This window comes from Scomber japonicus, chromosome 2 (genome assembly GCF_027409825.1).
Source record: "Scomber japonicus isolate fScoJap1 chromosome 2, fScoJap1.pri, whole genome shotgun sequence".
Lineage (NCBI taxonomy): Eukaryota > Metazoa > Chordata > Actinopteri > Scombriformes > Scombridae > Scomber > Scomber japonicus.
This window is the reverse complement of record NC_070579.1, coordinates 17485664-17556077: the sequence shown is the minus strand read 5'-3', so window position 1 is coordinate 17556077 and position 70414 is coordinate 17485664. Positions and strand designations below refer to the sequence as shown.

Below are 70414 nucleotides of genomic sequence, written 5' to 3'. Positions count from 1 at the left end.
GAGACAAATATCTGCTATTCCAGAGCAACCGTAAACCCCACAATGCTGAGACAAGAATCACTTTGTCATTGGAAGGGTTGACATATTTGTCTGACAACTACCTCCATCTGCTCTCTTCCATCTTTCATCATCTGGACTGGCATTATACCGTAAGATTGAAGAGGTTTTTTTCAAGCAAGGCCTGCCTATTTCCCAAGGCCTGCCTATTTCCCAGAGTCAATCCTAACCGTGCCAGGTAGTTTTTTATAAGGACAGCATCCACAGAAATAGAATAGACTGAACTCCCAGAAGAAACACGTGATTGTAACCCACAGGGAGTCTTTCAGACTTGTGTATCACTCATTTGATATCAAGGTCTTGAACTGTGTACCAGTGCTGCTCAGTAAGGTAGAAATATAACAGTACTCCACAGAGAAGATGCAGTCTGAAATCACAAAGTATGAATGCACTCAACACATTGTAATAAGAAAGTTGTGGGATTAGCGAGGCCGCATCTCATAGTGGTCTGACTTGCACTGTGATCACATCTGAAACTGGTGTGAATGGAATCTGTACACTTTAGCCTTATTTGTAAAAACTAAATTGGCCCAACAAGGTCAGTAACTGGAAGTAGTACATTCTTCCTGCTATTTCAAACCAAAGTTACAGACAGCTCCTCCTCAGCAATTGAAATTTACGCAATCCTCACAGCAGACAAACGTAAATGTTTGTGTCACGTGATCTGCAATTGACCGCTGGCTATTAAGACAAAGTGAAAGCAGTGAGCCAGAGGAGGCCATAATGAAAAACTTGTTTGCTCACATATTTAAGTGTAAAACTACCTGTGCCCAACCTACTATTTTTCCACATTATTCATATATATTTTTAGCTCAGCACCCTGCGAGATGAATGAGTCTATACCTATATCATCTGTTGACTTACAAGAAACCACAGCAGCATTGCCTTCCCTTTTCATGTCTTTTGACATCTACACCATCTCCACCCACCTAATTTGCATGTACAGATAACAATAATTTGGTATAAACTACCGGTCAAAAGTTTTAGAACACCCCAATTCTTCTTGAAATGGTACAAAGGTAAGTGGTGAACAGCCAGAGGTTAAAAAAAAGAGTGAGTATCTTTAGGTGAAAATAATGATGTTTATTTAATAATGAGAGAAAATAATGATGATTTAAGGTGTGACGCTGTGGTTAATGTCTAGTTTACTTGGTTAGAGCTATGAAAAGATCATGGTTTGGGTTAAAATGATCACTGGAGACAAGTTTTCAAATTCCTTAAAGATATGCAACCTTTACTGTCATGGCAACAGTGAACACCACGATTAATTGACACAAGCAAGATTAAGTCGATTAGAGTTTCTAAATGTCGGTTTCGATTATTTTTCGATTAATTTCCCAGCCCTACCCAAAACTTTCCTACAGAGAAATTGTGAAGAAAATCAAGGTGTCGGTAAGTACAGTTACCTTCACCGTCAAATAGCACTAAGAAACCTGGGGAAACTTTGACAGGAAGAGATCTGGCAGACCCAAAGTCTCAACAGAGTCAGAAGCTATCAAGCACAGCTTAATAGTGGTCGTAGTAAGCAAGTCTCAGTTTCAACTGTGTAGAGAAGACTTGGAGTTGCAGGTTTGACAGGTCGAGTTGCTGCAAGAAAGCCATTTCTAAGACGTCAGAATGAAAAGAGGCTTGTCTGGGCCATGAATCACCACCAATGCACTACTGAAGACTGGAAGAAGGTGTTATGGACTGATGACTCAAAATTTAAAATATTCTGTTCATCATGCAGAGTTTTGTACGCCGTCAAGTAGGCAAAGGATGGTTCCTCAGTGTGTAACATAAACTGTCAAATATGGAGGAGGAAGCATGATGGTCTGGGGCTGTTTTTCTGGCTCCAGGGTCAGCTACCACAGCATTCTGTAGCGCCATGCAGTACCCTCTGGTATGCATGTAGTTGGTCAGGGGTTCATCCTACAGCAAGATAATGACCCAAAACATAAGTCCAAGCTATGCCAGAACTACCTTAGGAAAAAACACCAAGATGGTAAGCTTTAAAACATTTTTTCAATAAAAAACTGGAAAAATGTGGGTGTTCTAAAACTTTTGATCGGTAGTGTACATATCCAGATTGAGGTCACATGTTAATAGCAGGTGTTAATGGACCCTTAAACACATCAATTATATTTAGTTACCTGTTCCTTCTGCATCACCACCAGTCACAGAGATATTTGATTATGTTGCAGTGTGCTTGAGTAAGGCCATCATTGATCCCATGAACATATACGCAAAGACATTTTGTTGATATAGATAAATAATTAAGGTTGAGATAGATAAATAATTAAGGTTGAGATAGATGAATAATAAGTCAAATGCTTGTTGTCCACAACACATGTTTAATACAGGTCAGACCAAAAATGTGCTGTTGAATTCTTAAAGCAAACAACTATTACAACCATATAGCCACAAGACATAAAGCCGTCTGGCAAAGTAATATAATTAATAAGCATGATAATGATGACTCTACTGAAACAGATTTTAATGATGATAATCCCATAACATAACCCATTACCCTGGTAAGGTTCATAACACTGTACTGTGTGTTTAAAGTAGGGTAAGTAGAAAGCTTAATGTGGCAAAAAAACAGCCTTGCAAGTTCAAGATCTAAATACAACAAACTAGTTATCCACTGAGTGCACTTCCTTGCCTGACCTTGGAATGATGCATTGCTTGACTGTGTGATGTGTGGCAAAGGGAAAATATGATTCATCCAAGTTGGCAGAGAACAAGGTTTTGTGGAATATTTGCATTTTAATCAGGAAGGGATGTTCGTTTTTTTCCCTGGAATTTGCTCCTTTTTAAGTCTGCCTGTTTTTGACCTTTGGACCACATGAATTCCTCAATCAGTATTCATCTCCTACATTGTGTCACGCTCTGTTGCAACGTAAAGCATTTCCTGCTCACTGAAGACTGAATTGTCTCAGTGTGTCACGAGTTAGTAATAAAAATGGTGATGTGTGAACAATGATTTATTGTGAGAACAAGAGTTGTACTCTCATAAGTGCAGTATAAATAAATAAAAGTCCATCCTGCACCATCCATCCATGGCAGCAGTAAAGTCACACATCACAACTTCTTTCAAACAGACAATTATCCTCGCCTCATGGCATAATAACTATTTAGAAAGCTTTCAGAAACTCAAAGGCTCTGCCTGTCAGACGTGCATGACAAAAGGCCATCTTCACATTCCGAGCATGCATTAAATAAATTAAATCTGCCTCATATTTTAGAGTAATGTATCCATGGTTTTTATCCTCGCATCAATATCCAGGCATTTTTTCCCCCGTGTTTTATTTCTTGTCTTCCTGAATGTACATGATGCTGTGGCCTACACATGCAAACCCTGTCTTTCTAATTCCCCCATGCTGTTGTCCTGCAGTTATCCTCACCCCCCTTTATTTTCTCTTTGTCCTCCAAACCCGACCTTAACTGAAGACGAATCCTTCAAAGCGTGTCATTTTCATGGTAGACTTCTGGCAACAGGAAGTAATTCATTTTCTCTTCTTGGCAGCCTCCGTTTTTCACTCCAGCCTTTAGGCCATTTGTCAAACTTGCACATTTCCCATTCTTCTTCCTTTGAGTCATGCCAACAAGATACTGTAAAGCCATTCATTTCTGGAAAAGTCGCCCTTTCTTTGTTTAGTGGTATCAAACCCTTGACAAAGGTAGCAGCGGAAACATTTAGGAAGTGCAGATGCAACAGGCCATAGCTCAGTTTTGACAGGATTCATGATGGAGCAACCCACAAGGAAAATGAGGCTGCTTGTCACCATGATAACCCTGATCAGTACTCGAGCAGGAAGCCTAGCCTGCTTTACTGCGGAGGAGGAGATGGCTCTCTCTCTCTCTCTCTCTCTCTCTCTCTCTCTCTCTCTCTCCATGTAACGTCATGTATGGGCTTGTCCAGGCTTTAGACCGTCTGATACGATATTGTATTATGTGTTTAATAAGCTATGCGTGTGTCAGTCTCCCTGTATGGGAGTAACCCTGATGGAACATTAGATTATATGGAGCTCTGAGGTTGGATACTTAGCTTTCCTGCTTTTATGTCCAAGTTTTGTAATCTCTGTCTACTTCACATCAGGTGCGAATATTAACTCCAAAAAATTTCAGTTAAACATTTTTCACAATAAATTGTCACAACCTTTCCAAAATATTTTACCCTGTTTTCATGACTTTATAAAAGTAGTTTAAAACAGAAATCACAGAACACCCTGTACTGTTGCATTCAATGTGCAGGGACAAGGGTTTTCAGGGTTCTCTTCATTTTCTGCATACACTTGTTAACAAGCTTGAGCAGGAGTGAAATGAGGATTATTTTATTTTAAGCACATGCCTTTCTGAGATCTTCTGACTTGTGAGTTTGCTGAGTGTACTTGCTTGATAAAAAGGCACCTGAAGGATGTTGTATACTGAGGTTGAAATGGTTCATTAGCCCTGCAGACAGAATAGTAGAAGCCTAGCTCACCATAGGTCATTATAACATTATTGCAGTCATGTTATTACTTAATTTATCTAATCGGAAAATGTTAGGTATTAAAGGCCTAATCCTTAATATGACTTTACTGGCTCCTTTAGTAACTGTCTTAACCTCAAATAGCCCTAGCCCTAACCTTAACCCTAACCCTAGCTTAAACTGATTTTTCAGTGTGCATTGTTTATAATCATTGGATCAAAAGATGGATATTATTGCCAACCATTTTGTCGTGTTGTTGTGTTTGTGTTTATTGTAACCATTTAGGTTCCCTTTTTTTGGGGGGGGGGGGGGGGGCTGCTTATTGTCAGTTTGGTTATACCTATACAATCATGAGAAACACATTTCTTGGTTGGGAGGCTCCATTACAGAAACATAAAATATATATATATAAAAAGACCAAATTGAATAATTGTGTGTGTGTGTGTGTGGATAGATAATCTGTGTGTGAACTAAGCTGTGAGCCATTTCAATTTAGTGAACTGGCAATGATAAAATGAGTTTTAAAGATCTGTGTGATTGATATAATTTGATTAGTTTCACCTTTGATTTGACAGTATTATCTTTGATGAGCTTGGACATGTCCTCATTCGTTAATGGTAGCTTATCAGTTTGTTTTTGGACAGGGAGGGCTGTGACTTACTTGGCTCTGCTCTGGAATATTGATGTTGTCACTGGAAAAAGTGGATCTGCACAGGCCTTTTTTTCTCCTCAAAATATCGAATCTTTGGCTCTAGTAATTCTCCTCTTGAGATTGCATCAACATAGTTTATCACATGAGGCCACAGCATCGGTCGTCTGTCTTAAACCTTCACATTTACAACCCATTGGTGCCAGAAGAATTTAAGCATGGGTGTGTTACAGCCTGCGACTTTTATGAAGTCTTCTCTGTGTACTGGGCTGTTTTTTAAAGAGCCAGTTCAGCATGGTTCACCTCCCTCGTGCTTGCCCTGCATCCATCCTATAATGCATCATGGAGAGTGTGTAGTTCATATAACCTGATGGTCAGCTAAGTTTGGATTGAAGTACAAAAAAACCACTCCAGTTTAAATTAGGTCCATCCATTGATAGCTGCAAGGTTCTTCATTCTGGTTTCGGAGAGCATATTTTGCATTGTTTGATCGCTTTATTAATGAATCAACTGCAGCTCTAGTTTAAACACACACAATGAGGACTGTTCCTAATGAATGAATTCATTTCTTGTAAGTGGTTCAACACAGAAAGGTGTGTAATAGTTCAGTTCTCTCGCAGATACATTTTTTGTCTTCTCAGAATATTGGTCTTGCATCAGGCTCAGTGTATTCAAATGTCAGTCTGTTTGACAGAGCACACAGCACAGCAGAAACAGCAGCGTGTGGTGGCTGACAATGGGCAAAGACATAGCAATAAACTGCAGAGAAGTCAACCATAACTGTAACTTTTGTAAGTTATAAAAAAATAAAATAAAAATAGGTGTCATTTCCCTGCAAGTGTGTCTGTACAGCCTAGGAAATACATGTTCCAATTTGAGGGGGGGGGGGGGTTGGTCTAATAAGCAGCAACACAGCTATAAGGACGCTGCGCTCTCACATGCGCTGCATTGATAGTCACACAAACACGCGTGCACGCGCAGACGTGTGTCGCTGGACATTAGGCTGTTTTAATTTAGTTTTTGTTTTATTGTGAACTTGAATATCATCTAATATGAAGAGTGCACTGCAGTTACTAAAGGGTCACTAGATGATTCTTTTGTTTACAGTAAGTTTCCAATTGACTACTGAAACAAGTTATTGTTACATTATATTGCTAATAAATTATTTAATTTTGACAGTAAGGCCTTAGTGTCGTACATTGCAAACAACTGATGGAGATTATATCACTCATGACTTGTCTAAAAATGGCATAGGCATCTGTCCTAAAAGGACTCAAAAAAAAGGATAGAGAATCGAATCGAATCGAATCGTGACCTTAAAATCAAAATAAAATCGAATTTGAGGATTTGGAGAATCGTGACACCCCTAGTAGACATTGTTTTTTAATCATCAACATATTAACTAGTAACTATAGCCTCACAGCTGCTAGCATGGCTGTAGAGTCTTAGTCTTGTTAACGATTTACTCCTTTTCATTTACTTACTTTCCTCTAAAACCTACCTATTTATTTTTAACTACCGGTAGAATTGGAATCAAACAAGATAGAGCAATAATTCTTTTTGCATATAAAACCAGAGGAGTTACACTTACATACAAGTATTACACATTCAAGGTGTCTCAGAGTGCTGTTTCCTTCTACTCATGAATTTGCAGATTTCCAAAAAAAGGCGCCCCGGACCGAGGATGTTTTCTAGATCTAATCTGCTGTTCACAGCACTTCCTACATTATAATGTACGTTATCACGTTGAGAGCATGAACTATCAAATGGTTTTATTGTGCGAGACAACAGGAAGTGGCGTAATTTTCGCTGGACAAGCTAAGATAAGGGTATGACCAGCGAAAACGACATCTAGCATACACAGACCACATACACCAGATACTCACCACACACTTCCTATACACTCACATCCCCCACACACACTCTTAGTGATTTCATTGCACTATTGTAAATAGTTTATTTTGATGTACATTCTGTCTTCTTGCAAATTTTAGTTTTAGTTTTTGTTACAGTTTATAAAAATGAGTGTATCTCAAAAACTATGAACACAATAAATGTTCTCCAGTTTGAAAGGATTTTGTGCATCTTTTTTACATGTACAATTTTGAGGGATACAGCTATGACATTTCTGTATTTAGGAAAAATATGTGTAAAAAAAAATATTTAAATTTTTTTAGTTAGTATGGACTTATTATATACATATTATTAAAAAATGGGATATAAGGGTTGTATTGATGTATAGCAAATTAAAATGCTCCAAAAAATGGCACAACAGCTTGTAAAAATGTAAAGATATGCTCTGGCGGACTTATTCTATGCGAAGGCATTCTCCATATTATTTGCATCAACTGGGTTCAATGTGCCTTCATCAGTCTCCCCGTATCCCCACTAGACATAGATAGCATGATTGCATTTGTTCCTTATGTGTCCATCATTCAGTAAAATGATGCTTGTTCTCTGCTTTTCAATGCTTGAAACTTAACTCTAAAAATTAACCTCCAGCATAACATTCCTCCCCTTAAATATGTATAGATTGTGTTCACTATTATTGTAGAAAATATTGCTGCAAAATTGTTCTTTAATGTTATTGCTTTGCTTTCTCTTGCATGTGTAATTGCATGTGTAATAGCTGCATGTGCTGGTGGTGGAGAAACCTGAAAGGGTCAGTATTTATAATGAAACTTGTCACAGACAGTAATAACTCGGGGGCCAGGAGTATGGCCAGTAAATGGACTGTTATTCATCACACAGGTCTCAAGCTGCATTATGTGCTGCAGTAGCCAGGTGCTGCTGATTTACAACAGTACTGGCACATGTGCACATAGCATATAACTAAATGGCCTGGACTCAGTCAGCTGTTGAATTGACTCTGTCAGTGATCTCATATACACACACACACACACACACACACACACACACACACACACACACACACACACACACACACACACACACACACACACACACACACACACACACACACACTCTCTCTCTCATTCTCATTCTCATTCAGTAAAGAGACAAACAACCTGGCCTCTCTCTTGATGCTGAGCTCCAGATCTGCTCTTTTGCTAATAGCAGGACACCAACGAGCAGAGTGCAAATGTTGCTCAACTCGCTCCTGTTAAACCGCTTCCGACATGAGTTGTGTGTTAATGAGAGTGACATGGCAGGAGCATTTTATTCCCCTCCAACAGTGTATATGTTGGCAGTCAGCGCTTACACCACTGTGTTTAATGAAGCGCTGAGGTTGCAGCTGTTGGGGTGGCATATATATAATGCAGTTCCAGGCCGTTTAACACGTTGATAATGTGTTTGCTGTCTGGGTTCAACTGTGAACAGTCACAGAATAACAAGGGACAGTGTGGATCTGTACTGCATGTATCACCACCTAATTTCTCTGTTTGCATTTGGTCTTGACTTCGAGACAAGAAATTATTTATGTGAAATTGAGTTTATTTGGAGGTTCACACTGTTTGCCCTGATATACTATATATTGTTTTCCAAAATTTGCTTTGTCCACATCCAAGGTAACGAGTGTAAAGCTAGCCTCCTGACTCGTAGTTAGAATGGCCACAATTGGATCGAAGTGTTTTTTAGTTAACTTGTATGGTTTCATATCGGTGCCAATGTTCTTTTTTATTTCCCCTAAAACTTCCTATTCTTCACTTCTCCATGGAGAGCTGGTGTATTGATGCGTTGGTGGTAAGGCTGTCTGACAGCTTTCCTCCTGTATAATAACAACTGGAGATGTCATGCAAGCTGAGCAGCTCAAATTTGTCTCTTTGGGATCCCCATGTCTGGCTCTGTTTGGGATGTACACGATTTATAAAGCCACGTTGTCCTTCACAGTCTGATGTGCTACTTCATTAGTTATCTAACAAACACAAATGAGTATTTTATCTTGAGGTAAAGATGCATAATGTTTCTGTTTCACCTCCTGGTTTTAGCTATAGTTGTTCATTGTTTAGGTGACTACTCAGACAAAAGCCTCCATTCCTGTGGACAGTTACTCGTTGTTGTATGTCAGTGTTATTTTACCTGATGAAGCCCAATCTCCAGACTAGTACCGTGTGAAGGACTGCACATGTGGATTCTTCTCCACTACTCGGCCTCAAGGCTTGTCTGCTTTATCCACCCATGAAGATATACGACTCCCTTGTGCCTTCCCTTAATGTGATATTGACTGAACGAACTCCTAGCTGGAGGACAAAGGGGCGGGAGAGAGAGAGGCTGCCACACCACAACATGTCAGCAGGAGAAAGGTGTGATCAACTGGGACTGTTTTGACTCAGATAAATAAGAAATACCAGAGTGAAATCTGTTCTTGGTGGTTAAAAGGTCCAAGTCTCATAACACAGAGATGCAGCGTGTATTCAGAGCTTTTAGTAGGAAAATTGTAACAGAACATGATTAACAGGAGGATTGATATTCTGAATCCTTACAATTCTTTTTGATTATTTTGATTAGCAAATTATCCATCTGGATATTTTTCAGATTAATAAATCAAGTGTTTATTCTGTGAATCATCAGAAAATAGTGAAAAATGGCTATTTTAAATTCCCACAACAAAAGCAAGAAATTTGTGATAAAAAAATAACTAAATCTATTAATTGAATACCAAAATAGTTGCCACTTTCCTGTTAATCAACCAATAGTTTCAGCTTTAGTTATGTCTAACCATAGTATGAACATCATACATATCATTATTACTGATATTATGATTACTGTGGCCATGTATATTTTTTAATTACTGTGTTTGTGGCTTCATGCAAATCCCAGTGGGTGTAGTCATTGAGTAGAAACTAAAAGGACTAAGCCCAAGGAATGCCAAGTGCAGGACGGAGGAGTACTCCTTCTGACAGATGTGTTTATCCATTATCAGGAGTGTGGTCGTGACTTACGACCTTGCACAGTGATAGTACTTTTTATAGAGACACGCTGGCATTTCATTAAGCATTACATGGCACACCCTAAAATTTAATGAAATGTCGTGCAGCTGCAAATCAGCAGAATCTGTGCTACAGGCTGGTCAGATTACACAGGGTTTAAGCAGGAGAGTGAAATGCATTTCAAAAGCCAGTGAGTGTAATAGATTAATTTCATATTAGCATAAAAGCGCTCTCAGAGCCGAGCCAAAGCCCAGGAAACTCAATTGATGCTGCCTGTTTGCAGACTGTTGTAAGTGATTCTTTGTCACATCCTTCTTCTAAGGATGTTTGGGCTCTGTTTTGTTTACCCTCTGATGTCTGCTGCTATGTCAGTTTACCAAGGGAGGGGCGTATGTTTGAACTCTGATAACTGACAAGCTTTTTTTATCTCTACTCTACTTTCTCTTTCTCTCTCTCTCACCCTCTCTCTCTCTTTCCCTTTATCTTTTTGTCTGTCTTTCTTTCTAGGTTCAACAGACGCAGCCTCTATTAGGAAATTGTCGCGCTCTTTTCTACAGTACACTCGCCCCATCCAGTGGTAATATACCATCACTACATCACCTGAAAATTAAACTTCTGCATGTCATATGACTACACTCTTTATTGACTTTTCATCCCCTACTATTGGGTACAAATTTAATGATATGTACATATGACATGAGATATATATGTAGGTTCAACTGATTTGTTTCTTTCAGATGTTTCTTTGAAGTACAAACATGGCCGTTTGGTTCTGGAGGTCCCGTTGCCATCCAGGAGCGAGAACTGTCTGTTCTTCCTCAGGCCCATGCTGATGAGTGTGGGAGACCTGATTGATGATCTGCAGAGAGAAGACCCTGGAGCTGCAGCCTCCGTGCTCTCTAAGGGTAGGACACATGCTGCCTGTGATCCATGGCTGTAATGTAAGAGTTGGATACCAGACCAAAAATGGCGCCCATTCAGTCCTATAAGATTTGCTCAGCTGTCACACATGACAAAAAAGGTTTCTAGCTTCCAGGTTTGCTGCAAGGCTGAGCAGCAGTGCTCTATACAGCTATACAGTGAACAAACCAGTTTGATCACATTCTTTAGGTGGAGTCAGTCTCTTTAAGCTTGTTTTGTGGCAACCTGGTTTGGCAGGTTATGTAGAAGTAGTGGAAGTTGAGTATTTCGACCTGATGCCTGTAGAATATCATTTCACAAATCATTAACTCCATTAACTCATTTTCACAAGCGTTGCTAACTCGCTTAAAAATGGACCCCTAAAGGCTTTTAAAATGTAACCAACCGTGAATAACAGATGGCGCGATGCAAGAGCAGTTATCTGCACAAGTGCCCAATGTAATTTATTGTACTTTTTTTTGTACAAAGCAGTTATAGGAAGTGTGCCTTTATTGCCAATGACTAAGGACATTTTTTAGTAAAATGGGTCAGTCTTTTTTTAATTAAATGGTGTCTACTTATGACCCAATGACACAATTGTTTTAAAACAACAGCGAGGGGCCCAAATTAACAGGGTTGGTCATTTGTCTCTTCTCACAGATGGAGAATGCATTGCCAACAACACGCTGATAGACGCTCTGCTGGACAAGGACTTCCAGCTTGTGATCAATGATGCAGTTTATAATATCTCTTCTCCTGAAAAGGGTACAAACACATTGCTCTCCAGCCAAAATTCATCCTCATTTTGTGTGCTTCGCAATTACATGTAGTCCAGCTGATAAATAAGAGTCATTATCTCTCCAGGCATGACTCCTCTCACTTTCTGATCCTCTATTGCAGTGTGCACATCCAGCGAGCATGCCATGGAGATGGAGGACATGAAGCATGTGGTGCATCTGCTGCATACGGCACTCCACCTGCCTGAACACCACCTACTGCAAGAGAGGCAACTGCTAGAGAAAATGGACAAACTCAAACAAGATCTGTCACCTCTGGAGAAGGTGTGTGTGTCAGAATGTTAGTTTTACTGGATAGGCTTCTACTAACTGGCTGGTAACCTGACCCTCCTTGTATTATTACTGTACAGCTGAAGGCACAGCTGTCCAAAACTGCAGAGTTCCAGTCATCCAGGGCTGTGTGGACTGGCCTGGCCCTGTTATCTGTGCAAGGTGGTGCTCTGGCCTGGCTCACCTGGTGGGTCTATTCATGGGACGTCATGGAGCCCGTCACTTACTTCATCACCTACGCCACAAGCATGGGAGTTTTTGGCTATTATGTCCTTACAAAGCAGGCAAGTGTTAAGGACATGAGACTACCCTCAGCTTGGTTCTATAGTGGTAGACAATTTAAATTTAGCAAACTTTACAATTTACTAATCTTTGAGCTAAAAATCATGAATATGTTTGTATATATTTTCTTATGTCTTCCCAGATTTAAAGCAATCCTATTTTTTTCTTTCTGTTAGGACTATGTTTATCCAGATGCTAAGGACAGACAGTTCCTGCGTTACTTTCATAAGGGGGCCAGCAAGAAAAAATTCAACATTAATAAATACAATGAACTGAAGGATGAACTGGCTCAGGTTTGTTTCCTTTTTACATTCCCGCACTAGCTGAGTCATTAGCTATAGTTACGGGCACTATCTTCAATCTTAAGAGGCGATAACAGTTATGAGCCACCGCCTTCTTGAATCCCAGTGAATTGTTAGTAAGAACTCTTGTGTGACTGTCTGTCAGGTGGAGCAGGACCTGAAACGCCTGAGGTACCCGACTCAACTTCAGCTGCCACTGGAACAGATCCAGCCGAAGACCTGAACGAAGCCAAGCCATGAACGATCATCATTCACATTTAGACCCCAGAGCAAAAACACTTTTTCTGCGTTATTTTAATAATGGCGCATTTTTAAACAGGAATCCATATCATTTTGTGTTTTGTTTACAATCTTGATAATGTTGACAGGTGTATCTAACACTGAGGACTGTTGAAATAAAAAGTATTTCCTGAACATTGGGAGACTCTGTCTGCTGTTCTTATTATAGAAATTTCAAAAGGTGTTTTGATTGTACAAATAAGATAATTGAGAATGATTGAGGTTTGTATCTAGTTTCAAAGTACAGGTGAAGTTGAAACGTTGTATGAATATGTTTACCAGAAAGAGAATAATGGTTTCATTTTTTTTTTATCAAAGCAAAACAGACACTAAAATATCACAAAGATTTTATTGTACAAAGATAACATGACCACAAAAATACAGGATCAGTGTATGCTGGTAGCTTTTTTATTCCTGAGTCATGAGTCATGAATCATGTGACACAGCTTATAAGTGTTTTAGGTCCACAGTACATGTTTAAAAAAGACACCCCCCCCCCCTCCCTGAGGTACTTTCCACACTGGTGTTTGTTGCTGTTTTGGGTGCAAATATGCATTTTTAAATCTAGTACTGTAAACTGCTACAACACAAAGAGCAGCACAAACATGAATTCCCTTTTTGATGGAGCGGGCCTGAAGACAAACAGCATGTTCATGTGGTGCCTGAATGATCTGTTGTGATACTTGATTGTTGGTGTTTATATAGAAAGAATTAGAGGTGCTGTGACCTGGTTGTCGTGCTGTCATGTCACCCGCCTCGCAAGATACATTGGAAAATATTTGTCTGGCTTGTAGACACAACTACATCTGATTATACAACCAAAACAGACTCGCCTGACAAGGTCACCAGGAAATGTCAAGTGTCGTCTTAGATTGCAAAGAAAAAAAAGTCAATGGCAAAACAAGAAAACATTTGTGATTTGCGTGGTACAACGGTAGTTTTAAACAAGAAAAGAAAAAAAGATAAAGTCATGAAAGGTAGCAAACACAGAATGAGGTCCATGATAATCCTTTGGTTTAAAAGCAATTGCATGAAAGTGCAAAATGCGTAGTGATCTGCAGTGGTTGGACAAAATAACAAGAACACCTTATCACATACTGCAATCCAATACAATGATGTAAATTATAGTCAACACCTGTCAATCATATTATTTTGTTTTTGGCAGTCAATTCTGCTTATTTGCAAACTTTTAAAACAAAAACAAATACTGGCCTGTGTGTTTATGTGATATGAATTAATTGTTGCATTCTTTAGCTGGAATGCTAAACCACTCATGATCAATTTAGTCAGTAGATAGCTGAATGAGATTGTCAACCACCTTTTTTTGTAATTTTTAAAAATGTTTTTGCTATGTTAGAGGCAGTATATTTTTACAGTTTACAGATTAGTTTAATTGTTTTGATAGACTATGTCATCACATATGGTTTCCCAAGTACATGAAACCAGCTCATTTAAGGACTGAGGTCTGAAAGAGTTACTTATTTTGTCTGAAGTAAAGTTTCTTGGTCAGCATTGAAGCAAAGCAAGGTACTTGCTTCTTTCCAATTGCACTCCGGTCGTTACAATTGCCAACGCTCCTCATCGACACTTTCCTGTTGACCAGTGTGAGCAATTCTGTAAATTCAAGGGAACTCCCAAACTTTTTAAGTACGTCACACAGATCCTGAATGTACCAGGAGCCATTGATGGTCTCCCGGTGGGAATAGTAGCCTTAAGAGACAACACAAGAAAGGACAAAACAGTTAATACAAATGTGGAACCTGCAGCAAAAAAGGACAATAACAGAGACTTAATATAGAGCACTGCTGCTCAGCCTTAAATATCTTGAATAAAATAGTTTCAACATCACAGTGGCTCACCTTCAGCCACTGAATAGCACATGATGAAATCAGCTCCAGCAGGGAGGGTATGGATGGCATGGGCATCCACCACCACCTGATTTGTCATCAAGTGACTGTCAACATCATCATTATTGGCGGGCGTCACTGGGTCATCATGCTTGTCTCCGCGGCATGCCTTGAAACAGAAAGGTCCACAACCAAATCTTTAAGAACTACACATTTCCAAGTAAAGCATTTGACCAGGTCTGGGTTTTTTTGCACATACCTGTAATACAAAGATCTTTGGCTTTCCTACAAGGCTCTTACACTTGTCTCCTTTGAACAGAGCCGTGATGTCTGGGATGGAGATCTTGTCATCAAAGGCGAAAACATGGTCTTGTTCGCCGTGGCTCAAGAAGATGAGCAAAAAGCAGTCTGCATCTGAATGGTCAGCTTCTGAGGCTGGTGGGACATCAGATATTTGTTCAGTGAGTCAAACTGAACTGTACTACAACATGTTGGATCTGGCAACAGCATATCATATGTTGGATCTTTTGGAGTTAAATTTGCATATGCAGGACAAAGAAAATACATTAGAGTTTAAACTATAATAATGGTTTTGTAGTGCTCTATCCTATATATCCTAAATGTACATTTAGTGATTTCAGTGATCATGAATGTGCTTACCTTCACAGATTTTATTCCAGACTTTCTCCTTTTTGTAGTTTTCATAAACCTTCACATCAAAGTTTAGCTCCTTTAATCTAAAAAAAACAGGTGAAATGAGTTGAGTATGTTATAAAATACAAATAAAGGAGTGCAGCACTGGAAATTCTTAGAAACGACTACCACTGTCATTGAACGTGTTCTTGAGCTTAATTTAGTCATTTTATAATTTATGGCTGAAGAGCGATACCTTCTCTCCAAGTTGTGGCGGTCAGCGTTGGTCCCAAACCTGCGTGGCATCCAGTAGAAGTGCTCTTGATTAAAGATAAGAGCGAGACCTCGACGTTTGTTGTTCATCTTGTACTCCTCTGCAGGATCCAAAGACAACTGCCTGTTCCGTGGAAAAGTGCACAGAAACACAGGGAATATGAGTCGATAAGGGAGCAGGAAGGGCATGAGCATTTCAATTTGATAATCACACAAACAGCAACAAAGTTTACCCAATGAAGGCATCAATCTCTGTTCGGTTCTCACTGCATTCTAATGGAGAAAAACACACATAGATGTATTTGAATAACCAATGAAAACGGTATAATATAATTACTGATTGATAATAAATTGACAAGTGGCTTTTTTAAGATCACAAACTAACAATAGTATATAAAAAGCTTTTTGAGCTTTTCAGACTTTTGCTTCTTTGTTAAGCAGTACAACTACAGGTTGGTAACTACTGCTGGTAAGGGGTCAAGCAGCCATTGTTCCCTCAGCTTAGAGTCCTCATAGCCGTCAATAGCTGGTTGACAGCTGGAGAAAGATGGCAAAGGCTGCTAAAAGAACAGAGGCCAAAAGTGACACCTCAATGCCTCACCCTACAGATATGTAGGTTACACTCTCTGTGCTAAGGTGACACAGAAACAGCTCAGGGCTGTTTTTTGGTTTCGAAGGTTTCATTTTATTTTTTTTAAACTGTAAATCAGTGAGCACATAATGTAAAAACTCAGTTGACAACAGCCCTGCAACAGCTTTATTAAGGTTATAGGGTTCAGTTTTTGTTGAACTGTTACTCTTAGACAGCTGTTAGCCTCAGTCTGAGAGGTACTTTTAATACTTTTCTGTTTAATGAACACATTAATGGAAACACATCTCAGTATACTACTACTCTTAAATGACCATACAGTTCAATCACCACACCTCAAAAAACACTTCAAACAAAGACGGAACATTTTAATCTTCATGAAGGTAGGTAGGTTTATTGCAGGGTAATTGCAGGGTTGAAGTGATCCGGCCTTATTTGTTTTAACCAGGTTTCTCTCATTTAACTGACGAACAAGACAAAACTTGCTCAGTATCTCAAGAGTTTTTATTCCACTCAAAAACTACCTTTATACAGTAGTTCAAAGTTCATGAGTTACTATATGATAATGTCTACAATGCATATCCAGCTAGGCCATTTTGAGTAGATGATTAATCTCAGTCTACCTGAATCACAGCTGCCAATAAAACCTTATTACCCTACAGTTTCATAATGGTTTCACTTTTTGTTTTTGCACCTATAACTCATATTTTGCCCCAATTTTCACCAACAACGTTAATAATAGTAAACAAGCTTTTTTAAACTACAAAAAAACAGTGTTATACTCAATGTAAAGCACTCACCCGCCTTGACTATGTCTGTCTTGTTGCCTTTAGCAACACTTGCTGGGAAGGTAAGAGAAAAAGCACTTTTTAAGTCAATGAAAAAAGCTTAAAAACACAACAAAGCTGACTCACATCTTATGTAATTTGGTGACAGACGGAGACTGAGGAGGCAGAAAAGTTGAGGAAAAAGGCGTGACAGCTTTCATCTCAGAACATAGTAAACAACAGTAAACAAATAAAACTGCTATTTTGTTTTTTAATCTAAAATGCCGTGATTTACAAGTCTGTTTAAATTAAAACAAATATGTGAACCTGTTACCTGCACAGCTGTCTGTTGTCGTGTTAGACATGTCCACAGGTTGTTACTTGCCCGACCGACACCACTGGAAAAAATGAATCTGCTTTGTCAAACCAACACTTTATAAACAATGATGTAAGACCCGCCCCTTCCTTGGTCTCATTGGTTGAATGTCAAAAGAGGCGCACATGATTGGCTTACACGTCACACCTGACAATGTGTAGTTAACAACCTCGACTTCCGCGTTTGCGGTATTGCAACAGTTCCTCGTAATACTTTGTATTTATGTGATTTAGATAATAAATAGCAACCATAGCGATAAAAACGATTACAGGTGAACAAAGGGCACATTAATTTTATAGGCCCTTTTTTGGGTCATCAGTTTCAAAATACGTGATGGAGAAATATGTTTTACAGGCCTATTTTAGATGAAAATTTCAATTAAAAGTCCAAACAACTTCAGAGCCCACTCAAGCAGCTTCTGTGTTTATAGATACCATTCACTAAGATAACAAAATGTGTCCAAAAATGTCAAATAACAACACCAAACACAGAGATCTATCAATAAGTCTATTATTTCTTTATTTTAATTAAAGTTTTACAATACCAATTTTCTCCACAGTGTTATCACATTTGCAGCAGTTGAGTATACCAATACATTTTTTAAAACTAGGGTTTTGGAAAACCAAGGAGCTGTAGAAACAGACTCTTGCTTGTCACATATTGCTTTTAGGGTCATGGAAGGAGGCACAGGGCGGTGATTTTTGGGTAAAATTCTCCTAATAATTTCCTACAAAGACTGTAATTTGGCACAATGTGTTCAGTTTAAAAGCAGATGCTGATTCTCAGAGGAGAGCTACACCATTTCCACCTAGATTGATGTCTGTATTATTAATTGTCTTACTGGAAATGTTTCTCTTTCTCTTTCTTTCAGTGGACCTGCATACAAAGTACAAAGTTATTAACTAGGAAGTTATAAAGGCTGGAGGCATAAACCACAGACTCGATCTTATCTGGGTATGCAAAAGTTGAACACCCTGTTACCTCTCCTCCACAGCACAAACATATCAAACAGTATTAACACAAATATAAATAATTAACCGCATACAACTGTGCACTCTATAAACTAGATATTTTCACATTCAACTTCAATACATCGTAGAAGAGCAGCACAGATAAATGTCAGATTCTATTCCTGAGGAAATCCACAAGTCTGAACGCAAGAGTTTATTGCTGACGTTCATGTTGTGCTTTTGTATTAGTGCAGTCCACAATTCGGGTTCGTATCGATGGTGTCACAGTTCCTTCTTAATTTCAAACTGACACACGCAGGAGTCTCGCTGGCTGTCCAGGTACGGCTTACATCCCATGTGCATGACAGCGTCAAACAGCAGAGTCACTGCTGACTCACATGCTGACAAGATGGAAACAAGGAACAAGAAGAAGAATATGAGTAAGTACCCCGCAAGGGAAAGGTGAGCTGGTTCAAGTAAAGACAAGTTCCTGCTGTCACATTACTTAAAGTGAATCTAACATATGTTGTGTGCTATAACATACAGCATATAGTTTTGATTAAATATCTACTTTAATATAGAATAGGATTGCTTAATAAGTGTCTAGTTTTGTTTTTCAGAGAAAAAAGTGAGAGAAAACTCACATAGCAACATCCACAACAACAGCAGGATAAAAAGGCAGGTAGCAAGATAGGTTTAGTAATGCACTTCTAACTTCAAATGTCGACTGTTAAATAAATGTCTGGGTGTTTTTTCAATTACCTTAATCAGGATGAGACCTAAGCATTTGTTCTCATCCCTTTCATGAACAAAATCTTTTATTTGAGTCTATGTTTTAAAATACTTTATCAATAATGAATCAATCTGATCAAGATTACCACAGACTGAAGTGTGCAGATTTGCAGTGTTTAAAATAAAGGTCTATTGCACCCTCTGCTGGATATATCAGCTTTTACACTTATGCAGCTGGCAGCACAGACACATCTGACCCATGACAAAAAAAGGAATTATTTCATTTTAGAAGATATAAGTAAGTAAATATGTGATACGCATCAACTGTTGCTGAAGTGCTGAACCGCTCAGATCATATTGGCAGATAGCTTAAGTAATAGTTTATATATTTAACACTCATTAAATATGAGGTATTTGCTGTGTGAAATGACCCAGCTGCACATTTTCCCTCAAGGATAATGACTGACTCACAAGTACAGTAACTTTTATGTTGTTGAATGAGATGATCAACAACATAAAAGTTATTTTAAAAATGTTTTTGCTATGTTAGGGGCAGGATATTTTACAGTTTAAAGATAAGATGAGTTGTAACCCTGTCTCATTCTGCATCTGGCCTGAACACTGCAGCTCAGTTTCTCACCTTGGACACTGTGGGCCAGTCCCAGAGTCTTTTGCACATTCCTGCAGATGGTCTCGAGACAGTCCTGGAACTGGTCATCACACTCGTGCTTCTCACGGTTGCAGGTGTCATAGCAGCGGTCATGTTGGTTACAGCATTTTGTCATGGACGGGATACCTATGTCAAACTGGAGACAACAGCACTGTTATTCTTTGACTGTAATTAATGTGTTTAGACTGACACAAGAATGATACTGCTGGTGCAAGACATCTCTCCAAATGCAGAATATTATTAAGACTCAGCAATTAGTTAGTTGTAAAATGTACATTTCAGAGCTGACAGAAGGTATTTTTTAACTTCTAATGTACATGAAACAACACAACCCTTTTTCTTCTATCTCATGTCACAAAAATGTATGAATAAATTAAAAATATAAAAAGGTATGTTTATTTGTTAGTATTTTTTACTGTAGCCTGCCTGATACTGGATGTTTGTTGATGATCAGATTGACATTTGAGAGTTCAAGAAATATGTATTTCTTCATGCAGCAAACATAAACAAACATTTTCATTAGGAATTCCTACAATTTATTTTTTAAAGAATCGTGACCAAGAGATGCCATGAGTGAAATGTTATAGTTGAAAAAGTTGTCAGTGCTCACTAGTAGACATTATGAAATGGAGAAACACGGTTTCTGAAATAGCTAAACACATACTTTAGCTATTAAGATGTTTAGATACCACCATGGAGGTGTCTGATTAGTCTCAGATGTATTCAGCAGGATGACAAAGACCCTAAACATACATCCAGAGTCACAAAGAACTATCTTCAGCAACAACAAGTACAAGGAGTCCTACAACAGATGGTACATCAGTCAACATCAGTTGGTATTAAATGAAGAGACAGAAGTATCTAAGACGTCTAAATCCACAGAAGTACTGTGGCAACTTCTCCAAGATACAGGAAGGAATAACCTACCTGCCAAGTACCTTGAAAAACTGTGTGCAGGTGTACTGAGGAGAATTGGTGCTTATTTAAAAAGGTAAAATGTGGTCACACCAACTACTAATTTCATTTAGGTTTCTTCTGTTTAATGAACATAATAACTTAATTGATGAATAAAACATTGGACATTTGCACAGTACTGTATGCTGATACAGATACAAGCAGGTGACAAATAAAGTAAAAACCAACATGAAGTGTCTTATAAGGTGGGCCGCCATGTGCTGCCACAACAGTTTCAAAGCACCTTGTCATTGATTCTACAAGTCCCAACTTTACTGGAGGGATAAAAAGCATTCTTCCCTCATTTGGTGTTTTGATGATGTTGGTGGAGAGCACGGTCATGTTACATGTTGGTCCAACATCTCTCACAAGTGTCCAAATTGTGTTGTGTCCTTTAGATGGGGGCATTGTCATTCCAGAAAAGATCACACCCATCAGGATAGAAATGTTTCAACAGAGGATAAAGGTGGTCACTCAGAACAGCTTTGTATAGATTTGCATGGACCTTTCCCTCTTAAGGGGCAAGTGGATCCAAACCATGCCTCCAACAACCAAAGAGAGTCACCAGATCCCTTCACTGTAGGGGTCAAACACTCAGACCTATATCAGATTTTACTTTCATTTATCATCCTTCTGTATAACTGAAGCTATTACCTACCATTCATATGAGTCTAACAGATGCATTGGTTTGTCTCCACACTAACATGTTGATGAGTGTGTACTGTAAACACATACTGTCATTTGAAGAAATAACTATACAAGGAAATTATACAAACACACACACACACACAGAGTGGCTTAGTTTGGCATTCTGTGTACATGGTGACCCACTTTGTGTGCCACATACACAAAACAAACCTCCAATCTCTGAAATTCTGTCAGACTACCTGAAATCCAAACAGTGGGGAGCCACAGCCATTGGGTGGGGGCTGCTTATATCCAGGACGATGCACCGGCTTGTACCCTGCTAGAGAGGAGCAAAGGTGAGGATGTTTACTGTCCTGACACTGTCTATACAGTGTTATCTATACAGTACAGATGTTTTAATGGCTTGCTGTGCTACAGCAGGCGATAATGCATATCTACTTTCTCCTAACTATTACATCATAAACTATAGTTGTATCATTTGGACTTGGTATAGCAGTTAGGAAAGCACAGGTGTGTACATGATGTTTAGGTGTGTCAATAAACCAGCATGCATTGCACAATACCAAGGAAACAGAGCTATTATTGATATTCCATTTGTAAAAATGTTCACTTTGAGGTGTTTAAAAAGGGAAATAAGAAAGAAAAGAAGAAAACGTACCATCACTACACCTGTAATGACACAGTCCGTCATCGCCCCCAAACAGGTCCAGAGCTGCATTGAGATATTTGTCGATCTTGTGTATCCCGTTACGGATAGTTTTCAGAGTCATCCTCCAGTCTGGAGTCTCTGGCTCCTGTTTGCAGGCGGAAACATGTGGGAGACATCCACAGGTGTACAAAGCCAGGAGAAAAACACTGATGTGGCCGCTGAAGTGCATAGTCCACACCCGACGACGGAGCCGGACACCAGCTTCTCCCGGAACTGTTGTGTCAATGAGGCGGATTTATTGCTCCAAAACGTCGTCTTGATGGCATTTCAAGTGTCACGTCTTGGTTTCATTTCACTGCTGAAACGAGAGAGATGGGACGAGAGATTTACCTGCCCATGGATGTGTAGAGAGAGTACCTGGCGCAGCTGTGGATTTCGTTTTCCGGGTTTGTCACAGTCATGTGACTCCTGATAAACCAATGATGATGAAGATGATGTCACAAGTTGCAACATTAAGTTATAATCCCATTTTTTTATTTTTTAGATGTCTGCCACTCACACTTTTACTTTTTATTCCGTTTTTTCTATTGAAATTGATATATTATTGATATGAAATTATATATTATTTATACCTTTTTTACTTAAGGTTTTGAATGCAACACTTTAACATTTATTGGAGTGTATACTGTGTTGTTTCTGCTTTTACTTTGGATCTGAGTATTTCTACCACCAGTAGTGCACACTGTCTGGCTAGTAGTAGTTGCACATACAGAGAAGAGTTCATCACTGTGGACCACACAGTTAATTTTGGCCCTAGACTGGAGGGTTCGGGCCATGACCCCAACTCACACAAAAATATTCAGTGTCTGCGTGTGGTTTACTGTTTTTGTAAATATATAAGCCCAAATGAGGTTCACCTTTTAAAATGATGATGCCAAGACACAGGACTCACAAATTAGGATTAAAAAAAATAGCCAGATAAAATATTAATAATCTGATCTGATGTGAACATTGTCTATGAACATGTTTCAAAGATAATTATATGTACTGCAGGTATGTCACTGCTCTTATAAACTTACTAGATTTTTGGTTAATTCTCAAAACTGCTATTGTGCATATTTTTTTCATTTTATGGTTTTTGACTTTTCAAATAACTTCAAATTGGTTGTCATCTGACAGCCATTTCATGGTTTGTCTCTATACAACAGTCAACATCTGGATGGGTTTACCCACATTACAAGAAAGAGATTTTATAGCCATGCAGAGAGTTTGTGTGTTTGTCCTGGATCTGAAGTATCTGTTTGATATTTCTGCCACAGAGCTGAATGGATATGTGTTTGTAGTTCTCCCAGCACTAACAAAATCAAATTGAACAGGAATTTCACTGTCAAATTCTCACACAAACTACCGTTTCCCAAACATTTCAAAACTTGGACCAATAAAACCAAAACTATCTGCATGGCTACATCACTGCACTACATCACTGCAAATAAGAAAAATATGTTTGCTTTTTGGTAATTGGGATGAACTGACCATTTAATATCTAAATCAGAGAAACAGATGTATCCAGTTTATGGTAATAATTTTACTTTATTTAAATGATTAGGCGAGCATTGAAGAAAATCACTGTTTCTTCTATTGTTACTTAAATAACTGCATAAACTTCCAACATTCAAAAATGAAAATGTACAACTCTTTATATATAATCATTTCAATGTCCTTCCATGTTTAGTCCCGACCAACTTCACAATTCGGAGTGGACAACATAAAATGTTCTCTAATAGCAAAATCACAGGTAACTCTTCATGATCCACTGATCGTCATCCACACTCAGACGTTAGTAGGTAAGATTTTATTTCCATATTTTCCTTCTGTGTTCTTCAAGAAAATGGATTTGGAGAGAGGACAGCACCTCCAGATGAACCTATAAAGTCTCCCATTTGAGTTTTATGCCAAGCAGATGATGGTGAAGGCTGTTTGTTGACCTTAAAACAGCGTTTTGGATTGTGCAGAATACCTTTGAGGTTAGCTCTATAGTTCTCACTTCTTGAAGCAAATGGCTTTACAATCAAGTGTCCTTGTCCTTCTCGTTTCCACAGGAAAACACAAGAAAAGCAGAGTAAAAAAAAAAAAGGTCTGGCGCTTTCTACAATGTGTGTAGATTGGTCCATTAAGATGCAACAAGGCGAATGAAGTGAGGAAGGAGAGAAGTTGGCGGGGGGGAAGGAGGGGGGGATATGAAGAGGGACATTTTAAAATTTCAACAATAGAGCTAAATTATTTTCAGTAAGTTTTTGCTCCTAGTGTAAAGACTCTTTCTTTAAAAAAAAACAACATACACATCTATTCATATACATTTACAGGATCTAAAAGCAACTCATCCGCCTCTGAATAGGTTATTTAGTCTGTCCAGCTCCTTGCAGTTATCCATGGTCATGAGTTCAGCTTTCTTGCGCATTCGGTCGTCTCTGTACACCTTAGCAGCATACAGCAGATCTGTTTCTGGGTGAGATGAGCAGAAAAACAATGTGAGCGACAAAAGGTGAAGGTTAACACTTTCTTTATTATTCACTGGAGTCAAATATCTTGGCGAATAAACCTTGGGAACTAAATAAAAGTATTAACTATTCATTGTAATGAACACTACTGAAAAGATAAAATGTGAATATGTCTGCTGAATGTGGTTACTCACTGGTCTGTCTCTCCTTCCAACAGTTATTTCTAACATTAGATACGTAGTCTTCCTCCACATTTTTCTCAATCTGCTGCAGCGCTGAGCCCTTGTACTCCGACTTGAAATCTCTAGTGACGTAGAAGTCGACGTGGAGGTTTTCTGTCTGCCGTTTTATGGTCTGACCCGTGGACCTGGGAGGAATTAAGAAGGCACAAATTGTTGTGAAAATATTGACAACTTTTGTCATCCCCAATAAGGATAGGAAAAACAACATCCCATGGAGGACACCAAAATATACTTGACAAATGTGTGATTCTGTGTGTGCACTTACGGTCTAGAGTAGAGGCTGTAGGGTGGAGGGGAAACCATCATCTGGCTCAGTATTGACACTAAAATCAGGACCACGATGGGCATCAGTTGGATAAACATTGAGAAACCACCCTGGAAACAAAAATGGTAGAATGAGTACTTCCGTTACAACACACACACACACACACACACACACACACACACACACACACACACACACACACACACACACTCTTCAGTCAAAATATGTGACACCTGTTGGTGTGCATAACTTCAAATGCAATATGATTATACTTTTTGGGGGGAAATAAGGAGGTACAGAATGTGAACCATCTACATACATCTCCCCTTTCTTCTGTTCTCTCTTGTTGATAATCCGTCTGATGGCTGTAGCTCGCCCTGCCGTTGGTGAAGGTGTGTGCGCTCGCTGGAGAGAGAAATATTATGACTAAGGTCAGACACAAAGTTATGGAATATGTCACAAAGTACAAATAGACCAGTACTTAAAACTAAACATGAATGTTCATCATGCTCTACGATACATAACCAAATCCAACCTGAGGTGTTGTTTAAGGGATGCTGAAAACAGAATGCGCACAAGTGGTTTTAAGCAAATATCTATTGGTCTGATTTTGAACATGAAATGTTCCTTACATGTTTGCTAACATAAGTCAACAAAGAGGTACACGTTTTCTTAGTCACAAAAGCTCTAAAGAGTAGATTGAAAGACAAAGTTACTACTACCTAATGTCTCTTTACTCCATACATAATTAATTGGCAAACTCCAGTCTAGACCTGGCCCAAAAAACTGTTTAAAACCCCAGCTGTCTTCACTCAGCCGTCCACTAATCACCACAGCTGAGTAAAGTAACATGGCTTGTTCAAAAATAGCTGGAAAAAATAGGTCGAGAGTGAAAAATACACATTGAAAGATGACTGGACAGAAATACAACAAGTATTTCTCTGTAGATTTTGCCCACAGGAAGTACAAAACCATTGTGCTAGATTTACAATGAAACAGATGCCATTAGGAATAGAGGAAATACAAAATGATGCTACAACACCAAGCATGCCTGTTTAGAACAAAGCTATCTCAATAACATGGAAGTAAAAACCACAAAACCAAACCGGATGAATCAAATGTGTTTTGAAAAAAAATGCAGTGAAGAAGTCATTAATGAACACTTACACCAGTGTTTCCGCTTGGCCTTGACACCTTTTTATGCTAAAGTTTAAGGACTGAACACATTGCTTCCCTCTATACAGAAATGCTGTTTTTCTACTAATAAACTAATGTAAAACTAATGTTATATCATGGCCTTACTGGACATTTGATGACGTGGATATTTAAGTGGACCTCTAAGACTTGTATTTGAATACCCCTGTTAAATTTATTTAGACTGTTAACTATAATGCCATTGTTTTTGCACAAAATTAAAAAAGTTAAAAAGGGAAGAGCAAGTCAACTACTGAATTTAAATCTACAGTAATACAATACTAAACATTTAAGCACAGGAAGAATGAAGAGTGATACACTTACAGGATGGGAAGCCGCCTCCAAAGAACATGTTAAAGAGGTCCTCTGGAGTGATGTCGGCCTCGAAGCCCCTGTGGAAGTCAAAGCCTCCTCCATGTGTGTGACCCGGGCTACTTGGCTCCACCCCTCCTGTCAGGTCATACTGGCGTCGTTTGTCCGCGTTGCTAAGCACTGCGTATGCGTTACCGATCTCTGGACGAAAAAGTAGAGTCGAGATATAAAAGAAAGAAGGAAAAATTGAAGAGAAACCACTCAACAAACTTTTTTTTTTAAAAGATATTAAAATTCAAAGCCTAGATATTTAAAGTTTGCATTACATACAGTATTTGTATATCACAGCCAGGCTACATTTCAGTTTGCTTAGAAAAGATTGGTGAAGAATTTCAATAGAGTAGGTTTACTTTTAAAGGCCTCTGTCGCTCCAGGTGCATGGTTTTTATCCGGATGGAACTTAAGTGCTAGTTTTCTGTATGCTTTCTTGAGCTCATCATCGTTGGCTTCTTTGTTGACACCGAGCACTTCATAATAGTCTTTACACCGCTTTATCCTAAAAAAGAGAGAGAGAGAGAGAAATTAACTGTGGATTATATTTTAGAAGCAGGAATACATCGTGTCAACACATCATGACTGTAGTCTTTCTTATAGTTTGTCTTTAGGGTTTCTACCCCTTCCACCTTCTGAACAACACATTCATGCATAGATTGACATTAAAAAGCAACATATTGATATTCTAGCCTGTTGTGAAAGCACAAGGCCCAGAGAAAAACAGCTTCATAACTTTACCAAGCTTTTCATACCACAGCAGGTGTCTTAACATCACCTGCAGTTTGACTAATTTGACTCTATACACTGAAAAAAAATAAAGCTCTGCATACCATGCCAGTATTTTTTTTCAAAGAAATGAAAACAATCTCTTTGAAACCATCAAAAGGAGATCAAGCCTGCATGTTTTTTAATTGCATTCAGTGCACGAATGTCTGCAGAGGATTAAACCAGTTGTTATCGCTGGGCTGAATTGCTTAAGTTATTTTGTGATTTTAAAATCATATAATAGCAAATTCATGAAATATCACAGCATAATCAAAAAGTTAAAACATCACGTGTAAAAATGACAGATTTTTTGTTAGTTTTTAATTGCAATTACATTGGAATCATATTTTGTTTTAACTATAACATGAAACATTGAAAGTTGTGATGCACTGAAAGTCGATAATATTGACCTCTTATTGAGTTGTATGACTGCAGTAAGGCCACTGAAAAGGTCTAACTTGAGACATAAAGTACACAACCAACATTTTTCTCAGAAGACATGATGCAATTTTTACACACTGAAGTTTCCTCAAAGGGTTTAGTATGAAGACAGCAGGGGACAGAGAGTGAATGCCTACTTTGGATTGTAATACACAGCCTGGATTGCAAAACAACCAGCAGCATGCTTACCCTCTAAATTAACTTCATAGCTTTCTATAAAGTTTTCTTTCTACATCTCTAGATAAAAGGAACAGAGTGCCTACCTTTATTCTACGTAGTCCTATATTGTGGTCTAAAATTAGAGCATGTGCTGGTTACCTGGTTTCTAGCTCACAATACTAAACGTCTCTCACTGTCTCCCCTCCCCTCCTACCCTTATGGGAAAGACACCAAGCTCAAGAGGTTCCCATAGTAATAGTTGTGTGCACAACACTGCAGAAACTATAAGGGTCTACTCATGTATGACAGAAACAGTGATGCTCTCATGTGATAAATGGTAAACTGAAGAGAGACGAATTATATTACCAAACCAACCAGTGGAAAAACAGAGTACAGTGCAACTCTCACCTTTGCACACCTTCGACCTGCTCTTTGGTGAAGCCTTTCAAAGAGTCACTTCCTCCAGACTCCCGACTTTCCCTTTCTGGCTGGGCACCGTTGCTTTGTGAGCTGTCTGCTGGTCTCCTACGATAAGCGCCATTCCCCGCTGAGCTCCCATTTTTTGTTAATGCATCCAACAAAGCTGAAAAAAAGAGAGAGTTAAAAGATAAACAAAAAAGACAAATTTATTACCTGTCCAGTGGTGTAAATGAACACTGTTTTAACAACTTCCATTCCTTCAAGAAGAGAAATTGTGAATTGCAGAGAATTGTATGAACATTATACACAAAAAGCTTTAACATTAGGTTCAAAAGGGCTTGAAGAGCACTCAAATAGCCACTGAATACCTGAAATGATCTAATGTAATAATGTTAATCTGCTGCGACCTATTCCAAAATGCCCATTAGTGTCCAGCTGTTGATTTTTCAGCTTAAAAGTGGGAACTAGCAGCAGGTTTGTCAGGCAGCTGAGTGAAGTGGAGCCAGCTTAGGAGAGACCAGGACAGCCGGGGTGAAACAGTCCACGATGGAGCTGCTGTGTTCGGCAGCACAGATTGGAAACTACTTGGCTGACAGGCTCTACCAACCATGGTAATCAGTCAAAATTAGTTGAAAAATAATCTGCAAAAAATCCAATATCATGCATCCCTAAAATGTATAGATCAAACCATTTTCATGTACGGTGTTTAACGAATACACGTCTCTGGATTACAATAATACAGCACAGCTTTACTCTGAACAATAGAAAGCACTAACACCCACAAAGTTTAAAAGATCAAACATTTTCACTTAGTCTAAAACAGATTTTAACAAACAAAGCCTTTAAATAGACCTTAAAGCTTAGTGCAGGTTGAGCCAGGAGAGCGCCCAGAAAAATCAATTTTCAGTTTATTAGGTATGTGTGTACAGAGCCAAATGAAGAACTAATAAGTGTCTTTTTCATCTGACTTCGCTTGAGAGGCCACAGCAGAAGAAGACATGACTTGTAAACAGATCTAATCAAGAAGCAAGCAGAGTCCTGTAAAACTGAGCTCTATGGACCAGCTCCATGTGAGATCGGACGGCAACTTCATCGTCAGTGAGCCAATCTGAACACAACGCACACAGAGAGACTGAAGCCAGAAGCAAAAGCATCTCTTTATGTGTTTATCATCTCTCCTCCAGTAGTACACATGACATATTTCATTTACTTTCAAATCACTGACATGTTTTGTGCTATAGAGATGAGACTGTGTAGCACATCAAGCATCAACCTCATGTAAAGCGACACAATATGAGTGTATAGCAGGGTCACTGCTAGTGAATGCCAATGAAGTGAGCTCAGTGGATTAACAACTTAACTCTGGATAAAAACGTAGCACTGCACTGTCATGATGGCCGCTCACTTACAGTCAGGGTAACTCACCATGCTGACCTACTATAAGCTCCACAGCCAAGGACAGAGAACCATGTTAAGACTTAGGAAAAGCTGAATGTCCCACCACCTAACTCAAAGACTTAATATGAATTATAAAAAAGGGTTTAAACTAAACATTTGGTTTTCAGACCCAGTTTAAAATATCACAGATAATATTGCTAAATGTTGTAGCACATCTAGTTGGAAACTCCCTACCAGCAGTTTGACAGTTGACCATTACAAAGTTGTCAATGATCAATAAAACTATTGTTGAATATTAACTTCATTGTCAGTAACTTTGACTTTATGACTGAACTATTTCATGCCTACAGCCATACCAAATGAGGATTGTATAAATACAAAATATTCCAGGTAGCAATGCCTTTCAATTCATTAAAAAAAAACAAAAAAACACTTGAAATGTTCCTAGCTTTTTTTCCATTTGCAGTGTTCCTACAGTAGTCTTCACACACTCCAGTAACAGTAGCATCCTTGGCAGCACAGATGCTTTTTACCTGTTATAATGTTCAGTATTGCTTATCGATGCATTATTCATTATAACACTTCCTTCTCATGAACCTGAAGCACACAACTATTCCCCTCTTGCACAACCATAATCCTTCTTTTCTAATGTGCTCTAGGCTGCTTAACGTGGTTATAAAGTCAGCAGTGTATCGTTATTTTACTGTTTTTATGGTTCTGCTTTGTAGCTTTTCCTGTACTAAATAGTGCATTATTGTAGCTGCAAGAAGCTAATTTAAAACAGTGATCCATAGTTAAATCTTATATCAAATACACTCCCTTTGAAGCCACATCATGATATATTATTACACTGACAATTTGTTACAATCTTCCCTGTTTTAATGTGAGATCATTCACAGCTGAATGGAAACTCACGGGTTAAAGATGCCAGGTAACTCAAAGACAGTTCGACAAATACGATCTTGATCTAATCAGAATCAGTGTTACATTCACAACCTCCACGTGTCTGCTGTGATAGAGGCTGCCATGAGGAATGCTGGTATGCCAGTTTGACCGGCCTCAACTGCAACATCATGGGAGGTGACACAAGCTTTGGTCACTCAGTGCAGCACATTTAAACCCTCTCTGTGACAGCTGTTGGTAGGGGTGAATATTATATTGATTAAAACGGACTATGATTAGATGTTTGCCGATATCACAAGTCCCCACAATACAATACAATTCGATTCAATTTGATTCAGGAGCCTGTGATTGATAACAGACGATATCACATGCTGATTTAGCACAATCACTTCCATTAATATAAAAATCACAAAAAGCAACTAAAACATCATTTGACATCTGTATTTATTTCTGACCTCAACCAGGCATTAAAATTAAGATTAGTCTATTCTTTTTTGATAAAAATAGACCTCCTGTTCACTATAAAAAGGTGCCACTTTTTGATATATTAAGCTTTAAAATTTTCACATCCTATTAAAGAAAAACCGAAAGAGCATTAAGTTCCTATTTTCATACATTAAAGCAGAATTTTTGCTTCTCTTTCAAAACTGCGGGTGAAAACACGAGACGACCAGCTCCTCTTTGCCCAAAGGAAGATGAATCTTTACACCCCTGGTTCTTAGCGTCTTTGTTAGGCGTTCTGCGCAAATGGTAAAAACAGATTGTGAGAATCACTGTCTTTAAGCAGCAGTGGTTGTAAAGGTCATACAAGGTATTAACACAGTGTGCAACAACTGGTGTTAATGTTTTCCTGTTATTGTTTTCACTGCTTCTTTATTTCCTGACTGAAGGCTCAAATTCAGCCTGAGGAGTGTGAGCAAGAATGTGCCTTTTTTTTTGAGGCTATATCAAAAATATTAAATGTATGTGTCAGAGCTTCGAGTTGAGAGGCGTGGGCAGACTCCTAAAATCATTTGTTTCATTCAATAGGATCATTTTTAAATAATTAAAATACATATTAAGTAAGGTTTACTTGTGTGCATTAAGTTACATCATTTCTTTTTGTTTCATCAAAATGGATTGAATTTGCACTCTGGACGAAGAACACTGACACAGGCCAAAGAAAAACAGGCACACAGATGTCCTGATGACCAATACAAAGGTAGACATGCAAAATTTGATTATCACATTAAAAAGAAACATGTAGTCTTTTGCTCTCGTGTTAGCATCAAACCCAATAATTACACCTGTCGAAGAGGTGACTTCACTGTAATGACGTAAGTCTGTGTTATGGGAGTCTGCAATGATAAACCGTTTATGCTTTCTCTGTGCTGCTTTTTATACTACATATTTTAGTTGTTCTGCACAGCCATGTGATACTTGTCACTTCAAATTTCACTTGACATCCTACAGTCCAGTCTGCATGTGCCTGTTAATAAAATCACTTTAAATTACTTTAAGATTTACACAAAAGACAAAAACAGATATAATTTGATTATCTTCCCTGCAAACTGGTTGCCATATATGTGCTCTTCTCGTGTTCCACTTTAGATTATTTTTACCAACCTCGTCTAACCACAACCTCCTGTGGGCTGCTTGGGTGATTAGTGCTCTTTATACTGTACACAACAATGTCAAAATACAAAATAATACAAAGAGGGACACAAACACTAGCTTATGTGCAATTTTAAAAAATTGTTTATGAAGTCTGTCTTAAAACAACAGTCACGTGCCCCAATGAACACCGAAAGAGGTTTACCTCACTCGCCTCAAATGTGCTTAAGAGTTAACACATTTTCCTCCTGCTGTCCTCGGGTTAATTTTGACCAGGTGTTAACTCAAAAATGAAGAGTAGTTCCTTTAAATGAGGCCTATTGACCATAACTTCCAAAAAAATATGTGTAAAACATGTGGTGATGGGTTGGAATGAAACTGCCAAACAGCCAAAACACATCAGGTCAATTTTTAACCAGAAGGACAAAAGATGTGTGGTCCACAGGAAGACACCTGGAGGGTTAAAAGTTCATCACAAGGCTTATATGATTTAGTTGTATCAAGTAGGCATTTGTTACATCTATAACCTTCTTATAGCATCAAATTCCCTCTTTGTGTCTAACTGTTCAGCTGTGGTGGAAGTATAGTAACACATAGAGAGCACTTGGCATTTAAAAAAACACTGTAATGTTGAAAGATATCTACTTGATTTGACTCATTTAAGCAGCTGAAGCTTCAAAAATAGCTTCAGATAAACTTTTAAGTGTGCACAGAAGTTGGTTTGTAATTTCTGGCCCACATCACTTACATTAACTGTGATAGATTATGGCAAGAAAACATATTTCAAAGTCCACATGGGCACCTTACTATTGTTTTGAAACATACGTGTAAAATTATGAACCACTCATACACCTGAAATACATTACAGAGTATAATATCCACAGCACTTAAGGCTAACCCATCCTTACTTAACACTGCCTGCTCACTGTCTACTCTCAGACAGTTGTGGCTCCAGGATTAGCCTATACTTTAAGGCTCCCTTCAGGTAAATCATTCAATTAAAGGATTGGCTGTAAGGCTGTGTGGCCTGGACAACATGAACACGTCGCCCTACATCTCTCTGCGGGCTTCACTTGCCTGCTCTGCCTTCACAGACATCTCTAACAACACACAATATACCTCTATATATCTAATTTGTTTAGGTAACAGCATTAATAACCAAGCCAGCAAGACATGTCTTAAGGTGAAAGTAAAAATACAGTAGACGATGGTCATCTCTGAGACGTGATAATGAGCAGTGAAGGATGTTTGAGTATTTAAAGGGATGTGAAGTTAGCTAGCCTGTGTGACTGTTGGTTTACTGTAGCATTTACATTGCTTCACTGACAGCTATTCAAAATGACAGGTTCACACGTAATCACTTACTTCACCATTTATAACCTCAATTTCTAAAAAAGAAGAAGAAGGACATTCAAGACGAGCAAAGCGCAAGTTGTGTTAGCTAACACGACGCTAGGCCTAGCTACAACTTAGCTTACTCGGATGGGTCTCTTACTAGGCTTTACCTGCTTAAGACCACCTTCACTTCACCCAGTTATCATACTAATATTTGTAAACGTTATACAAAAGTCAACAGGTGACACACTGTGAGCTTAAACTGCGACTAATGCTAACAAATGTTAGCTCCGCTGATTATTCCGCTAGGTGAGCTAGCTCCGGATAAGTAGCTGGTACCTTTGGCTTTGCCGGTCGGGAACAGCTTCTCCGCTTTGTTGAGAAACTTCACCGCTTTCTCTTTATCTCCGGCTTCGATGGCTTTTATCGCTATACTGATACATTTCTCTGCTTCGTCTCTGTTCCCTTCCATCTTCTTTCCTCTTCCTCCCCCGGCAGGGTCAGCTGATCACCCAACACACACACACACACATACATACCACGTGGTCACCAGCACTGACAGCAGCATCATTTAACAAGTTCAACTGATGTCTTTTTTTTATTTATTTTTTAAATAAGAGCTTAATGACGTCCCAAAAATGAGGAGAAGGAGACAGGGCATATGTTGCTGCCTAATATGTATCAATACGGTAGCCTACAACCTGACATTCACAACACACAACAATAACAGTCCATGGCCACTTTTGGTGCCATTACATAGATTTATAGATTTATGCATTTCCTGGAGATCTACCCTAACCCTAACCTCTGACCCAAAAATCAGCTTTTTCCCTATTGGGAACACACCTTTTGTCCCCAATTGCATAGGATATAGGCCTACTATAGTATAGCCTAATTAGGGTCGGGAAGGTTACTTTGGATATGTACAAGCTCGTATCATGATTTATTTACAAAATATAAAAAATATTGTTTTCAAATAATTAAAAACAGGAATATATGTATTCAGTAACATGTTCTTAGACAGCTTTGAATGGCAGTGTCGATAAATGGCCTTGACTGCAAATGGCAAAAGAAGGCGTTCAAAGGCACATCAAAAACATGCAAAGCAACAAAATTAATGTCATTCAACATATAGCCTAAGCTTTTTACAGAAAACTTTCAAAAGTACTTTGTTTATCTTATCAAGCATCTTAGTTTAACCTCTAGCCACAGGCCACTATAGTGAATGGGCAAAAATGATAAGCCACTGCCCCTCCCATCCATGAACATGCTCGGATATGTTCATTAAATGCTCAATGAACCAAGCCAGGGTCTCTGCAATGAACGACAAGAGTCTTGGTAAACTATCTATGCAGTCTGTATCATCTACAGTTTCAATTATTGTGGAGTCGGGCTCCCCCTGCTGTCCATAGGTTATTCTGCGCCATAACATTCCACTCTTCAGATCACTCATCATTTTCATACAAGTTGATAGTAAAGAAAATGATAAATGGAAAATAGAGCACAATCATTTGACCAAGAAACATATTTTTAGCTATATGTCTGAAAAGAGGAAAGTCTCAGCTTTATGGCGATACCAACAACCTAATATTTGGCGAGATATGCTCTTCCAAAGTTGCTCTATCATCAAATGTTATTTTTGAGAAAAAGGGCATCAAAGATAATAATTCGTGTTCAGCCATTTTTCACACAGATTAAAACATTTATAAAGATTCAAGTCAAAATTAATACACAAAACACATTTATATAGGTAGCTTACACATGCCTTCACAAATACATGTGACCACGCACACAAGCACATACACAGTACAGTGGATAGGCCTAGAAGTCCATGTAGACAGTAATCCAAAAGTATAATACAATTGATAAATATATTAAGTATACTGAACATATTATGTAAAATATAATGTAGCGTATTTAAATATAATCATATGAATAATACATAGTAGTATAAAGTATTGTATGGTGTACCAGGGGCACAAAGCACTGGAATGTTTTTAGACTGGCGATAGAGAGCCATGCCTAGACCCTATATGGCAGTAATTTTGATTGTTTTTAATAAAGGAGATATATTAAAGTCATTGACATTAGTTAAAACATTTGTATGACTAAGACATGTGGGTTTTGGTTAACTTTTTTCTGTAAATTTACTTATTTACTTGGTTGTTGTGCATCCAAACAGACATAGGTGTTGCTGTGTCGGCCTGCTTAAAAAAAGAAAAAACACAAGTCACAAGAGTAACAATATTTTGTCCAGGTTTTACTCTCAGCAAGGTTACTCCGAAAACTGCTTCTTGCAATCAACCCCCACAATTTTAATTTTAACCAAGAGTACAGTTTCACCCAGGGACAATCCCAATCAGAGTATTTAGTGGCAAGTGTCCATTGCATAGTACCATTGCATATGCCCTGTACTTGCATATTCTCATTATCTGACACAGTGATGGATCCTGGGCAGGATGAAAATACCATTTCAATAACCAAATTCAATGGACAAATTTACAGACCGTTTTGTTTTAAAAAGAAAATACATGTCAACTAATTAATAGCAGCATACAATTCCTCAGGGTACTGAGGCAAATATTCGCCTGCCAGTCTATTTCCACACTCCCACTTACTTGACATTTTCATGACATCCCTGCAATGTTTCTCCCTTTATGTAGTATAATTAAGAATGAATGTTGAATCAAGAGTTTTATACAATAGCTTGAACAAAATGTATTCATTATTCAAAGTACAAGTGTTAAGATTTATTTATTCATTCAGCAAATATCTTATTTATTCAGAGCAGATTTTAGACAAGTGTAAATGTCTGGATATTATCAGAGGCTTTAAAACAACAAGACGTTTTTAAAATGATCTCTTTTTGACCTTAGCATTTGTGTCCAGTTGGGTTTTTACAGCCCTGGTTCTCACATTTGTAGTGTAATTCAAAAGGAAATAATCAAGTCATCCTCAGGTTGTTTTACTAGGTTGGCCAGTGGAGGCAACATCACTCTTCTTGCAGTTTTAAACCCTATTTGTAAGAATAAAACTATTATCAAGGATTTCAAGTACAGCCACAGGGATAAAGGCAGCTGATGGGTTTGGGAGACAATTCATCCCCTCTTTTTTATTTAATTTGAGCCTCCTGCTATAGGGTCTTTTAAGCAGGCGTACGTGAAGGTGGAAGTTTGGCTGCAAAGGAGCCCATGGTGTTGAGTGCTGCATGGATACGGAAGTGTAGCCTTGACTCCATGCTGTAGTCTTTGAAGTTCGTCCTACAAATGAAAAAAGTCTATCGTTAGCTCTTATTTACCAATATGGTAGCAAGATAGCACTATAACCACAATGTCTCTTGCATGTGTGGGTGCATTCAGTTCCACTTTAGCACATCAGCTCATCTTCCCTTCAGGGAGCCTCCTAGTGGTGATATAGGTTTTATACAATAACTGCTCTCCATCAACGGCAGGGAATAAAATCTTAAGGAGGTGCTGTTAAGAGTATTTTTGAGCTTAAATGCAGGCAGAAGTGGAACTGATCTTGCAAATACCCAGATTTCCCATAAAATCAAACCCATCCTTTTAGTAACTTTTTTAAAACAGGGGGCTTTTGAGTACCTGACAACACAACATTGTACATGTTCATTAAAATTGGACCAAACTTTGCTCTTGGGTAGTCATTTTTATCTGGGCCTTATGAATTTATTATTTGATTTTGAGGCAACACATCATCCAGAAGCAAACATTTCATTACGTGGAACCAGCTGTAACTGTAAGGACTCTGAATGGGATGAAAACACTTACTTGGCATCTTCAATAACGGCAATGGCCTTCTCAATGTTGCCTTTCTGTTTGTGCAACAGGCCCAGCTCATACATGGTATATGGCACCAGGTAGTCATCATACTTAATATAATTTTCACTGAAAAAAAAGAAAAAAAAGTCACTTTAATGGGTTCAACAATTCACAATGACTGTAGCAGAAATCAATCTATTTTAGGTCCCCAATATACAGTAGTAGTCGTAGTAATGTAAAGTCCCATATTCTCAACCACTCATCCTGTCAGTTTATACAGTTCAAATACATACACAAAATGGTGAGGCTGTATAGATCACACATTTAGGTATAGATTTAAAAACGTGAAGCAATGTGACGAATATGCAATGTTCGAGAGAAATAAGTTCAGTGTGTCATGTGTAGTACATTTTAAGTCATACTCCAGGTTGACTGACAGCCATTATTTGCTGAGAGAAATGTGGAAATATGGTTTAGTTTGCAAATTAAGATCAATCCAAATATAAATGCAATAGCTGACCTTAAAATTGATGAATAAGTAAAAATCCAAAAGGTGCAGCCACAGTACCAAGGCCAATATTTTCCACATATGCAAGTATTGAGTATTTCACATGTATTAATCATTACATGGCTCGACCGATGGGAGATACTACGTGCCCAAACAAAGACCAAACTGTACTGTTCTTTGTGGTCAGGTAATCATACATACTGACGGTTTTTCTGAATTTGAAATAACTGGTTTTGTAAGTTATTGGACCGAATACTAAAATAGAATACTTACAAGAGCCCCTAGATTGATGTTATGATGTAGAAAATACTTGCTCAACAGTATTTGTTTTTAATAGTGCATTCATTTGACTATTTAACAAGAACAGAAGATATTTCAATTGCGATAGCTGTAGCCATTACTGTTACAGATTCAATAAAATACATAAATTCTATAGCAAATAAAGCTTATAAGGTGTTATAAGGGTGTTAAGTGATTCATGGTATGATGTTGATTCACCTGGAAATGACTTGGTTGAAGCAGAGCTCAGCCTGGACCAGGCGCCCCAAATGTCTGAGACACAAGCCCTTCAGCAGCTGGACAACACACTGGTCATCCAGGTGATACTCTGATGGATCTGCACATGACACAACAAACTGTAAGTTACATTTGGTAACAAAAAGATAAAACCCTAAACATATTAAAAGTTATTCTGTATATCCTCTCACTTGGATCATCTTTTAGCTGCTCCTCTGCTTTCTCTAAGGTGCTCAAGATGCTTTCAGTCAGCTCGGGTCTTTTGCCAACTATTGTGAAGCCATTCCACACATACATCATTTCCTGTAACAAAAAACAATGTTGAATGCTATTCTTTAAAAATGGTAGTACTGGCTTTAAACACGTGTGTTTCATTGAAAATATCATTGTAATATCATTTTCCTCACCAAAGCAGGGACAACTAGTTTCACAGGGTTAGAAGAAGAGTATCGCTGTGCCTTCTTTGCTGCAAACTTCTCTGTTGGAATCGACTTCCCAGCAATCTTCAGTCTGAGACCGTCTACCTGCCTGCAAACCACATGTTCCACAGTTAATAGATTGATACATTTTGTTTACTCATTATTTTTTACGGATACATTTTTTTGTTGCTGTCTTCCTAGCACACCTGAATAATTCCACCACATTTTCTCCCAGTTGTTTTACTTCTTCCTCTGAGAGCATGCTCAAGATGGCGGCTTTCTGGAATACATAGACAGCCTACAAGAAAAGAGAAAATCAGCTTGTCATTAGAGGTGAAAAAACATACATACATCCATACATCCATCTCTATCTCAGAAATTTGATGACATGGCAAAGGGAGAAAAAGGATGAGTTAGTTACCTGGGACCACTTGCTTTCCTTGCAGAGCCGGTCAGCATAACGATACGCCTCCCTCCAGTTTTGTTCGAAAGAATAGGCCCACATCAGCTCCCAGTAACACAGGTGGTGAATCTGACGCCACTCTTCCTGTGCATCAATACATGCCAGGAACTTCTCCTGGGCCTGTAGAAAAACCGACGAGCTTTCAGTTTATCTCTACCGAAAACTACCAAATGAGCTGAGATTGCTTTCTTTTTTTTCTTTTTTTTTTAAACAAAGAAAATTGAGCTTTCAGTTACACAGCAGCAGTACTTACAAATGTGAAGTTTCCTTTGAGCAAAGCAATTCTTGCAATGTAGAAAAGAATGAGTGCTCCCTGTGGACAAGATGCAAACTAATTAATTCAAAAGCAATTCATCTCACCACGGGAAACTGGGGACATCCTCACCCAGAATCAATAAAAAAAAGAAAGAAAAAGTCATAGATGCTACATAGTTAACTTTAGGAGATGTTGCTGCAAGTCTATAGGATTCGGCACACCTCAACTTACAATTTGTGACTATTGAATTTTATATATGAGGCATACCACACAACATTACAAATACTGCAATATTGTTTGACATATAAACTGGAATTAAAATGTTCAAGTAATTCATACAGTAAAAAACACTCAGCTTACATTAGGGAACTTTTCAATGTAAGGGGCTAGCAGGGCTTCAGACTCAGTGAGGTTTCCTTCCCCAGTACCTTGAGGAGAAAAATCAAGAGAGAGGTCAGAAAAGAAAAAAAAAAGACATTACAAATTTATTTTATTGCAAATAAAAAAGGACAGATTTTTGAATTATGGGGAAAATTTGCAGCTTCTTGACAATATTGTTCTTACCGAGAATCACAGAAATGTAGAGATGAAACATCAGCAGTGTCAAAGTGCTGAGGATAGATCGCAGGCTGTCACTGGCTGCTCCCTCTCTCAACTCTGACAAACCCAGCTCCTGTGGAGTTATTGGCCAATTATTTCACATTGTGCACCAGTACCAAACAAATTAAGTACATTATAAGTTTTACTGAAACTGGACATGGGCTCCATTTTTTTGCATGAAGACTGATTGTACCCACCTGGTCTCCTGAGAAACCCAAAAACTCCATCAGTCTGAGGACTCTGGATGGAAGCAGAGACAGCATCTGATAACAAAATTTTAAAAAATTAAAAAGTAGCCAGTTGATGAGTTAATAGTGATACAACCTTTTACAAAACGGGGCTTACATTTCTATTTGAAATAGCTTACATGGCTTTTAGATCTGGTATCATTTTTTTTCCTACTGTGTAAACTCTCACCAGATTAAATGATCCAATGCCCATGTTGACACCGCCCCTGAAATGAATGTGTGTGCTCCTCAGCGTATCCACCTCATTTGTGACATTTATCATGGCCTGGCATTCTCTGATGGAAAATACAACATACCATTAAAAAAGAAAGCTTAAATGTGCATTCTCATTCTCTCATTGACCTATACATGTATTATTTCCCCAACAGAAATGCCTTGTAAGCCTCCTACTTGTAAATCTGATAACTGCTCCGGATTCTCATCCCTCCTTTGATGAAGCCGATTATACTCTCATCTAAGAAAGTGAGAGCTGCTTTCTGCAGTAGAACCTCAGCGTAGCACAGCTCTGCATGCATCTCTTCTGTGGAGGCGAAATAAATTACATATTTGGTGAAAAATCATAATTAGTTATACAAGAATGGATGAAGGAGCCATTTTGTTATACAAGTATTTGCCCTACATATTTACATTTATTATGGGCAGCACATAATTGCATATGCATAAGTCAGTCAACAGAAAAGTAATCAGCCATTTTTGTGATAACCGTTCATTTTTCATGCCACAATACTAAACTTTTATTGGTTTCAGCTTTTTCTGGTTTGACATATACCAATAAATTGAATGTTGAGATTTTAGATTGTTGGTTGGACAAAAGACACCAGTGTTACCTGTAAGAAAATTGTAATTTTTTAAATTCATAGATTGTAGAATTAATTAAGAAAATAATGTGCAGATTAAATGATAATGAAAATAATCATTAATTGCATCCCATTAAAAACTGTTTGTCATGAAGTAACCAGAGTAGACCAACACCCACAAAACAGATGTTAAAGTTTGTAATGAAATATATAGGATGCAATACCACTTAGCCAAACAGGACATTAGTAATATAGCAGGAAAGAGAAGTGGTATAAAATCTCTGCACATTTATAAAAATGTCTGTGTACAGGACTAACACTACTTCTTCTTTGTGCTGTAACCCATCTCTAAATTCTGGTCATTTCAAGTTGATAGATTCAAGTATGTCATTATCCAATTAACTATTCAGATTCCTTTGCGTTTTCTGTATGTCAACACAATGTACAATCAGCACATAGTGAGAGATTACTCACCTTCTGTCAGTCGATCAGCTGGTTGTCTATACCACAGGTTAGATAGAGTCTCCACTATTCCAGTTTTCTTCCTAAATCTAGGTTAAGGAACACACAGTACTGAGTCAACAGCAGTCAACGTGTTAACCAATGAATTTATCTGTATACCCACAATTTTCTAACCCAAAAAACATACCACATGTCCCAATGTTGAATCGTTAACATAAAAAAAAGGAAGCTAGACCGTACACATCACACTTTGCTTATCATACCTTTGGCATGTCAGTAAGGATTCTCTCAGTGACGTCATGGCAGCGTCCATGTCCTTTGGGTCAAAAGTCATGCCTGCCTGCATCACCAAGATGCTGCTGTATCCCATTGCATGGTACATGCTCTGACTCTTCCTGAAGGGGACAAATGCAATGATTTTTTAAAAACCTATGCAGATACCAAGTGATAAAGTAATAAAAGAAGAATATTAAAAAAATAAATCACATTCCTCTAACTAACAGTGAAAAACCTGCAGTGTTTAGATAAAATCTGGAGATCGTTGAGAAGGTCAGTGACCTACCAGGGTTTTAGAAGAGCCAATGCATCAGCAAATCTATTGTTCAGAAAAAGCTCGAGGGCCGAGGAGCATTCCTTCAATGCAGTCTCTAAATCCAATTGAGGTGGTCTGGAGGAAACAATGGCAAATTTATTGTTTGGCTTCCACATAAACATCTGGCATCAAAAAGTATGAGTGTACAAATCTCAGACAGATGTCACTCTGGAAAACCTCAGGATTTCCTTCATATTGTTATGTAAAGCTCTGTATTACTAGGTTCAACTAAGTTTTAAATTTACTTGCACAGATTACTTCAGTCTTTTTTATCATGGCTTGTGTTAAGCTGGATAAGATGTGCAACATATTGGTGAGCTGAATGTGCAAAGCAAAGGAGGGTTAAACTATGTGTATGCATTTTTTGAGACATTAACATGTCATGCACCAGAAGTGCCCAGCCCAAGTCGGCTTACAAGACACCAAAGAAAAAAAAGGAACAAATAATAGCAAATGAAAACCAGATAACAGACATCAGAGCAATTAAACATATCAACCATCCTGACGCTTTTTCCAGGCTTCAGATACATATTTAGCAAACTTAAAGACATTAAAGTTAAACGACCGGTCCAATCTATCATCATCAGAGCACCAGAAAATGTGTATGGGTTTTTAAACAGACATTACAGTAAATATTGGAGTTCTCAGTTCATCATATAAGGGACTTTGATGAGTGTAAGGATTATATACATAAAGTTAAAGTTCATTTATAATGATATCTCTATGGGATTCTGTTTAAAAAAATCATGCCTGGTTATTATTAGCATTATATTCCAGTTACTGAAAGACATGCACAAAGACATATACACATGACATAACAAATCCAATTACAAAAATAACTGCATTTTAATTTAACTTACAGCACATCCTTGTCGGGAGGGTTTGGGTCCATCTGAAGAAAAATTGGGGAAATTCATTTAGACTCAATTTTTAAAGCAAAATTGGATCATTTAACTACATGGTAGGGTCAGTGAGCTGGTTAAACCTGCTGATCCTGCACTGACAGAATAGCAACTTTGAACAACTTTCTTTCAATTATCTTACACTTGAATAATGAAATTATATTGTAAAATGTATATGTGGTCATTGCATTAAACATCTGTACAGAAGTTGCAGTAAAACATTACCTGTTGCACAGAACTGTCTTTCGTCTCCATCTTTTCTGATTAGAAAAAAGTTGCGCTACAGGTCGCCAAATAAAAGAATAGATGCCTCTCCTTTGCCGCTGTTGAAAAAAAACACCCTTTTCACTTGGAGACAGGGTGGTTTGACCTCCCGCCTGATATATAAGGTGAAGAGCTATGGGTGTGCTTCATTTCTCAGAGACAGCCCACAAATGTGTGTCTCCTCCTATCACTTGTGAAGATATTTTCTCCTCTCAGACTGACAATCCCTGCACTTTATGAGCAACCATTAAGAGAGATATTACATCCAGCTCCGCAATATTTATATCACATTTTCATAAAATATAATTGCTGGTCCATTATTTTCTTTATTATATGCGTCAGAGACTTTTGGTCCAATCCAGCTATATTAGGCAGCACATTTGCCACAGAGCCAGTCAGGGAGAGTCACTAGAAAACTGCGTGACCGACGAGGATGAAACAGGCCTACCCGATTGTAAAGACCGTTTGAAATGATAAGTATCCATACAATGAAAAATGTAAAAATCCAGCTGCTGCATGAAAGGGGCCTTCTGGAGGTTACCGGAGGCTTATTAAGATGAAGCTGCAAAGGCAGCTGATGAGACAGGTGCGCAGAGCACAACACTAATGGCACCTGGTGGACAGGTGTCAAACAAGCCCTGCAGGAGGTAATACACGAATAAGGGGGCAGAGAAGGACTCGATCATCTCAGGCCGGATCGCCACAGCTGCTCCATGTCCAACTCCACTCCAGTACAAGGAGTGCTTTACTTGAAGATTATTGCCACTTCTGATTATCCGCATGCATGTGATGTTCCTGCATAACTAATTATTCCTGGTGGTTTTGTAATTTCTCCTGCTCAACAGCACTCTACTCTTTCAAGCTTGGTTTTTTTTCCTGCCATTTTATGTCCTAACCAGATTTTTACTGAGCACTGAGAAAAGCTTCTGAATGATACAGTGCTCTACAAATAAACTTAACTTAAAGTGTGGGCCACTTGTATAGCTATTAATTAATTCATTAAATAATGTACACATGTACCATATTTCCCAAAAAATATTTTATTGTGTTTGCTTGCCGAAGCGCAGTTTCTATAATAAAGGAAAAAAGGCATGAATAAAACAATTAAAAATATTACAGGAGTCTCTGTTTCTGTGTATATTGTAGTTGTCAACAAGAAAACAGTATATACACTCACTGGTACAACTGTGCAGTCTAATTCAATCCTATACAACAGCTCTGCTTTAAATTCTACATTTATGAAGTTGATACATTTTCAGTTTTTGTTGACATTGTCAAGAAGGTGATAATTCTACTTTATATTTATTATTGAGGTGATGGTGGTGTATTAGGGAATATTATATTCAATTGTATAGGGTACAGTTGAAACCAGAAGTTTACATAGACTGTATAAAAAGACACACAACCTTTTTTTCTCACTGTCTAACATCAGACAAAACGTTTCCTGTTTTTAGTCAGCTAGGATTACCAAAATTATTTATATTTGCTTAATGCCAGAATAATGAGAGAGATCATTTCTTAGACAATTTTATTATTTTTTTCAAAGTCAGAAGTTTACATACATTTCATTAGTATTTGGTAGCATTGCCTTTAAACTGTATGACTTGGGTTAAACATTTTGGGTATCCTTCCACAAGCTTCTCACAATAGTTTGCTGGGATTTTGGCCCATTAATCCTGACAAAACTGGTGTAACTGAGTCAGGTTTCAGCTTTCAGCCCATGTCGGTGCAGGACTTGTTTCACTGTGGATAATGAAACTTGCTTACCAGTTTCAGCCAGCATCTTCACAAGGTACTTTGCTTTTATTCTGGGATTGATATGCACATTTCGCACCAAAGCATGTTGGTCTCTGGGACACAGAACCCGTCCCCTTCCTGAGCAGTATGATGGCTGGACATTCCCATGGTGTTTAAACTTGCGTATAATTGTTTGAACAGATGAACGTGGCACCTTCAGGCATCTGGAAATTGTACCCAAGGATGAACCAGGGAAATTCAAAATTGACATAACAGTATTTCCAAGTAAAAATAAAAATAAAATAAAATAAAGATTAAATAAAATAAACAATAAAACCATTTCAAAATACTCTTTACAATAAATATACAAAACATTAGTTTGGCCAGGTGCTACTGAGAGCTGCGTTGTACAGTCTGATGGCTGATGGTATGAAAGACCCCCCCCCAAGATGAGTCTGTGGCTGAATGTGCTCCTGAGCTGCCTCAGCTGGGCATAGAGGGGATGAGAGGGATTGTCCATGATAATGTTTCTTGTAGAGGGCCTCAGTGTTGTCTGACCAGTCTAGCTTGTTGTTCAGTTTCACCCCGAGAACTTGTAAATGCCCACTATCGCCACCCCCCTCCCCATTTATGAAAACAGGTTTTGGGGGTTACTTTCTGTGCCGGAAGTCCACCACCAGCACCTTGGTTTTCTGAATGTTGAGCTGTAGGTGGTTCCTGTCACACCATCCGCCACTAGTTCTCCACTAGGTCTCTATACTCCTCTTCCTCATTGTCTGTAATGCAGCCAACAATGGAGGAGTCATCTGAGAACTTCTGCAGGTGGCACGTCCCAGAGTTAAAGTGGTGGTATTAACGAAAACGGTGACGGTACAGTTCCACGTCTGACAAGCAGCTTTGCAGCCTGAAATAGTGTGGCCTGTCTGTGAAGTCTGTTATCCATTCCACGAGGTCCTGGTCCACCTGCATCACTGAGAGCTTATCAGTCAGTCAGATTGGCTAAATGGTGCACAAGACCCTGAAGTGTTGCAGGGCCAGACTCTCAAATGTTTTCATGACGTGTGATGTTAGAGCAACTAGTCTGAAATCTTTGTGAGCGCTGGGATGTACCTTCTTGGGCACAGGAACTAAACAGGATGTCTTCCAGATCATGGGCATCTTTTTCAGCCTCAGGGAGCACCCTCGGGTTAATGTTGTCCGGTCCTCTGGCCTGGTTGGTCCTGGAGAGCTGCCTTCTCACCTGTCTGATCCTGATGATTGGGGTAGTTGAGGGTGTGGTAGTGAGAGAATGGCTGCACCCTGGGCTGGGCATCAGTCTGTCCCCCCAGGAGGTGGATGAAGAAGGGGAAGGATGGGGAGTGTGTGAGGGGAGGAGGAGGTGGGGGTGCTCTTGGTGATGGGTTATTAGGGCAGAGGTGAAGGAAAAGACTGACCCCAGGGAAGGGCAGAGGGGTGTTGGAAGAGTGGGGAGGCATCAGATTTGTTGAAAAACAGGTTTAACTCATCAGTACGATTCTTCATGCCACATTCCTCAACCCCTCACTGTGGCACTATATGCATCCTTAACGCAAGGTCCTATTCCCTCTGGTGTTACAGGTCACATACTGGGTGAAGTTACTCAGTGTAGGCCTACAACTTGTGCCATGTAAACTTGTACCATATTTATTTATTTATTTTAATTTAATTAGGTAGAAAGGCTTGATTAAAACAATAACAAAAAATAACAGGAGTTTTGTTTCTGTGCATATTGTTGTTGTCAACAAGAAAATTGCATCGTCCGAGCTGTTTATTCAGAGTACATATGTATGTATGTATGTATATATAGTATACAGTAAATATATGTCGATATTAATCCAAAATGTCTCATTTTGACGTTTACTTACATTATCTTCTTAATTTGCTGTTACCTGTCAAAACTACATTACCCATAATCCTCAACGCACTGCGCAGCTCTTCGGGGAACCAAGATGGCGTCTACACAACCGGGAGATGCTAACACAAATATCCCAGATTATGAATATACTGATGCAAACACTAAACCATTTCATATCGGCTCGTTCAGAAACGAGTGGCTGGACAGACTGAAGCCGTGTGACTTCTCCTTCCAGCAGGAGGAAGAGGAGACGTTTCTTGCTAACTTTGCTGAAGAGATGGGACTCAATGCAGAGACGATGACTGAGCTGAGGTCGCTCTGCAGGTAGACACACAAACGTGTCGCTGACGTTTAGCTCATAGATAACTTTTAGTAACACAGTTTGTAAAGAAAGCTATCATTTATTTGTATCTCGTGAATGTGTTAGCCCACAAAGGGGTTATAAAATGCAGATACCTATAATTCTCCGACTGTGTTAAGAAATATCATAGAATTGCAATTAAGTAATTTAAGTCGACCAAGGAACATATAAGAAATATAATAATATATATTACATGATAGAGATGGGACACACAATTATGCCACAGGTTCAAATGGTTTTATTTTAACAAGTTTAATGTACTGTATAGTTCTGTCATTAATATATAATCTTTCCCTCGGTTCATTAACCATATTAGGGTCCGCTCTGTAGAAATCTGTGATTGTTTATTCTGAACTATTATTATTATTATTATTATTATTATTATACATTATAGTAGACCACTCAACTATGTATTAATATTACTTGTTGTAATTTACATCATCCACTGAAATGAATAGTTAAACAGGGGGTTTGAACACTTGCAGGGTGTTGTATGTCACATTCTCATTAGGAGCTGAGCCCCCCTAAAGGTCTGATCCTAGAATCGCCCCTGGTCTGTAGCACATTATCAGGTACAACTTAAATACAACAGCATGAAATCTAATTATCTAAGGAATCTAAGGAATTTTAGGGAAAGGAGGGTCAAAACTAAAAGGAGTTCAGGGTGTCAGGTAGCGATGGGTCCCCAGGTCACTGTGCATCCTCTTTGTTGTCATCCGTGATGCATTTAATGCCCTTCCACATGCTCCGGGGGTCATTTACGGAGAAATAGCCCTGAATTTTTTGAGCGTAGGTGGATTTGGCCCTCTTCATGTCCGCTGACAGGCTTCTTCTGGCTGCCCTGAGTGCCGATGTGTCGCCAACCCTGTACGCTGTGTCCTGCGCTCTCAGGGTTTCTGATTGGGATGTATGGTGATGGTTATGGTAGTGGTAACATCCTCCATTTACAGTGTGAATACAATATTTGCTTTGTCTTTTTTTGTCTTTTCAAGTCTAGATTCACTGTGTTGTCATCCTGAGGGTGAGACGGTTGATATGGATGTCGTACCTCCAGACCCGACACTGAAAACACTGATGTATGTTTGCTCCTCAGTTTCTTCCCTTAGCACCATGTATCATATTAACTAACAGCTTGTTGAACAAATTAAAATTCAATGCTCTGTGATTTTGTCAACAGACAAAGGAAAAAGAAACAAGATTACAAAGCTTCACTAAAAATCAGCAAGAACAGACATGACCTCTACGCGGATGAACTGGTGGGTGCACTGGAGTATTCTTGAAATGCTCAATAAGACCAAAAGCTAGAATAGATTTGAACAGTAATGCATCATGTATCTGTTTCTGTGTGTGATTTCCAGGAGCGATTAACTGCTGGTAGGAAATCGGAAGCCCTGGGTGATATGATCCCTGAAGGAGAAGTCATTCTAACCATTAACGTCTACTACCCAGCTATTATGAAGAGAGTGAGCATCCGCCTTTCTCAAGGTTTCTCAGTGTGCCAGAAACCATCCAAATCTCTCTTATGTCTTTTACAGGTATTTTTAACTGAATGTCTCCATCTATTTGTCCTGCTCAGTTTAACTACGTCAGACCCCACATGACTCTGATGATGATGGGCTCCCACAACTTGGCAGACCTGCGAGACGCCATTTGCTGTGTCAGCGACTTGCAAGTTTGCGGAGAGTTCAGCAACACGCCGGACATGGCTCCAGACTTCATTAGCAAAGTGAGCACATATACACCTGTGATTCCAAAACACTCTGCAACATCTGGAATTGACCGTTTCCTCACGCTGTGTATCAAATGACGTCTGTGCATCAACTGTGACTGCACTTCTTAATCTAAGAATTTTATATGTTATGTGATGCAATTCAGTCAATATTTGCAAAGAAGACTAAGTTGCAAAACGTGGAGGTAATATTTTTTTTACGTTTTCTCTTTCAGGATCATTTCAAGTCAGCTTTCTTTTTCTTCGAAGGAGTTTTCTACAATGACATGCGCTTCCCTGAGTGTCAGGACATCAGCATGTAAGTTTTATACCCTGATTAACTGATTAACTGGTAAAGTTAATCTCCTGTCTACATGACCGATATCATTAGTTATACTTCTTTTCCATTACTATTTTTGGCTCTTAAACCTCTTTTGTCCTGGAAGACAAATCCCTCCTTTGTTGCTCTTTGAGAGGTTTCTCCTTTTTTGTGTGGCTTTTCCTTATTTCCTTTCCCTATATGCATTACACATTGAAAGCTTACTGTCAGACACTATTTTGGTGGGAAAGCCAGATGTGGACATTGGAAAGAGAGCAACACTTTCAGGCCCCTATAATACAATAGTTTCTGTAGGTTTTGGCCAGTAGTAGAAGTCAATAATTTTGGGGATATAATAAGAATTTATTTCAAAGATTACTTGACTCCTTCACTGCTATTATTAATATCCTGTCTTCATTGACGCCTTGTGACTCCTGTTCAGATTAATATATCTGTCATCTGGAGTTATGCCCACATTTACGAAGATAATCATGTTCATAATCAACACAGATACATTGTTTAGACATATGAGGCAGAACCTTGTGCTTGACCTACATGCATAACCACACAGGAAATAATTGTGCAATATTGGGAAATAATCTAAAAACCTGGAAAGATTTGGAGTGATGATAATGAAGTGTTGCCACAAAAACAACACAATAAGTCTTGTCATTTAAGTTCAAACCAAAGTCACACTCTTCCAGTTATCTATTCCCTGAATAAAATTATGTACGGGGGTCTGATTCACACAGATGGTCTTTTATTGAAAGTGCATTTCAGTCTTCAGTGCTTCAGCCTTTTTAAAGAGCTGAACATGAAGCTACCTGTAACTTATGGCTGACATCAGTTGAATGTGATAAGTACTTTCTGGGTGTTTCTACAGGACTACGATTGAATGGGCAAAGGACCGTAACTTTCCATCCTACACACAAGCCAAGATGGAGGAAACCCAGTTGGTGGATCTGAAAGTAAAAGTGGGCTTTCCGTATCTCTACTGTCATCAGGGAGACTGCGAACATCTTGTCATCATCACAGACGTCAGGTTACTGCTGTTCATCCCTCTCTGTCTCTAACCCTAACCTAATGTACCTCTTACTCAAAGATGCAATAAGTATGAATGTTACTGTCTCAGAGAGATGACTAGAATATGTGCTGGCAGTTTGAAAAAGTATTTGTCACAATTACAAGCGCTTGACACAGAATTCAGTGCTAAGAATTAAGTGGTCTTAAAAAATAGATGCACATTTTGAAACAATATGAAGTGGCTCCACCGATAACACTCAGCCGTGGTGAGTGCTGGTTGGTTTCCAGACCGTAACTCCACCTTTTACCCATCTGTCATTTTTTTGGCAGCATATAACTGACAATGATGGTAAGAAACAAAATAAATTTAAAGGAACTACTTTTTCTACAGTCTGAAATGACTTCATAAACTGATCACCTCTCATCTGTCAAATGGGAACACTGACAAAATTGATATCCTAAGTAGAAGTACATTTATTAGTCTATTTGATACACAGAAAATAATCAGCAACTGTCAATCAGTTGATTAATCACTTTTTTTGAAAGAAAAAATGATGAAATTGTCTTGCTCCAGCTTCTTAAGTGAATACTTTCTAGTGTCTTTAATCCTCTATGATAATAAACTGCATATCTTTGGGTTGTGGACTGTTTGTCAGGACAAAACAAGACATTTTAGGTTGCATCTTGGCCTTTGGAAAATCAAAAACTTTCACCATTTTCTGATATGCCACAGACCAAATAATGAAGTGATTAATTGAGAAAATGATCCACTGGTGAATCCACAAAGCAGACCTACCAACATGTCTATTCATTGTTAATTAGACAAACTCGATGCTTGTGTTTCTGCATGGGTGGGTGATGGCGATACATAGCATCAGATGATATAACTTGTGTACTGTCAGAGATTTGACCAATTTGTGGGCTCCACATGTATCACTATAACCAGCAGCTGGTATGAGTCACTCTGATGGCTGCGACTTCTCACAATAATGTTCAAATATCTCTTTTACTGCAATGAGACATACCTACTGTACACCTGAGACAAACCTAGACTCTGAACTTGGATACTATGCCACTTAAATGCACTTTTCAGTAAGTTGGCAGCAAATTATTAATTTTCTTATGAATCTAGCAATTAATTTTTGATTGTTTGACCCACAGAATATTAAAAAAAATGTTAAAGGTCCATTGAATTTTCCAGAGCCCAAGGTGACATCAACTGGGATTGCTTGTTTTGTCTAGTTAGCAGTCAAAAACCTCAATTAACTATAACATAAAACAGATAAAAGTAGTACATCCTCAAATTTGATAACCAGCAAATTCATTGATTTTTATGTCGTCCCACGAGTGTGTCGAATAGCTTTTGTGATTGTTTTCAGGTTAATGAACTTGAGTTTGGTCAGTGAAGTATAAACTTACCACATTAAATAACAATCTAGGGCCATTTCAGCTTGTTGTAACTAATTATGAATTAGGTGCTTGTTTTAACTTAGAAGCTCATGTGCTCTTGAAAATGTGACTTCAGATCATACCCTTTTACCTTAATAACTTCCACTGCCGTACTACAATTATAAATGGTGGTTTGATTACCACAATATGTGATTTTTGTCGACGACACTTTGCCTTTGGAATACGATGCCCTTTGTGTTATTGCTGCTAAGCCTTAGAAATGAAGCACCTCGTTGTCAGACGGGATTCGATCGCTTTCACGAGACTGAGCTAAAGGAGCCTCCCGGAGACTTTACAGCTGATTTGATTTCATCGCACTTTCATAGATGATGACTATGAGCTGATGCATTGTTGTGTGTAAGCAGGGTAACCACACATGAAAGCAGTTCTTAATATTGAGAATGTGTGACAAATCTGTCATCTCACCATTCACAGCTTCTAAGAAATGGCCTTGATCACCTCCCTCTCTCCCTCCTTCCCTCTCTCTCTACATTGCAGACTTGCCCATAAGAGTGATTGCCTGGATAAGAAGCTGTATCCCCTCCTCACCCACAAGCACAGAATCATCACCCAGAAGTGCGCCGTGTGCCACGTCTTCATTGGGAGGTTTGTAAAAAAGGTTACATAAATGCTACATCAGAATTTCCTTTTAGAACCGAATACACATAACTTGACGTCATACCTGATTTTTTCCAGATGGATCACTGTCAACGACCAGTTCGCTCCAAGTGTCCCATGCCTCTTTTGTGACAAGTGTTTCCGGATGTTGCACTATGACGCTGAAGGCAACAAGCTGGGAGACTTCCTTGCCTATCCCTATGTGGACCAAGGTGCCTTCAACTAAAGCTGTTAAAATCACTAGATTAATGTTGTATATAAGTTAAATGTTTTATATTTCTGAAAGAATATATATTTGTTTTTTGCACATGGATGCTTTATTTTTTATACTTTTCTGTTTAAAATAAATTACATTTACTGGAAGATTAATTTTACTGGGTTGTGAATTTTTTTCATGAGAAAGTTAACATGCAAACACAAATGCAAAGAACTTTGTTTCAGTAGTTTGTGGTGAGGAAAGTACTGTCATCATCACTCTCAAATGTAACAGTACTCAAAGGTTTATCTAAAGCCAATGTAAGGCTTCAGACATCCAAATTAGTTAGGTATGCATCTTCCTTAGTGTGGGGGGTTAATTGTATGTTTTAATGTTTCTCAAATTACATGTTTTTCTGTTTTATGTAAAAGCACATTGAGTTGCCATTGTGTATGAAATGCACTATATAAATACAACTGCCATGCCTTAGTGAGAGCCTGAAATCCTCACTAAACTGCATGAAATTAGGGAAATTTGTTCTAAACATACTGTAACTAAGGAAGATACTTACTTGACTAATTTGGATGGCCGAAGCCTCATTTTAGCTAATAAAAAATAATTGTTGTCCTAACTAGTTTGCTGTCATTGTTTGAATGGTATGATCATGACTTGGGCACTAAATTGAATTTTATGTTGATTAAAAGTCTTAAGTCTTACAATGAATTGGGTGAATACTACAGACACCCTGTTGATACTGAAAGGTTTTTCATGGAAAACAATCCTATGGTGAAAACAGGATGTTAAGTGTAATGTGTTAATGGTTCCTGTGAGTCTGTATTAAGAGAATTTAAGACTCTTGTATGACTTGTATGACTCTTGACTCAGCAGCAATGTCTGCTTTTCCTCAGACACCTTCTATTCTGAGATTACCATATGTTATTTTTGTGTGCAATCAAAGTAAATATATGATTAAAGACAACATGGCGTAATATACGTACTACTTTATTATTGGATGTTTAAACAGGTCATCAGATAGGCACAAAAATACTCTTATTTACATCTCACGTTTAAAAGAGAAACAGCTTTAAAAGAGACACTTGAACATGGTTGAGAATAAAGCATTTTCTTGGCAAACGTTTGGCAAACTCCAGACCTTTCCATCTGTGCATCTTAAATGAATATGCATCTAGAAAACATGTTTTAGAGAACGTTAATACAGCCACTATTAGACATGATAAGATGCTTCTAACTACAGCTAATCCTCTGTTCTGCAGATCATCTGAGTAAAAAGTAGATCGAACTGTTGTTTTTGTAAATGTCATTAAAAAAAAAAAAAGATACAACCAAAACCATCTACTCCAATTGAAACAAATGGACCAAATGGTACTAACCTTTTGTGTGTATGCATGCTCAAAGTTCACAGTGCTGCAGATTTACACGTGCTTTACTCTTTACACAAAATTCAACAGAAGTGGCAATGCATGTAACACAAAGTGTCTGAAAAGGAAAGATTACACAAGTAAAAAAAATAAAATATCAAGTCAGTCTTAAGTTTGGGAGTGGAGTAGTTTCACGTACTGAAACATCTGAGCAGCAAAACTGGTGGAACAGGTCAGTAAACTGGAAACCAGTGATCATTATCAGTCATGAAAAGCAACAGGACAGGAGATCCCAGTTGTTAAGCCCGGTTTGGACAAAGGTCATTTGAGTACAGCAGCAAATCTCTTCTCTTCAGGTATATGGGACACTCAAGTGGACTCCTCCTGAGCTTTTGGGGGACTGCAATCAAAATAAACAGTAACACATTTAATAGATATATTTGTGGGCTGTACAAGAATAATGATATTCTGTTTTCTTCAATAGAATAGCACTTGACTCCTATTCTGTATAATGCTTGTACAATGCATAGAAAAACATTGTGACATATTAGCAGGGGACCACATAAAAACTGCAACTCCACAACCTAGTTTCATATATTTTTTAGGGCTAAGTTTGAGTGTCATAAAGCAGGGATGTGTTTGTGAAACATGACACTGCCACTGAAAGTGACAGTAACACTCAATCACTAATGATATTGATTGGCGTGATAACAGTGGCTTATTCCAACACAAATCCTAAAGATGAACCAGTGTTGGTCTGTGTATGTGTTGGTTAAACTACCTGTGATTTTCTCCTGCCAGGGTGTCCTCAAGAAGCTTCTCACTTTCGGCCTCCTGCTGCTTCTCCTCAGGGTTAATGTCTCCATTTGACAACTTGTCTGCAGGCAGTTCAGAGAGACACAGACTCAGACAGAACACATTGATAAGCAACCTAAACCACAACAGAGAGGAGAACTCACAGGAGCATGTGATGACACATGCCTTGCTTCAAACCATACTGAGATAAATAGGATTTTCCATCCATTGGGCATGCCTTGCTCTAGAAAGAGACCTTTCACAGAGGCAGTCATTTTGGTGCAAGTACGTTCATCAGTTAAATGAGTCAGGAAATCAGGGATGTGACTGCAGACCTCTCATTAGTCAGTGTTCCTACTGAGAATCCCAACCACAGAGATCCTATGACGTCCTTCTGAAGAGGAGCAATGGAAAACTGACTGAAAGCACAGACCTTTAATGTCTCCGTTGGTTTTGACCAGCGACTCAGCTGATCATAATTGATTTAGCAATTACCGGCAGACATGCCTCATGATGTAATTTCAACTGACCAAACCACGGCTCCCTCGCAGCTACAACATTTGACGTGTGTTGTAGTACCACAACAGTCCATTGCTAATATTTCTTACATTTACACATTCTCAACATACTTTAAATATTTTTTATATTTCACTACTCCTCCTACTAGTACTACTACTGCTAATAAAATAAAGAAAAATAGTTGATATCTTAGATGTATTATTGCAATAGATAATCAATCAATGCATGACTGCCCATTCATTGCAACAAGAGACAAACAATTATTTTGGCATGCAGCAGCACATTAATGTGTTTGTTTGGCTGAGGCACCAACAGACATATACTATATTGCCATGAATGAAAGTGAGCGATGTCAAACTTCGTGGTAGATAAAATGCTTCCCTGTATGTGTTCCAGTCAGTTGTACTAGGCAACACATTTCCTATCTACAAACTATTCCATTTCTAAATGTATTGATTTCAGCTTTAAAAAACACTTAAATACTTAAGTACCAGAGTTGTTCTCCTTGGCTTGCTCCACTCTCTTTAGTGCTCCTTTCTTGGCTTCCTCGTGCTGCCGTTGTTCAGCTAAAGACTTGTTTAGCACTTGGCTGAGCACAGAGTCGCCCTCTCCAACCAAGAACATGCTCTTAAACTTGTTATACAACATGGTAGCCTTATCCATGATGTCCTGGCTGGCCTTGAATCTGCGAATCTAGAACAAAAATCATGCATTACTTCTTAATATCTTCAGAAAACATAAAATAACTATTTGATTTGAAACCTAATTCTTTATATTGTTAAGTGAGTCTACCTTTTTGAGCGTGGCAATGAGTTCACTGTGCTTCTGCAGGTGTTGGGTTGTGACCTGAAGGGCGCTGATCTCATCCAAAGCCTCCAAGCACTTCTTCACATCCTTGTGTGGAGAGGGCAGGACGATGGTAGGGTAGCAAGAATACATTTAGAGGTCAATGTAAATATATATATATATAAAAAAAAACAAACAGGGCTACAGAAATGCATCATATTATCAAACCTAACCATGGTGTATTAAAACCATTAGAAAGACAGTGTTATGCAGTTTAGGTACTATTAAAAACTAGAGGACAAAACTCCACAGGTTATCTTTAAGGTACAAAGCAAGTTTATTCTCCAGGACAAGTGAGTCTAAGAGAATCCAGATTTACCAGTAAAGCGTTAACACTGGAATACTGTACACGTTTCTGCTTTTGATCATGTGAGTCTACATTAAAGTGATGGTTCGGCGTAATTTTGACCTAGCGTCATACAGTATGCACTATTACGTCTATCTAAACACTGCCTCAGCCCATTTTTTTCCATTTGGCCGCAAATTAGTGGAGTTAGAGCCATCAGCCGAAATGGCTTAGTACAGGTGCTAACGGGACCACCAGTGTATCTTATAAATTACTCCACTAATAATGCCTGGATTGTTATCAAACTTATACAGGAGTAAAAAAAAAAAGGGCTGAGGCGGTGTTTAGATAGACGTAATGGTGCATATGACGCTAGGTCGAAATTACGATGAACCATTGTTTTAAAAAAGGAAAATGTTGAAATATGGTGTTTATAATGCTACGGTCATGCGTGAACCCCAAATAATTAAAAGAGAGTGGATCTGTGATTGAGTGCAGAGGTTAAGACCACACATCAAGTTTGTGAGATGCAGGGTGATTGAGGTTATGATACTATAACGGTTTTAAACAAATTAAAGATAGTTAACGTAAAACACTGCAAGAAAATCATTAAGAGGAAAGTATAATCCTACAGTTTGATTTGACCAGACACTGTTATTCGCTGGATTATGTTTTCAGTTTCACACATTTTATGGACAACTGAGATGAAGTCTTTGTTACTTCAGTGTATGAAAGAAAGAGAAATAGATCAACATTTACAAAGCTGTCAGTAGAGAAAGACGTGATGAGTTCATGATCTGACTTGAATTAGTTGAACTTACAGGGTTGTCAATTTTCAGTGAAATCTTGATTTCACTGTGCAGTCTCTGGAGTTTCGAGTCAGTCGACACTTCTATAGAAAAGAAAACATTTGAATGGACATTCAGTTTTCCATCAATATTAAGACGCAGTAAGAGAAACTTGAGAACTAATGACAGATTTATTTAGGTCCTGTACAATGGTTATACATCTGTGTTTGTGTTTCCTGTTTTACTATTTAACTCAACCGCACTATGAAATCTAATCTTCACAATATCTTTCATATAAATGGCTTACAACAGAGGAAATTGGAGATTTCCACATTGCCTCAGACTGTTAACTGTCTTCAACACAGTACTCACCCTTTTTCTTGATTCCTGTCCTCTCTTCATTTTTCTTTCCATCATCTTTATTTGGTCTGCAAGACACCAAGTCAGAAAGCTTATTTATAAAAATGTAAGTATTTATCTTTTATAAGCGTAGACAGTGGCTAAGCATGCATACTCAGGAGCAGGAGTATTTGAACACTTATGCTGCTGTAGCCGACAGAACATCTGGTCAGATTCACCTTTGACCCTGAGATGAGTAAATTGGACCAGGTTTGATATAGAGACTGACACAGTCTCTCTCTTTGACAAAGATCCATTAACATTCCACGAAGAAACCCAAAGTGACAGAACTACATAAAAGCAACATAAGACAGATTTTGGTGTCTACTTCGGAGGTCAGAACTTATCGGAGAGACTTCCATCTTTTCTTTCTACCATCAGATTGGAGTCATACACACCACTGTCATAAATTAAAAGACACTATACTAGCCATAAAGTATGGAGACACTGCACAGTCAGAGTTAAAACATTACACAAATACATCTTGGGCAATAGTATGGTTTTAAAAACAATATCAATTACCTAAAGAAAACTTCCATTATTGCATTTTAATAAATGCAATAATCAAATATCCATGTATCTGTGATTGCTGATTACAGCAACTGTCATATACTTTCTTCTTTCATAAACACAAATGTTGGTATGACAATGTTTATTTGATGTGAGAAAGTATTACATTGATGTTATGTTTACATTATGATGATAAATCAAATCTATCATAGAATAATGTGTTATGCTTGATCATGGTAATTATTTTCAATTTTTAATGAATCAAGCTGATGACATATCAATGTCAGAATAATACACATCCTGTTTTCTGTGTTACTGTATTATAGTATGCATTTTATAATGAGGATTAAATAATGAATGACTAATGATGATGAAAGGTTTTGAGGTTGAAAGCTGGAAATTAGATCCACAAAGTAACTGCGATGAATCTGATTGGCTGACACACAAGCCCTCCCCCAGGGAGAAAAACCATCTGCATCCCTTGAGACCAGCTCTGCTTTGCTTCAGGTTTGCTCTGCTCATGCTATCTTCACCTCACACTCTTCCTTTAATCACGTTATTATTCTTTTTCTTTTTATCTTTAGTTATTCTTTACCTTATCTCAGTTTGCGCGCCAATTTCTATACTTAACTAAGTTTTTGTAATATTGTATTTTTTGTCAGCAAACGTACAGAGGAAAGGCCTTTAAAGTAAGCACCTCACTAAGTTTTGCATTCAGCCTGTTTTTGAAATTTTGAGGATTTTGACATGTGGCCAGCGCGGAGATCCCTCCAGAAAGTTATTAAACAGTCAACTAGTTAAATTGGACTTTTTCCTCCATCTGTCATCAACCTATGAGAGCTTTTCGGCAGATAAACGTCTGTCAACCCAACGACTCATCATAATTGAGAGGGACAAAGCCTGCAGGCAGACAACCACTGGACCAGGCAGTCTGACAGGAGACCAGCCGACCTGGACCATCCTCACCCCACCCGGACCGATGCACGCTCTCTGAGATCTTCCACTTGGTGGGCGTACGCGTGGTTCTGAAGGGCAGCTGAGGCCCTCCATCGATGAAAGTAGGATTCAAATATTGCATTAATCAAGGGTTGATGTCAGATAGAGTAAAACATTTTTTCTTTAAAGGCAAAACTCAGTAAAACTTAAGTTTCTTAGCTTCCACATAATTACATATCGCTCATTCAAATTCATCATCTTACATTCATGCCACTATATCGAGTAACAATCTGTTGAATTCATACTGTATTGTAAGTTCATCATTACATTTATTTATTCTTAATTTATTAGTAGTGTGTAGTTAATAAAATCCATAAAATTCACACAATTGTGTGTGTCTATTCTTTGAAGTGATAGAGGGGATCTATTGAACCATAGCGCCATGGATTCAGAAATTTGACTGATTCATCAAAATGTAATGATTTATTAAACTTAACTAATAAACCAATTATGCTATGCAGTGGACTATTTATTTAATTTGATAATCAATTAATTGTCATTTCTCAAGTGAAACATTTTCTGGTTAATGCCCAGCCTTTGGATGTCGCTCAGACCAAAATAAATAATATGAAGACATCATTTCAGGCTTTTCTAACTTGTGGCCATTGTGTGAAAACTTACTCTCTCAATTCTTCTGCTTTCCGTCGCCGCGCCTCTTTGTCTATTTCTGAGTTTTGCTGTTTCTTTCTGCCCTTGTTTTTCTGAGATTAAAAGAAATGAAAAATATTATGAATGAATACATGACACAGAATATTAAACATGATGTGAAATTATTTGTGTAGACTGGACACCTGCCTCTTCATCATCAGAGCCAGAGGAGCTGTCATCCTTGGATTGCTTTTTCTTCTTGGCTTCAGGCTCCTTCCCCTCTGCATCCTTTCCTTTGCCGTCCTCTTTCTTCTTTCTCTTCTCCTCCTCTCCACTCTTGGACTTGTCCTCTGCTGCCCTCTTCCTCTTTCTGTCCGACTCAACAGAGTCCCTAAATAAGAAGGAATGAAAGTAAAGTGTACATCACTGTGTTGTGAGAATGTAATTACGATGGCTGTATTAATATCACCTTTAGTGACTTTAGTGTTATATTTGGATGCTTTGTAGGATGTAGGTTTAATTTAGCTGGTGAACACATCTGGGCATCTTCACATTAAAGTTTCAAGACAGTTTATAATAATATTTTCTGCATCTGAAACACTGATGTTTTTATTATAGATGTGTGGATGTGTGTGTGTGCATATTCATGTGGTTACATTTCACTTCCTGAGCCCTGGTGGTCCTGCTGCTGGAGCAAAAGCAACTTCTCACTTTTGGGTTTCCTGCCTCTTCGTTTTGGAGCCTCTCCACCTGTTTACACACACACACACACACCACACACACACTTTCAACTTTCTAAGATTCAATTTTTAATCTATTACATGAACATCACAGGGAATAAAGCCTACCCGAAGGACTAACAGGACTCGCAGGAGCATCTTCTTTCTCAGTTTCCTGGTCAGTATCGCCCTGAAGAAATGGAAATGAAATCACAGCTCTTAAACATGTTTTCAATCAACTACTTGCATATTTTACTGTCTTGCTGAAAATAACCCAATTAATAGGCACTACCAACCTTTTTCTTTCTTCCTCTCTTGGGTTTAGGAACATCTGTGGACTCTTTCTGGAGTGAGGCCTAAAATGTGAATGTTTCATTAATTTTTACAGTTTACAAACATTGTAACTAACAGTCTTCCTGGTTCTCTTTAATATGTCAGCAAGAGAAAAAAATGAAAACTGGGTAAAAATTTCAACAAGTGGACGAGCATTTTGAAGTCCTTCTTGGATGAGTTAATTTATCCTCCTCCTTGCAAGAAAACAATGTGTTTTTGGATGAGTAGCACCATCTAGTGGTATAACTGTGGTATTACACCATGTGCAGTGCTAACTGTGCCAGTGTTTTATTAACTGTTCCTATGTCCCAGAGCCAGACTACTAGAGCTGAAATAATTGATTGATTTGTTGATCATCAGAAAATTAATCAGCAATTATTTTGATAATCGAATAATCATTTCAGTATTTTTTCCAGCAAAAAGGCCAAAATGTTACTGTCTAATGTGTACTCAATGCTTTTGTTTATTATATATGAAAATAAATGTAATCATTTTGGTTTTTGAACCATTTGGTCAAATGAAAAGACACTTTTGAATATACAGTATTAACTTTTGATTTTGATTTTCACTTTGTTGCTGACATTTTATAGATTAAAAGATTAATCGATTAACAGAAAATAATTGGCTGTTCAATCAATAACGAAAACAACTGTTAGTCACAGTTATACAGACTATATTCTGATTGTACACAGTAAGTGGTATGTATTAAGTTTAAAAGTATACAGATTTTGCAGTTAGTATACAAGAAATCAGATACTTTATAGTTTCATATTAACAGCTGTCAATTGAGCTACTATTCCCAATTAAACTTCACAAAGAAGAAGCCAAATGTCTTTCTAAAGGTGGAAGAGTTATTTCTTATTTTCCAAGATCTTTCTGGAGCTGTTCCACCACCATTTGCAATTAACCTTAGATTTTTCAGCTGTGCATAGCTACTCAATTTCCATAATGCACTGCAGGACAACAGTGTACATATGATTTCTATACTAATTATTCAAACCTGCTTATATTTTGTGGGATTTGCAACACAATTGAGTTAGTGAAGATACTACAGATAGGGAGGAGAAATGCAAAAATAGAAAAGGAGCCCTTCTCATCCTGAACAAAATACATCATACATACCTGTACATTAACTGTGTCACAACTTACCTTTCTCCAAAGCACACAGAAAGCCATGCAAAAACAAAATAATGTCAACTAATTGTAAACAGTAGAATTATGCAGTATGTGGAAAGAGAGAGGCAGGAAATGGAAAGTTGTCGAAATGGTCTCCAAGCAGTAAAACAGACAAGAAAAAACACTTTCCAATTATCTTTGTTATAATCACACACCACATTAATGTCCCAATAAAACCTGATCATCTTAATCATCGACACAGGGACTGCTTTCTCTCAGTAAATCATCACCACAGCAGCATTAACACGGCAAACCAAGACACTGCAATCAAGATATCAATCACCAAAGATAACTTTGTGGCTGCCAACAGAAATTCTGACTCAAACAGAAACAAACCACCAATCGAAAATCACTGAGTGTCACATGCTTTCCCACAAGGGGGGGGGGGGGGGGGGGGGAGATTAGAGGACCTACACCGCTTGTGATAACCCAGCATGCAAAGTACGTACATCCTGGTTCTGAGGACCCTGCTCAGAGATCAGAGACCCTTCCTCCATCTCCATCATCTCCTCCTCCTCCTCCTCCTCCTCCTCCTCCTCATTCTCAGTCTCCTGCTCAGCCTCACTTCCTGGAACCTGAATGCACCCAAGACACAGCATAGGACGCAGTGTGGTGGGGATAAACAAGTCTTAAAAAGGGAGAAAAGTTAGGGAGTATCCTTCTGTTTGAGGTACTGCTCTCAGCATGCAAGTCTTTTAATATTACTTCCATCTATCATTAAAAAAAAAAAAAACACACTTAACTTGTAAACTATGGCCTGCATTGATAATTCAGTATGCAGCAGACAAACATTAGACAGAGATTAGAGAAAGACAGCAAAAGAAGAAAAGAAGCTGACAACACAGGTACAAACCACTAGCATGTCGATGCAATGAAGCACCCAGACTGTCCACTGCACATTTACAGATTTGAAAAGGAGAAAACTTACTTTGGACTTAATCTCTTTGTCGTCTGCATCCTCCTCACCTTCGGGACTGGTGTCTGAATCTTTTTCAGTGAAAGATTCTGGGGCAATCGGCTATAAACAAAAATGAACAAATAAATAAACTGATTAAACATAACAACTTAGGAATAATATGGTAATGAGGGTTTTTTAAGTGTACTGAACAGGTGCAACAATTTAAAAACTGAAAAATGCTGAGTTATGGACAAAATAATATCTGATTTTACGTTTTAGGTCTTCTTCAGCAAGCCTGTCAGACACCAGCAGGTGTTTGTGCACATTAAATAAGTTCTGCATAAGTCACGGTATGCAGACTTTCCATTTACCTTCAAAGGGGATATACCATGCATATTTCCCGATCTATATTTATATTCCGGGACTCTACTGGAATACATTTACATGATTTACAGTTCAGGAAAGTTCTTTATCATATACTGCCCTTTTGCAGCTCTGTTTGAATCAGACCGTTTTAGCTCCTTTAAAGCTCCCCTTCCTGAGGAGCTTCCAGCAGCAGAGTTGTGCTGGCTCCAGAGGCTACATTAACAAACTGCAGTGGTCCATTTTGCTTCTTTTTCTCATTGTTTAAGCAGAATTTCTTAAGTACATCAGTAAATGTTGGAGTCTGAGTCTGATCCTAATAATGAGAGCGGACAATATGAACACCCTTTGGAACAATCTTAACAACAAGCTATGAACGAATGACCGAAGGAGGAGGAAGATTGCAAACAAAGCATTAGAGCAGGTTGAGGCCTGAGCTTTTGGCTTGAAGGCGGCCATTTTTACATAAACCACTACATGGTTTTACTATAACCAAATCAGAAAATAAATTATTTCCCACTTATTTCTTCACTGTCAACTTCTATCATCACAGCCGAATACTGTGGAGAATATTGTTAATTTTAAAAACAAATCTAGTGAAATCATTTTTGATAGCAAAATGAAACCTAAGTTTTTGTTTTCATTTTGTTTTCATCTTGTTCTCAGCCTGGGTGGCCCATCTTAACTATAGGGTGGTAAAATGAGAACAAAAGTAACCACAAGTTAACTCGCATATAAAACATCTGAGGTGCAGGGAATCTAAGTCTAAGGCCAAGTTATTGAGAGTAAATACTAAAAAATGTCTTTGGTGAGGAGGAGGATGTACCTTAGGTGCAGTGAGCTCAACCTTTGGGTTGTTCTCAATCTCCCACAATCCTTCGTTGAAGCCTTTCCTCTTGTTGGGTTTGGCATACTTCTCTTTGTTGGGGTGGTATGGAAAGATATCTTTTGGGCCAAGAAATGCACTGTTGGAAGATTGTCAAGAATGTTTTGTCCATTTAATACTTTCTGACCAATTAAAATGTAGTGTGTGTTTACTCTGCACAGACAGGTAACTTTATTCAGCCACATGTAAATTTAAAAAGGAAAACCTCCAATTAATCAAATGAATGACAGTTCAATACTATAGTTATAGTTTAAATGTGTGTATTCAGTGCATAAAATCTGAAGACTTTACTGACCACAGTACAAAAAGTATGTTAATTTTATCAGTAGATGGAAATAACAGAATACATAAGTAAACCTGGCATTACAGTTTTCTGTACCACAGATTTAAATGATCATATAGCCATGAATATTAAATTTGTCCTACAATATTTTCACTGGTTTTGCTTGAATGGACAAACCCAGTCCATCACTGTAAAGGAGAAATCAAAGACTGTTAATGGACTGTAACTAACGTTTCATGTGTGCCAAAGAAGAAGATGGGGAACTTGATGTTGGACGGCTTCACAGCACCATCTGGGACTTCATCAATCTGTCAGAGAGACAAAGCAGGTATTTGTGTTACAGCCAAAACAATAAAAGTTAATAACTGAAATTAGTCAATATAAAAAATTAGTCTGCAACTTTTTGAAAATTGATTGTTTAAGGACTTTTTGACTCCAGGTTTTTGTTTTATATGATTGTAAACTGAGTATGTCCAGGTATTGGACCGTTGGACTGTCCAAACAAGCTTCATGAGGATGTCACACTGGACACTGAGAATTGTTTTTCTCTCATTTCACAGAGTGGCAATGTTGAAAAGCAAACAGGAAACATCTCTACTGTCTCATGCTTATAATGAGTTTCTGTGGTTTATATCTATCAAGTGGATGTGGGTTATTTGCTCTTGGTGCGTGGGATTGGTGTTTGCATGTACTGTTACAGAGCACTACATTTGGTCCGCCCCATTTATACACGAGGGCGGCAAAATATTAGGAACGCTTCTCAGTTCAATGCACACCACACCCACTACAACCTCAGTAATAAACAAAGTAGAATTATCATCTTTCTGACAATATCAGCAAAAACTGAGAATGTATAAGCTTCGTAAAAGTAGAATTTATGGGGGAGCTGTTGTATTGGATTACATAATATTGCATTGCTGTTCTTAAAAAAGTGATCGTGACTATAAACACATTGAGTTTTTTACTTTTTTTTTGCATCAAATCCCCCCTTTGCATTTCCCAGTTGAGCTGCAGTGGAAGTATAGTAATAAAAAGAGGAACTTTGGCTCTAAAAAGATTGTAACATTGAAATATATCTTGATATACTTGATTGGACTCATTTGGGAGGCTGAAACTTCATTTTAGCTTCAAAAACACTTTTTGATACATTTTTGCACAGAAGGACGACTGTGGATTGTGTGCTCCATCAGTTGTAAATGCATCATGAAGGCATCTTCCAATGGTCTTCATTAAAAGGAAGATTGGGAAATTGTGAACTTGTCCTTTAAGCTCCAGACTTAACTTACTCGTGCGGGCCAGTGAGGATATCCCTTCATCTTGGCAAAGATCAGATCACCAGGTTTCCAATCTCGAGCCATGCTGAACGTGTAAGTAAGCTGGAAAATAAATACAACTTAAAAACACACATACACACACATAGCTGTAACACTACTATTTGCTCGTCTAGTCACATAAACTGCACTGTCTGGAGTGCATCTGCGCAGGTGCCCCTCCCCCTAACCACCTCCTACATCCTCCAGAGTCCACAGTTCATTCAAACGTAACAGTCACATTCAATATAAAGACAATACTCCTGCACTGCATACTGTTGCTACATATACTCCAGCTAATCTCAATGACACCCAGCAAAACGTAAAAAGCTAAAAGTTAACAAGTCGAGAGCTGAGTAGAGCCCGCATCCACAAGAACACACAAACTAACCGGCTGTTTAACGCTTAAGCAGATTAAACAACCATCTTCACTGACCTCTGGTGTGTTAAGACGTCTGTATGGAGACTATATATTGGTATTTTTTCACTAAAGCGTTGGTGTAGCGCTATATTATTCAGGACAACACACAACCTCTTTTCCGTACAGTCTGAAGCACGTTTTCCGCTCCCGCGCAGGACGTCGGTAGGCTGTACCATTATTTGGTTGGACGGGGGGAGCTATGATAAATGATTTCATCCCATGTCGCACAAAATTACCAGAAGAATATCTACTTGTGATTTCATAGTGAAATAGAAACTACAACTTCAACTTTTGACGATTAATGATTGCGCTTAATATGTTTTTATTCATAAGGTAAAGTATATGTGAAAGTAAACTCCCCGAGCATCTTGCTGCTACAAAGATCGTTTATTTAGACATATGAGTCGCAAAAAGTGGGCGTCAACTTCCACGCATGCGCTCAAGCCCTATATTTTAACAAAAATAAGCTGTCATGCAGAATATCGTTACCGTAGAAGTTTGTTAACAGCACACATGAATCGCCATGTCTTTACTAAAGAAATGTGATAAATGTAATGTAAGTTTAGTGATGTGGGTGGTTGGGGTTGTGAGACTTGGTAACTGAAAATAAGATCAGAGTGGGAGCTCTGCAGCAGCCTCTCTCTTCCTACTTGGTACTGATGCTGAGGTTACCTCTCACTGCGAGGCGGTTTATAATTATAACCAGGGTTGGGAAGCTTACTTTGGAAATGTAATAGGTTACAGATTACTAGTTACCCTATTTAAAATGTGATAAGTAATATAACTATGTCAATTTCTTAATCAAAGTAATGTAACTTATTACATTTGATTACTTTTCTAATTTTCTAACAAATGTTTTCAACTGTTTGGGTAAGTTACACTTGTTTTTTAAATACATTTTGTAGCGCAGTTACATGTAACTAGTTACTCCCAACACTGATTATAACACAGTTTATCCCTGGTCTAATGCAGGGCTGCATTTATGGTTGTGGTTGGAAGTCAACAGGGTTAACATTTTGTCAGAGAAACTGATATTGTTTGTTAATTTTTTAAATGTATACAGTATGTCTGATCTATAACCAAATTTCATTAATAATATATGCGTGTATGACTAATATTTAACATTATTTTCTTGTAAGATTTCTTAATTACTTAAACATTATAGACATATTTTTAAAAAGAGACGTATGCATCTGTTTGCTTATCATTTAGGGACCTCTAGTGGCAGAGTCAGGCCTTACACATGAACTAAAGCTGCACAAGTAATGGGTTCTTATCCTAGTTGTCATGTTTTATATTTAATCTTTAAAGTCAAGAGCAATCCTGAGATTGTTTTGTGTGTGTGTATATATATAAATATATACATACATGTTCTGTTCATCATTTTAGACACATTCATCCAAAATACAATGTGACAGATTTGGTGTTTTTTTTTATGTAGGATCTCCACCAGAGTTTGAAATACAAATCTGTGGGTGTGAGTGTCAGTTATTGGCAGGTCAGTGAGGTTTAAAACAAAAAAAAACTTTACATAAGTCAGCTACCAAGTTCAGAAGTGTAATATACTAAAAACACTGCAGATAGTGAATTTATATGAAGATGACCTCAGCAATTGTGGCCACACAGATAAACAAGCAAGCTTACATAAATGTATGTGCGTATAAGATGCTAATAGTTGAAGGACAGGCTCCTCAGCCACTGGGCCCCAGAGAGGGGGATAAGGGAAAAGAGGAGGCCAGGATTGGCCAGAGGAGAACGGATGAGACAAAAGGAGAAGAGAGAGGTGGAACCCAGGTCTATGCCCAGGAATAACTCATAGGAGCTACCCGGCCCCCTGCCCAGCCTGCGAGGTGAGAGACCTTGGTGTTGGACCCCAGCCAGCTTAGTGGGGTTCCTGCTCAGACACACGGCCAGCGGAGGCCAGGGATGGAGCTATAGAGAGATGACAGTGTGTATGTGTGTGTGTGGACATGAAAGTGAGTGTGTATCCTTCACCCTGGCAGATGAGGTGTTGGCAGAACATCCCAACCCACTCAGTCTCTGAGGGCCACAAAGTCCTGCTATCCTTCCTCACTCATTTGTTAACCTGCCTTTCTTCTTTGCGGCATCCTCACTCACACGCTGAGAGAGAGGCTACTTTATATATGACCAGTGCCATTCAAAATCACCTCTCTACTTTTCAGCTGCCCTCTGGCCATCATGGCAATGAGATTCCTCAGAAGGGTAAGAGTCAGAGCTGCTGCACAGACAAATATAGTAGCCTCCTGTGATTTTAATTTGCAATTTCAATATGCTGTTAAGAAACAACCTTTAAGTCAAGCCGAGTAAATATTTATTTATATAGCACAAAATTGTGTTCCAATAAGGAAAAATTCCAACAAAAAAATCTCCTTAACAGGGAAACTTCATCATTAAGTAACCTCCTTTGCTATTTCTCGGTCTAAATATTAATGCTGATGAAAATCTAAAAAGGTTTTTTCCAGTTCAAATTTCATTGATTTTGGGGGTGGGGGGTGGGTTTGCACTCTCCTGTGTGGCATCATTTGAAGGGCACCTTCCGGACTTGAATGAGCGATGGTGTCCTTCAGCTCGTGTGTGTTTTATGTGTGTGTCATATACACACGGACTGGCATCTTTCCCCTTACTGCTGGCAACCGTTCAGCATGTTGGGGGAATGGACGGGGCTGCCACTGGAGAATGATAAAGTAGTCGCAACACAGGTCAGTACATTCATTAACACTGTAGCAATATTTGTTAATAATTACTGCTTAATTTGCCAAAGACTTGGCAAAGTAGAAGCTCATGTTCTTCTGCATAGGTGTTGTTTAAAGATGATCCTTATAAAGTACATTTTGGTGTATTATAAATGACAAAGGAAATATATATATTTGAACCCTTTGCAACATGTTTATGTCTAAAATCAATTAAGGGCTTCACAAAATAACCTTTTCCAACAAATTTACCAGCACTGTGGACTCACACTGAAGACGTTAATGCATTAAGCAAAGGGTGGGAAAAGGTACAGAGTATGGGATTTCTAAAGGAGGCGTCCAAGAGCTTTACACAGTCACCAAGAAAGCTCACAGAGGCAGGTGGGAGGAGAGAAAGTGAGAGGGAGCGAAGGAGGAAGACAGAAAGAGTCAGGCCCTCGGACAGCAGGTGAGTGTGTGAAGGCAGGGGATGACAGATGCTTCTGTCAGCGTTCCAACAGTCGTCGCTTTGTGGGAGCAGCGCAGATGCCTCCCCCCCCTCCCTCCATGCCTCTCGACAGGCTGTGATGTGAGGATAACAAGACAGAAGCAGTCCTCTCAGCAGTAAAGTGACCACACTGGCACAGCACTACATGTGGACAGGGGAAAGGTGAAAGTGATGGAGAAGTCCAGGTCTGGGCCCAAGGCTTAAAGGGTCTCAGCAGCGGTGGGGGTGGGGTTATAAATGTGGGGGTCAGTGTGCGAGGACAGGGGAAGGGCTCTCTCACTGGGCTGTGGGAACCAGCTGAGACATGGGGTCCGTGGCGGTCCTGCCTGTGAGGAAAGCAGATGTTTTCACTCGGGGGTGTGCCAAGTTTGCAGAGCAACCTTCAGCTGCTTGGAGGTCAGGTCTTTAATAAGGGGGCTGAATGCGGGACATTTCGGAGGCAAATGCTTCAACTTTGATACAACAACATATTAATTATGACGGTAGACCATAGGGCAGAGGGTTGTAGCGGAACATCCCACCCCACTGGTTTGGAGCCTCCATCAGGATGACATTAGCCAAGGCTGGCTGGCAGATTTACTGCTGTCCCAGCATTAGCCCTCTTTTTCAACCAGACCTCAGTGATGCAGAGACAGCATTTTGGTTTGGCTTAACCACACCTGACTAACTGGTATGTCTAAGATGATATCAAAATATTAAAAACCAAATCTTAGCGTTTAAAACTCCAATTAAGCACTACATGTGATGTTAATAAACAAGGTGACTCAGCTAAAATGAAAAGTTTATTATTTCTGGTCCCACACAAAAATTAACAACTAAATGTTCAGCTCTTTTAAGTTTTTTGTCACTTTCACCTTAAAAGGTTCTGTATTTTCCAGTCTATATATTATACTTTAATCGGACCATGAATTGTGGGAACCTGTTTCCAAGAAACAAGCTCACACAAGCCAACTGTATGATACCTGCTCTGCATGAAATGGCAGACAGCCAGAGTGAGTGAGTAGCTGGTGAAGAAAGTCGATTAACTATAAGCCAAAGTGACCCAGACATTTTTCTCATCAGCTAAAAAGTGAGTGAATATTGGGC

General features: G+C 38.5%; 7 protein-coding genes across 9 annotated transcripts in view; 2 read left to right on the top strand and 5 right to left on the bottom strand.

Annotated features, from left to right (window-relative positions):
- LOC128380233 (calcium uniporter regulatory subunit MCUb, mitochondrial-like) overlaps window positions 1-13016 on the top strand; it is a 16260-nt gene extending 3244 nt beyond the window's left edge. The window contains exons 2-8 of the mRNA XM_053339969.1: window positions 10559-10628; window positions 10789-10956; window positions 11612-11716; window positions 11852-12012; window positions 12099-12302; window positions 12477-12593; window positions 12748-13016. Coding sequence (XP_053195944.1) covers window positions 10559-10628; window positions 10789-10956; window positions 11612-11716; window positions 11852-12012; window positions 12099-12302; window positions 12477-12593; window positions 12748-12825 — 903 coding nt within the window. The 3' untranslated portion in view covers window positions 12826-13016. The remainder of the gene's footprint in view (window positions 1-10558; window positions 10629-10788; window positions 10957-11611; window positions 11717-11851; window positions 12013-12098; window positions 12303-12476; window positions 12594-12747) is intronic.
- Window positions 13017-14308: 1292 nt separating this feature from the next.
- On the bottom strand, window positions 14309-17413 carry LOC128380259 (caspase-6-like). Its single transcript, XM_053340006.1, has 8 exons — window positions 17325-17413; window positions 17024-17065; window positions 15868-15907; window positions 15618-15758; window positions 15389-15465; window positions 14988-15163; window positions 14741-14897; window positions 14309-14591 (listed from the first exon to the last, which is right to left on the bottom strand). The coding sequence occupies exons 1-8, from the start codon at window positions 17353-17355 to the stop codon at window positions 14356-14358; spliced, it is 900 nt and encodes a 299-aa protein (XP_053195981.1). The 5' UTR covers window positions 17356-17413; the 3' UTR covers window positions 14309-14355.
- A 531-nt stretch (window positions 17414-17944) lies between these two features.
- Window positions 17945-22412, bottom strand: pla2g12a (phospholipase A2, group XIIA). Of its 2 annotated transcripts, none has more exons than XM_053340027.1 (4): window positions 21979-22412; window positions 21560-21639; window positions 19689-19854; window positions 17945-18717 (listed from the first exon to the last, which is right to left on the bottom strand). In XM_053340027.1, exons 1-4 carry the CDS (start codon window positions 22196-22198, stop codon window positions 18599-18601), a joined length of 585 nt encoding a protein of 194 aa, XP_053196002.1. In that variant the 5' UTR covers window positions 22199-22412; the 3' UTR covers window positions 17945-18598. The 2 variants fall into 2 exon arrangements, with proteins under 2 accessions (XP_053196002.1, XP_053196012.1); XM_053340037.1 differs by having other exon boundaries at window positions 21560-21636.
- A 1069-nt stretch (window positions 22413-23481) lies between these two features.
- On the bottom strand, window positions 23482-34067 carry dnajb14 (DnaJ heat shock protein family (Hsp40) member B14). Its single transcript, XM_053339957.1, has 8 exons — window positions 33888-34067; window positions 28308-28482; window positions 26891-27036; window positions 26493-26681; window positions 25294-25379; window positions 24975-25084; window positions 24662-24834; window positions 23482-24471 (listed from the first exon to the last, which is right to left on the bottom strand). Exons 1-8 carry the CDS (start codon window positions 34018-34020, stop codon window positions 24347-24349), a joined length of 1137 nt encoding a protein of 378 aa, XP_053195932.1. The 5' UTR covers window positions 34021-34067; the 3' UTR covers window positions 23482-24346.
- Window positions 34068-36693: 2626 nt separating this feature from the next.
- Window positions 36694-41988, bottom strand: LOC128380269 (tetratricopeptide repeat protein 39B-like). The gene is made up of 15 exons (XM_053340017.1): window positions 41857-41988; window positions 41606-41682; window positions 40725-40854; window positions 40504-40609; window positions 40284-40349; window positions 40051-40159; window positions 39847-39914; window positions 39484-39543; window positions 39189-39350; window positions 38974-39065; window positions 38756-38876; window positions 38540-38651; window positions 38331-38448; window positions 37334-37450; window positions 36694-36808 (listed from the first exon to the last, which is right to left on the bottom strand). The coding sequence occupies exons 1-15, from the start codon at window positions 41973-41975 to the stop codon at window positions 36694-36696; spliced, it is 1572 nt and encodes a 523-aa protein (XP_053195992.1). The 5' UTR covers window positions 41976-41988.
- A 5066-nt stretch (window positions 41989-47054) lies between these two features.
- snapc3 (small nuclear RNA activating complex, polypeptide 3) lies at window positions 47055-52666 on the top strand. The gene is made up of 9 exons (XM_053339945.1): window positions 47055-47285; window positions 48315-48398; window positions 48500-48578; window positions 48681-48785; window positions 48899-49048; window positions 49267-49349; window positions 50233-50391; window positions 52320-52427; window positions 52518-52666. The coding sequence occupies exons 1-9, from the start codon at window positions 47056-47058 to the stop codon at window positions 52663-52665; spliced, it is 1146 nt and encodes a 381-aa protein (XP_053195920.1). The 5' UTR covers window position 47055; the 3' UTR covers window position 52666.
- Window positions 52667-53624: 958 nt separating this feature from the next.
- On the bottom strand, window positions 53625-66281 carry psip1a (PC4 and SFRS1 interacting protein 1a). 2 transcript variants are annotated; one of them, XM_053339927.1, is made up of 17 exons: window positions 66146-66281; window positions 65686-65775; window positions 64631-64707; window positions 64057-64195; window positions 62898-62987; window positions 62419-62544; window positions 60757-60816; window positions 60590-60650; window positions 60398-60491; window positions 59949-60132; window positions 59775-59854; window positions 57621-57676; window positions 57282-57352; window positions 56121-56222; window positions 55820-56021; window positions 54796-54892; window positions 53625-54414 (listed from the first exon to the last, which is right to left on the bottom strand). In XM_053339927.1, exons 2-17 carry the CDS (start codon window positions 65755-65757, stop codon window positions 54384-54386), a joined length of 1542 nt encoding a protein of 513 aa, XP_053195902.1. In that variant the 5' UTR covers window positions 65758-65775; window positions 66146-66281; the 3' UTR covers window positions 53625-54383. The 2 variants fall into 2 exon arrangements, with proteins under 2 accessions (XP_053195902.1, XP_053195910.1); XM_053339935.1 differs by lacking the exon at window positions 62419-62544.
- Window positions 66282-70414: the final 4133 nt, after the last annotated feature.

Bases quoted from the DNA above. Each gene is read 5' to 3' on its own strand.
- LOC128380259 (XM_053340006.1), bottom strand. From the start codon at position 17,355: ATGTCTAACACGACAACAGACAGCTGTGCAG. The intron at 15,466-15,617 runs GTATCGCTCTTC...TGTTTTTTTTAG, and splicing joins CGCCACAACTTGGAGAGAAG to ATTAAAGGAGCTAAACTTTG. The intron at 14,592-14,740 runs GTGAGCCACTGT...TTGTCTCTTAAG, and splicing joins GTGCTATTCAGTGGCTGAAG to GCTACTATTCCCACCGGGAG.
- pla2g12a (XM_053340027.1), bottom strand. From the start codon at position 22,198: ATGCACTTCAGCGGCCACATCAGTGTTTTTCTCCTGGCTTTGTACACC. The intron at 21,640-21,978 runs GTACGTTTTCTT...GCTCCTCTCTAG, and splicing joins TCATTACAGGTGTAGTGATG to CAGGGTACAAGCCGGTGCAT. The intron at 18,718-19,688 runs GTGAGAAACTGA...CCATCTTGTCAG, and splicing joins ACTGGCCCACAGTGTCCAAG to CATGTGAGTCAGCAGTGACT.
- dnajb14 (XM_053339957.1), bottom strand. From the start codon at position 34,020: ATGGAAGGGAACAGAGACGAAGCAGAGAAATGTATCAGTATAGCGATA. The intron at 26,682-26,890 runs GTAAACCTACTC...TTTTTCGTCCAG, and splicing joins AGCGACAGAGGCCTTTAAAA to AGATCGGTAACGCATACGCA. The intron at 24,472-24,661 runs GTGAGTAACCAC...CATCTCACCCAG, and splicing joins TTGGAAGGAGAGACAGACCA to AAACAGATCTGCTGTATGCT.
- LOC128380269 (XM_053340017.1), bottom strand. From the start codon at position 41,975: ATGTACCATGCAATGGGATACAGCAGCATCTTGGTGATGCAGGCAGGC. The intron at 40,160-40,283 runs GTGGGTACAATC...ATAACTCCACAG, and splicing joins TGGGTTTCTCAGGAGACCAG to GAGCTGGGTTTGTCAGAGTT. The intron at 39,066-39,188 runs GTAACTAACTCA...CTTTTCTTGTAG, and splicing joins AGGAAAGCAAGTGGTCCCAG to GCTGTCTATGTATTCCAGAA.
- snapc3 (XM_053339945.1), top strand. From the start codon at position 47,056: ATGGCGTCTACACAACCGGGAGATGCTAACACAAATATCCCAGATTAT. The intron at 48,399-48,499 runs GTATGTTTGCTC...TTTTGTCAACAG, and splicing joins CCGACACTGAAAACACTGAT to ACAAAGGAAAAAGAAACAAG. The intron at 52,428-52,517 runs GTTTGTAAAAAA...GATTTTTTCCAG, and splicing joins TGCCACGTCTTCATTGGGAG to ATGGATCACTGTCAACGACC.
- psip1a (XM_053339927.1), bottom strand. From the start codon at position 65,757: ATGGCTCGAGATTGGAAACCTGGTGATCTGATCTTTGCCAAGATGAAG. The intron at 60,492-60,589 runs GTAGGCTTTATT...GTGTGTAAACAG, and splicing joins GAGTCCTGTTAGTCCTTCGG to GTGGAGAGGCTCCAAAACGA. The intron at 57,677-59,774 runs GTAAGTTTTCAC...GGTGTCTTGCAG, and splicing joins AAAGCAGAAGAATTGAGAGA to ACCAAATAAAGATGATGGAA.